The 72089-nt window shown below is 34.2% G+C and overlaps 4 protein-coding genes across 4 annotated transcripts; 2 read left to right on the forward strand and 2 right to left on the reverse strand.

Moving 5' to 3' along the window:
• Positions 1-12271: 12271 nt before the first annotated feature.
• Positions 12272-14214, reverse strand: LOC116124033 (QWRF motif-containing protein 7-like). Its single transcript, XM_031409748.1, has 5 exons — positions 13546-14214; positions 13127-13213; positions 12739-12828; positions 12489-12596; positions 12272-12280 (listed from the first exon to the last, which is right to left on the reverse strand). The coding sequence occupies exons 1-5, from the start codon at positions 14212-14214 to the stop codon at positions 12272-12274; spliced, it is 963 nt and encodes a 320-aa protein (XP_031265608.1).
• A 4740-nt stretch (positions 14215-18954) lies between these two features.
• LOC116124035 (zinc finger protein ZAT9-like) lies at positions 18955-19833 on the reverse strand. Its single transcript, XM_031409749.1, has one exon. It carries the CDS (start codon positions 19831-19833, stop codon positions 18955-18957), a length of 879 nt encoding a protein of 292 aa, XP_031265609.1.
• A 3842-nt stretch (positions 19834-23675) lies between these two features.
• On the forward strand, positions 23676-45170 carry LOC116124021 (structural maintenance of chromosomes protein 6B-like). The gene is made up of 29 exons (XM_031409738.1): positions 23676-23832; positions 23981-24086; positions 24163-24296; positions 24463-24518; positions 25432-25518; positions 25593-25913; positions 26534-26653; positions 28029-28163; positions 29761-29837; positions 29936-30011; positions 30779-30853; positions 30981-31085; positions 31444-31613; positions 32016-32118; positions 32921-33033; positions 34168-34372; positions 34675-34806; positions 34919-35033; positions 35121-35206; positions 35327-35422; positions 35575-35711; positions 35790-35892; positions 36622-36701; positions 36833-36911; positions 41280-41337; positions 42512-42609; positions 42765-42859; positions 44199-44297; positions 44644-45170. The coding sequence occupies exons 1-28, from the start codon at positions 23676-23678 to the stop codon at positions 44254-44256; spliced, it is 3177 nt and encodes a 1058-aa protein (XP_031265598.1). The 3' UTR covers positions 44257-44297; positions 44644-45170.
• Positions 45171-46763: 1593 nt separating this feature from the next.
• On the forward strand, positions 46764-49503 carry LOC116124071 (F-box protein At5g51380-like). Its single transcript, XM_031409778.1, has 2 exons — positions 46764-48057; positions 48789-49503. Exons 1-2 carry the CDS (start codon positions 46862-46864, stop codon positions 49063-49065), a joined length of 1473 nt encoding a protein of 490 aa, XP_031265638.1. The 5' UTR covers positions 46764-46861; the 3' UTR covers positions 49066-49503.
• The last annotated feature ends 22586 nt before the right edge of the window (positions 49504-72089 follow it).

The raw sequence follows: 72089 nt of genomic DNA on the forward strand, positions 1-72089 counted from the left end.
TGAAAGTCAGATGGTTCTGATTTGAAGTTGGTGTTAACGTGTTATCCAAATTCTTGCTTTAATTTTTTTCCAACCCCAATCTTTACTCTTACATGTGCAAGAAAAGTAGAAATACAGGCTCTGTTTGGTTCACTATTCTATACTTTTTAGAATAGTATTTTGGAAAAAGTAAAGTTGGGTTATCTTTACGAGAAAGATAATTATTAATGTTTTGTGAGTTGAGTAAAGTAGAATTGGATTTTGAGAATATTGAAACAAATACATTTTTAGGTTTTTAGGATAGGATAGTGGAATAGGATAGGGTAATAATAGTGAACCAAAGGGGCCCACAATCTTTCTTCTTTATTTATCATGATCGGGAAAGAGTTTTGATCTATTTGGTTATTTTTATAGTGCTGCCAAGTCAGCAGGAGTATCACAGTGCTCTTATTTATTTCTGAATAGATTATACCAACACTTTTACAAGTCTTTTGAGTAGTTGTTGCTACTTTTCTATTCATGCAATCTTCATATGTTTCCTGTGAAAAAAATAGAATAGAGTACTAGAAGAGATACTAGGCCTATAGTGATATGGAAAATAAATATCAGTTTCCTTGGTAAACATTTGAGTTTCCAATAACACTGCGGACTTAATAACTTAGCAGAACTTTTTGCCTATTTGCAGATGTTTGCATTGATATGTATTTTATCTGCATTTTAAAAAAAAAAAAAAAACTTCTTTACTGAGTTGTCAAATTTGCAATGTGATGTTATGGGGAAGTGCTTATAACTGCAGGGGTCGAGTTTCTGTTGTAAACATTATTAAACTTGTAATTGTGCAGCACTTTTTGGCCTATTTAGCTGATGTTTGCATTAATGTAATCTTTGTATGCATTTCCTCCTTATTTATTTCTTTGCTAAGTGGTCAAATTTTCATTTGCTGGGAAGTGCTTATAACTGCAGAATGTGTTTCCTTATTTAGGAGGTGTTTTGCTTAATGTGTTGATTTTTGTATTTCAGTCTTATCTGTATGACTGTATTTCCCTTTGCTTGAACTAATTGGCAAGTTCTCAACTTTCAAATATAATGTTACTGGGAAGAACTTATAACTATGCAGAACTGGTTTGTCTATTTGGAAGATGTTTGCCTCAATGTGTGTATATATGTATATATTATCTATTATTTCCTTTTTTTTTTTTAATATTATTTATTAGTTTCTTAAGCACTGATACTCATATATAAATGTGTTCTTTAACAGTCTTCTCTCAGCTGGTCAGATTTCTCTAGTTTTATCAGTTTAAGTTTCTTGTGACATCTTTATTAAAGGAAAAAAATGCTCTTCTTAGGCAACAAAAGAGAAGCTTGAGCTTGAACAAGAGCATGGCCGTAGAAATATTTCCATTCAGAAAATGGTGAAACGTGTTAAGTTGATTGAACAACAGATCCAGGATATTCATGAGCAACATGTTAAAAACACACAGGTTTTCCTCTAACTTGATATTGTGTTCTTTACCTTTTCTGGGTTTTACTGACCAATGTTGTGATATTTTCTTCCCCTATATTATAATGCTTATAGTCTCTTGCTTTTCTTAGATTTGGGTTTCTTTGTCAAATTTTTTTCAAGAGGGCAGCTTCACGTAAGAGTAGGTATAGCACCGAAATAATAAGGGTTACTATTCCTCACTCCTCATAAGTTGCATTTGTTTAGTAACACCCAAAGTATAAATAGCGTCTCTACCTCTCCTCATATTCAATAATTCTCTTAAACCTACCCTACAGGTTTTAAAACACGGTCTGGCTTGGCCTGACGGTTCAACCAGGACCTAGGACCTTCACTGGGGCGGGTTATCTTATTTTCATATTCGTCGAAAACCTTAGAAATTAGAACAACGATCGATGCACAAAAGGCGTGTGATTGAGACTTTTGAAGATGAAGGGTCGGTGAGTGGAAATGTGGCGATAGAGATGATTTTTGAAGAGTGAAACGATTGGAAATCGCAAAAAAATCGGGTTGTTGCCGACGATTGGCGAGGCGAAAGAGGGTGGGATAGGATGAGATGGGTTTGGTCAGAAGGTTGAGGGGAGAGTTTTGTGGTGATGGGGTGTGTGTTGATATCGAAAGCAAGCTCTATTTGGCCTGGATTTTCAACGCCAGCAATGTAATTAGGGGTGTTTTTTAAATATTTCAAACATGTAGGGACTTATGGAAATTTTTAGGGGTATTTTATGGATTTTAAATTTTTTACATGTTGACGTCACTGTTTGACTCGTCGGTCAAAACGGTTCAATCGAAAACCCGAGACCCAACCACTTTGCCAGGTTTCACCCTGGGCCTAGTTTTAAAACCTTGCTTCCCTATCAACCATTGATGAAAAAATATGTTAAGGAAAAAGTACTGCAAGCCCTAAGTATATAAATATTTTAAGTATCCCTAGAGTGTAATTGTATTTATTTTTATTTTTTATTTTAGTGCAATTAAGGTTAAATAAGGTATGTAATTGCTTTTGGAGTTGAGAACAACTTGATTTTATTGCGAGGGTTGGAAGAAATTTCAAATATCCAAGGAGTCGAATACTTTTTCTTGCCACCTCTTGAAATAGCTCTGGCAAAAAGTTCAATTTTGGAGATGTCAGGAAGTGATTTGGCAGTGAGAATTGCAGCGTCCCTCTTGGAAAATTTTGATCTTAAGATTGTGTGGATTAATAATAAAAATTGGTACACACAACAACAGCAAACCAATGAAAGAACAGTACGAAACAGCAAAAGCAGCAATAAACAGTAGAAATAGTAAGAGAAATCGTAGGAAAGCAGCAGCAAATAGTAAAAGAACAGCAGTGAAACAGTTGAAAAATAGCAGGAAAATAGCAATAAGAATAGCAGGGAGACAACAACAAAAAGCAGTGAAACAACAACGAACATAGCAGCAAGAAGTATCGTCAAGGCGTGCAAAAGCACTACTCCTTAAGATCAGAATTCCGCCCTATTGAAAGAATCTTCGTGGTGCAAAAAGGCTCAACAGCGGATTGACCAAGATACAATGACGAATCTCCTTTTAGAGTGCACACTTTAAGAGATTAGAACAATATAAGGAAAAGTAACAGTGGTGAAGGAGAGTAGAAAGTTAAAAAACACAGAGAAACAAGGATTTTTCAAGTGAAAAATTGTGTTCTTTAAATGAGAAAACCACCCTTTTTATACTGAAAATCTGTCCGTTTTCCTTAACTCATTCTTGCAATAGAAGTCAATCAATTGATTTAAAACCATAACTGCCCAAGAATGATTTTTGAATTGCAATACTTGGAACAATTCAATTGTTTTTAATACATAACAGTCCAAAAGGCAATATTAATTGCTTTTAACACATAATAGTCCAAAAGCAATTCAAATTTCAATTGCTTTTAACACATAAAAGTCCAAAAGCAATTAAAATTTGGTATTTTGAAATACCATAACAATAACTTTTATCACAATAGGACCTTCATGTGGGCGGGTATCCATTTTTACTATTCCTCAAAAATCCTAGAAATTAAGACAATGTCGATGCACAATTAAGGATGTGATTTGAGATTTGAAGATCAAGGGTCGGTGAGTGGGATGTGGATGATAGAGATATTCGAAGGTGAAACATTGGAAATGCCAAAAAATCCGAGTTGTTGTCGGTGATTGGCAAGGCGAACGAGGGTGGGATGGAGTGGGCAGAAGGTTGAGGGGAGAGTTTTTGTGGTGATGGGTGTGTGTTGATATCGAAAGCAGGCTCTATTGGCCTGGATTTTCGACGCCAACAATGTAATTAGGGTGTTTTTTTAATATTTCAAACATATAGGGATTATGGAATTTTTGGGGTATTTTTGTTAGATTTAAACTTTTTTACATGTTGACGTCATTGGTTTGACGCCGGTCAAAACGGTTCAACCGAAAAACCCGAGACCCAACCACTTTGCCAGGTTTCACCTCGGGCCTAGTTTTAAAAACCTTGCCCTATCCACCATTTGTTGAAAAAACATGTTAAGGAAAAGAAAAGTCTTGTGAGCTCCCCAAGATATAAATATTTTAAATATCCCCTTAGAGTGTAATTGTATATTTATTTTTCATTTTAGTGCAAGTAGATTAAATAAGGTATGCAATTGGTTTTGGAGTTGAGAACAACTTGATTTTATTGCCGGGATTGAAGAAATTTCAAATATATAAGGGGACTTTATAATTAGATATATGTAGGGGGCTTAAACAATTTCTTTTAAGAAAAATACAATACACCTACTGATTCTGCTGCCAAACTATGGAGAGAGGAGAGGTTTGGGAGAATTTTTAAATCTAAGGGGAGGTAAGGGCATATTATTTTAAACTTAGGGGTGTCACAAAGAACGCAAAAATGGGAGGTGACGGATAGAGTAACCCAAATAATAATATGATATTAATTTGAGGCCGGCCCTAACTCTGACTCAAATTTGGCATCTAGCATGGTTCATAAGAGATCGAGGGAGAGCACCGAGGATTAGCCACACTCATCACAACATAAGAGGCCAAATTTTCATCTTCCTACCGATCTATCATCTTCGAACCATTTTTCGAGTAAAACAAAATAGGAAATAGGCATAAACATAAGAGGCTACAAGATTGCAAAAATTTCTACTAATTTGCGTAAGATGATGTAGTTAAATCTTGAACCACAATCTCAAATTAATCCTACCTAATGAACACACGTAAATAACATATTAATTCACGGTTCACAGCATTGTAAAATTCTTTGGTGCATAGAATTGATAATAATATCACTGAAACCCAACATCTTTTTTTTTTTTTTTTTGGGTAAACAAGATTCCAGACCAGTTGCGGCGCACGTCAAATATCTAGATCTATTAAACACTCTACAAACCCAAAGGATCAGAATACAATGTTATTGTGTAGATGTATTTAAACCCAAGAACTCAAAGAATGGAGTAAACTTTACACCAGGCCAATCCCTTGGAGTTCTAGCATCAATTTCTCTTTATGAACAACTCTAATTAGCTAGGTATAATTTTTTTTAAACGTCTTAATTAATTTACGGATAGTTTTGCTTCATTGGTCGGACTTCACTTACAGTTTTAGAGAAACCAAAGAAGAAGCAATCTAAATTGGAAAAGTTATAAATAATTTAAAGGAATATATATTATATATATAGGCTTATGATTCTTCACCAACTATACAAACCATTATTAGGGTGATGACAGATAAGAGCTAATCTTGTTATCCAACAGAAACTGTTTTTAATGTATTTATTCTCTTATAATTTCATAAAAAGGAGAGAAAAACAAGGATAATCAGTTAAGAGCTGTACATATGCCAAAAGAGGGTGCCTTCAATGTAAATTATTTCCTGAAACTCCTATATGCAGACAAAGAAAACTCATCATCTATTGAGATTATGGCAATATAAAATGTAATTAAATGGGCATATATAATCTGGTATTCTCCATTTATAGGTGAACTATTTAATTTTTTACAGAACTGAAGAGCCCCTTTACCAACTAATTAAAGAGACCTAAACCTTTTGTACATACAATGGTATTACCAATTTACCAGATTCATTAAGCTCATGCAGCCATTGTTCAAAATAATAATAATAATAAAATACTAAACTGTGTATCAAATTTGCTACAAGAACCAAGTATACATACAAAATTATAAGCCCTATTAATTTGTTTGAATCAACATTAACTTCATCAGCTAAACTTGACTTACTTCACTATCATCTTCTGGCGCTGGTAAATAAGAATAAAAGCTTTTCACCAGATTTGTTAAGTAAGTGAAGTGAACTTCTTGTGTCCCGAGCGCTTGACCAGACTCAAAACTTTTAACAAACTGTACACTTAAAAACTCTTGTTTAAAGAGTACATCATCTTCAAGTGATCCCTTTATAAGATGAGTTTTGATCTTCTTGTGACTTGTTATGTCTATAGTGCTTGATAAGATCGAAAACTTCTTGCATGTATTACACTTATATTATTGCTATTAGTATTAACGCCTGATGAACACGAGGAGTCACACAAAACGATTATCCTCATCAGTACTATCACTTTCATCTACCTATGTATATGATGATGTTCACTTTTACTTGTCTTCTTTGGTTAGGCCTTATCCCTTGAAAGCATTAAAAGACAAATTGCAACTTCTTCTACAGTAAAATTTTCAGTAACTGACTACCGATTCTGGTCTTAGATGGGTGTGGCCCAACCACTTCCACCACCGCTTTTCGCCGCCTTTTAGATCTTCTCTTTGTTGGGTTTCTGGATGACTCAGCCTCGGCCTCAGCCTCGCTTTCCTCCACGCATAACACATCAGTGATCACGGTTAACAGATCGTAGGTTTGATGTGATCTTGAATGAGTGATACTCAAGGAAGAAGAGGAGATGGCGACTTGAGAGTAAAGACAGGAGAAGGGTGAATTTATTAGGTTTTGGAGGAATAGGAAGTTTGGTTAAATGAGATCTCATGTACTCCCATGGCTTTGCCATTAGCAAAACGTCTGTTAAGATCTTGCAGTTCTAGTTTGTCCATGGATTGAGATCAAACGTACGTAAAACACACAGACTATACCTCTTCCATACTGTGTTTCTTTGGGTATATATATAAATGAAATGAAGAGACCGAGTGGAGATGGGATCTTAAAGGGAGTAGGTGACAAGCATCCTTCACTAGAGGAGAAAAACAGAAGGTTCGCAGTAACTGTGATCCTTACCAAATAAAACTTACAACAGAAATAATAATAGAGAGCGATGAGACAAATGGTGAGCATGTGTGTAGTGCACATGTCACAAACTGATTCTGGGTCGTTTGATTTTTTCAAGAACAAGTCAATGGTGATTATCTCCCTAAAGAGATTGAATTATTGATTATTAGAGGAGATTCTATAGTATCACGGTGAGCCATACATAAAGTAATATATTTATTTCATAAAGGATAAAAAATATATATATAATTTAATAAATTTTTACAGAGATTACTTATTTTACACCAAATTTTAGGGTTTTTTATTGGACTAACCACTTTCTTTTGCAATTTAAGGTCACTACTGAGTTGTATTTTATTTCACTTTGCCTTATCTTAATTGCTTAATGACACAAACATCTTCATTAACAAACTCCCCAATAAATAAAAAATCGATACTTTAACCCTAAGGGTGCCTTATTTGTTTAATGACAAAACATCCTTCATTTATTAAGTATTTTTGGTCCCTATTTGTTAAAATTGTACTTTACCCCTAAGGGTGTGTTTGTTTTGGAGAATGTTACATAATGAAAAATATAGATTACTTTGAAGATGTTGGGAATTTAGGGAAATTTGTTTGGTTAATTGAATAAATTAGTAGAATATGTTAATAGATTACAAATTGCCTCATTTAATATTAAATAATATTTTTTTATTATTATGTTTAATCATTTCTTTTAATCCCATACATTTAAGATTTACTAAAACACTTAGCCACATAAAGTTTAATTTCTAACAAAATCACCACACCACAAGCATGTCTTCGGTCACGTCGACGACGATGGCTGGTGGTGGTTGCTAGCAGGTGGTGGTGGTCTTGGTGACCTGCAATTTGTTTAAATACAAGAACATTGTTGTCCAAAAACTTAATTAAATTAGGGAAATGTAATGCAGGTTCATGAATTAATCTAAAATAAGGGTATTATTGTAAAAAAAATTAATTAATAATGGGTAAAATTGTAACAAAATTAAAATTACCAAAAATTCTTAAAATACCTAAGAAAATAGAGGAGTAATTAATTATCACCTATATTATCAACAATAATTACTATGATTTTAAAAAATTATCAAATCTTATATTACTTACAACCAAATGGAAATTAGTAAATAAGATGACATTATTCAGTAATCTAAAAAAAATTAAAAAAAAAAAAAAAAAAAAAAAACCAAGCACCCCTAAAGGCCAACTTCCTAAATTCATGGTGTTGAACTTGCACTTGGACCTCGAAAAGATTCGACTCCACACTATTCATATGTTTTACAAAATATTAAAATACGATAATGTGTGTTAGACTAATATATTTTTATGAAGCTCAAATGAATATTTATGGTAAAACAAAAATGAATTGAAATATTATGATTTTTATTTTTTTTTAAGAATAAACTAAAGCTTGAGACCAGTGCAGGAGTCAAGAAATTTATTGGGGGCCAAAAAATAGTCAATGATGAGGGGCCAGAAAAGTTTACATTATTGGGGCCAAGGTGTTCAGTTTTGAAACTGAGGGGCAAAAAAAAATTAATTGAAAGGACTAAATTGATAGATTTTTATACAAGTTTTAAGAAGTTCCAGAGGCTGGAAGTGGCCATGGCGCCTAAATATAGCTCATAGGCTCGGGGGGAAACAATATAATATTGTAATAATATCTAAATCTCTAAATAAGGTAACGTAATATGTTTCATAATTAAAGAAACATATTATTTGATTCCATTTTGACTTCAACGTGTATCACAACTTTGAGCTTTAAATATTGACATTTCACAAAAACTTTAGTTCGAATATCATTTCGATTTTAAAACTTCACGTTTTATTTGACATTTGGATTCATGTCCATAAATTCCGTAATTTTGCAAACTCAAGTTGTAAATGGGATACGGTTAAAATTATAATTCAAAAGATACATGCATCAATTATTATAAACTAAACTTATTTTTTTATATGGAAGGTCCAATTTACATATGCAAACATAGATCATACTCATAAGGATAGTTATAATAAACAATATGTATAAATTAAACATTTAATAAAAAATAGTGTAGAACGTACCCAAGCTATGTGATCGATAACTTATTATGTAATAATTGTAGAAATATAATATAATAATTAGGACTAAAACGTAATAGAAGTAGATAAGGGTTACTGTTGAAAAAACTAATCGAAGGGTTTTCATTGTAATTTCCTTCACATTCACTTGATTCTCATATTGTTTAGAAAATTTACAACAATTATAAACTTCATATGATATCAATACATGAAAAGAAGTGAAATGGTGAATTAAAAATTGATAATTATTAAAAAAGGTGAATGATGTGAAAGTTAAAAAAAAAAAAAAAAAAAACAAAGGTAATAAAATCTTATTAGCCACATTTTAAAATAAATTTAAATGAAGTTTGAGTTAAATTACATACTGAGATCAAATGTTGAGTTGTGAGAGAAAAAAAAAGATTTTGATGAATATTAGTTCATTTGAAGTTTGTAAAAAAAGATCATAATTCTTATCCATCAAAAACATATGGAAGAAGATAATTTTAAAGTGGTAAGGCTAGTGGATGCTTTAATTGACTTGATGGAGGGAAATTTAAAATTCTAGTATAACATCTTTTGGGAAATATCGTTTGGTAATTTTTTTTTTTTTTTTGATAATATTAAATTTTGAATAGAAATAGGATAAGATTTAATCAAATATGATAAAATAGAGAATGTGTTTGGAATTTTTTGAAATATTTAAAATTTTTTAACTACAATATTTGTTAATTTAGCTAATTACCCCACCCCCCCAAATAATAAAAGTTTATAAATAACAAAATACCACCATCACCCAACTGATTAAGACACTAGCCACCACGTCGGACGGTGGCCGAAAGTGATTAGAATAACACAGAGATCTTGTCGATCATACGTTGTTCTGGAGGTGGTTGTGGGGGGCGACGTTGCTGGGTGGGTGGGGATGTTTTTGTTAATTTTTAACTTATTAGAAAAATATTTGAAATATTTTGAGTTTAAATAAAATATAATTGATTTTGAATAATTTAAAAAGAAATACTTTATTTTTTGGATTGGATAATAGAATAGAATAAGTTGAAAAGGTAAACAAAGAGGATGATGTTTGTAAGGATACTATTGTCAAAATTAGGCAAAAATTTTTATGTTGAGGCTTGAAAAGACATTTATTGGGGGCCATTTAGATCAACCTTCCTAGTCCTAACCCACTTATGAAACTTGATAGCCCATGTCGGGCCCTTAATAAAGTCAGGCAAGCCTCCCCACGTACGACCTTCACTGACACGCACACTGACACATACACACTACTTCTCCCTCCCGCCATAAACACTCCCAATTCCAGGCAATCGTACTCTCGCACTCTCTGTATTTTCCTTCTAAATTCTAGGGCTTCCGAGGAAAGAAAAAAAAAAAAAAAAAGAAGTAAAAAATTCTGGAGATACCAAGCCATGAGTGATTCGAGGGTTTACCCCGAATCATCTTACAGCCCAGCAATCCGGAGCGGGTATAATAACCCGGACGATTAGGAATTTCATGTGCACAGTAGCCTCCAAATTGAGCTCGGCGAGGGGTTAATTTCATCACCGGTCAAAACGGAGTACTGTCTTCTCCTATGTATATTATATTGTTTATCGAGTAGTGATTGGTTGCTTTTTGGTTGGTGGTATAGAATTTTAGAGAAATTTGTTTTAGTTAATGGACACACGACATGTCGTTTGCTTGTTGTGTTTACAGGTGGTAAAAGGGTATATTAACTGCTCTATGTATTGCGTTCGGATGCCGAGCAAAAGGGATCAAAAGGGCTTTATTTGAAGGATTTATCAAAACTGGTTGAGGTTTGAAGAGTTGATAGTAAAACCGATGGCTATATGTGGTGGAAAATGTTAAATGTGTTTGTTTTAATCAGTATGTTTGGTTAAGTTGAATTAAAAATCAAGGAGGCGATGCATTTAAGCCAGAAATATGTCCTTCCATCACTATAGAGCGCAGGATACTGAATCTAGCGGCACCACTGTTTTAAAGGATCACCAGGTTAAATCATATGCTTGTTTTATGTTAGTTTACCTTTGTTGCTTTAATCTTATTAAGTTTGTTTTCAGTAGCCGTGGTTGGTTCTTTCTAGTGCTGGAGGAAATGAGTGAGGTTGTTGGGTGTTTATTGATACGTTTTCTGTCTGAGATATTTGACAGGGAAACGAGTGGCCAGTCGCAGACAAGAGCTTTCTGAACTAGTAGATCATTTTAATGTGAGTATTGGATAAGCTTATTTGTTTTTTTTTTTTTTTTTTTTCTGCATTGTTGTCATTTGGCAAATTTGTTCGTATATGTGAGTTCTGTTAGATAATGAAGTCAACGAATATGATTCCTTGGTCAGTTGGCGTTTTTTTTTCTTGCTTCGGGCACATGGGAGTCTTTATGAGGACATGATATTTGATTGTATATTGTAATGGGAGTGCCTGCATGGGAAGTTAAGTTGGATGGCCCGTTGATATAGAATAAATTGGATTAATATTAGATAGACGTGATCAGCAGGCGGACTTTAAGGTGTATGTTTAGCTGAAGTTTTGTTTAGAAACAGTCTTGGAGTTTTAAGAAAATATTGATAATGACAGACCATTTTTACTTTTAGATGTCTTCCACTTTCTTCAACCTCTACTTTGTTGATACTTCTTGCTTCTCAATTTGTGGTATTTGGAAGGATCAACTTTCCATCATCTAGATTTTTCTGTTGGCTTGTGAAAGTTTGAAAAAAAGATTATAAAATTCTGTTGATCATGTGGACATGTCAGTTAATATTTACGCTTCCATCTGCAGGAAGGTTTCATTTACATTCTAAACTCCACTAAGAACCATAGTCAGCTGATGTATCAATGATGTACTAAGTGGATGACTTTAATTTTCATATTTTCAAATTGTTTACCTTTAGATTATAGGGAATCTTCCATGAGAGCATGCAACTACAATTATTTATTTCTAATAGAGCATCATACTTTGAATGACACATCTGATTCTCTCTCTCTTCTCATTGTCTGTGTGGAAATATAAATTCCCTATATTTGCTTTTGATTCAACTTACAACCAACATTTTCGTACTTCTGATTTTAAAGTGTTATATTTTATCGTGTACAGATTGATGTTGAGAATCCATGTGTAGTAATGAGCCAAGACAAAGCAGAGAGTTTCTACATTCTGGAATAGACAAAGATAAATCAAGGTAATATTCTGTATGAGTTGTGCATTCTGAAATGAGTTAGATGGGGTTATATGAGTTTCTGTTATCGTTCAGTTCTTCTTCAAGGCCACATCTCCGCAAGTTATGATCTTTTACAAAGTATTTATGAACACTTGAATAAAGCGATGGCTTGTTGTGATTGGAGGCTGCAATAAGGCCATACGCTTGAACTTCTTGAGTTGCAAGGAAAGATAAAAAGCATGGAGCAAGTGGAAACAAATATCGCATACAGGCACAACAAATGAAGAAAAAACTAGCGTGGGCCTGGGTAGTCTGTTGTAAGCCTTGTCAACTACAACCCAATATTTCTAAGCAATTACCACTCCTACAACGAAAAGACTCAAAAAACTAGCTCAACTTATAGTTGTGGGTGTTTTCTAATTCTCAAGTGTGTTTACTATAAATTTAGCTGAGGATTGATCCAAATTGTTAGTGTTTTAATGTTATTTAGGGGTTTCAAAATGTCGAAACATATGTGCAAAAATATTAAAAATAAGGGGAAAAAAAAGAAAGAAGTGTATTGAAATGCTCACCATTAAAGATGGAACCAAGGGGAAAATGGTATCTAATTCTTTCAAATACTCTTCTTCTCCTTCCGCTGTGGTTATAAGCTCCGTCAGCATATACAGCATTTTCTCAGCCTGACCAAAAAATGTTCAACACTATCAATTTTACATGGCTTCATCACCCTACTATTGGTCCATGCAATTTAAAACCAACCCAGCTGATCACTAACCGGAATTGTTTCAATCAATTTGCTAATATAGAAAGAAAAAATTGAACCTGTGGAAGGAATCTTTTTACAGTTTCTTCTATGCCATCCATGACTGCCAAGGCCTTGTTCATTGCGTCGTATACAGACTCCACGTCTGCCTGTAGACATATCAATTTGTTATCAATTACTACCAGCCTTAATTAAATTCTAATACTAGAAAAAATATAAGACATTGGAATGTGAGAATATGTGTTGATTAACCACCACTAAAGTGGTCTGATGGTAAAAGAATAGAATGAGATTTCATGAGCTCGTAAATTCGAATCCTCCTAAACACTAATATGGGTGGTAATTGAAGTTTTTATTCGGTCAATAGTTCCAAGACCCTTGGAAATTAACGTAGTAGGCATAAGTTTTAAGGGAAACAATTAAAAAAGAAAATATATAGAAATATACCTTCGCATCTTCAAAAGGGACCTTGACAGACAATGCTGATAGTTTTCTTGTAACCCGGCTCACTGCTTCACAATTTTTTCCATCCAACTGTGACCATTCATTTAGAAGTCGAATTTGTGGATTCAGAATTTGACATAATTTTATCTCGTATTTAAGTTTTTGTACTTGAATTCTCTTTTGTAAGATGGAATTTCTCATTTTTAACACTCTAACCCACCCGGAAAAAAGTCTACCCTGCAACATTCATAACCAAAATCATGCAATTAACGTCAATATAACATTATTGTACCGGAATCTTCACCATAAATTATTCATTTGATACGCAATTTGAGTTTTTGTAGAGATAAGAAGAGATACAATTCTAAAACTAGAACTATTAAAAATGATTAATTAAAAAGAAAAAGGTCATAAACTTTTACCTCTGAAACATTCTTTAGAGAAGCCATGGAAACCTCAGCTCTAGCATTGGCAAACCTGTAAAGTACCAACGTATTATGCAGAACTCGAAATCTATTATACTCTCCTTCTTGAACTGGTGACACCTTCTTCTGTCTAAAATACTTCAAAACCCCACTTACACCACCAACGGCACTGGACTTGGCCCTCCGTGTCTCGGCAGGCACCGGTGCCAGCGCCGGTCTCGGCGACTCCGGTGCTACCAAGTACGGCGAAGACCGTCCCGGCGACAACGCCCACGCCGACGGAGAACTCTTGACTGATTTAGTACTCTTAATCTTAGCTGCACTAGAACAAATAGCACTGTTATTATTACGTGGAATGCCTCGTTGCAGAAACCTAACGAAACCATCTTTGTTCATGTCGTTACTCTCTTTAGTCTTCTTTTGTTGCATGCTTGCTAGAATAGTTGAAGGGTGGACATACTCTTCGTTTTTCTGCTGCTGGGACGTTGAGGTTCTTGATCTTGTGGTTGATTTTGATCTGTTCAGGGAGTTTAGGCTACTATTATTACATGTGCGGCTTTGTTCAAGTGGAGAAATGGCCGGAGCTCCGCTGCGGCTGCGCTGTAGGCGTGGCGAAGGCGGTGTTGGAGTGGTAGGTCGGAGCCGGCATGTGTGAGTGGTTTCCATTTTGTTATGGTGAATTATATTATTTTTGGAGGTTGGAATTATATATGTATTGAGATTGTTTTTGAAGAATTAATACTGGGGGGGTGTTGGGTGCAGGATTTATAAAAAGTTTATTAGGGTTTAAAAAAGAACTTAGGAGTTGTTGAGAGCACGTTGAGGTTGAGCCGATCAAATTGATGGGTTGATTATTCCTTCATTTCTCATGTCAAGGCTTTCACGTACAGGGGAGGAATATGAATATAATAGTATATATGAGATTGTTGTTGGAGTTATTATTTTATTCACGATAGAATTATAATTTAATCACAAGTAGTCAGACAATAAGAAATACTTTATTAATATAGAGAAATTTGGTTGGAAAAAGGCGTATTTGTGTTTCAATATTGTATTAAAGAATTTTTTTTTTTCGTCCATAATGCACATGCATTGCACCATAAGAATTTTTTAGAGTTGAATTGTACTAATAGTAGTCTGATTAAATTAGGGAAGCATTTTTCAGGTCAACTATATACGGGTGCAGCTTCCACGTAAGAGTAGGTATAGCACCGAAATAATAAGGGTTACTATTCCTCACCTCCTCTAAAGTTTGCATTTGTTTAGTAACACCCACAAGTATAAAATAGCGTCTCTTACCTCTCCTCATATTTCAATAATTCTCTTAAACCTACCCTACATGGTTTTAAAACACGGTCTGGCTTGGCCTGACCGGTTCAACCAGGACCTAGGACCTTCACTGGGGCGGGTTATCTATTTTACTATTCGTCGAAAACCTTAGAAATTAGAACAACGATCGATGCACAATTAAAGGCTGTGATATTGAGACTTTTGAAGATGAAGGGTCGGTGAGTGGAAATGTGGCGATAGAGATGATTTTTGAAGAGTGAAACGATTGGAAATCGCAAAAATAAATCGGGTTGTTGCCGACGATTGGCGAGGCGAACGAGGGTAGGATGAGATGGGTTTGGTCAGAAGGTTGAGGGGAGAGTTTTGTGGTGATGGGGTGTGTTGTTGATATCGAAAGCAAGCTCTATTTGGCCTGGATTTTCAACGCCAGCAATGTAATTAGGGGTGTTTTTTAAATATTTCAAACATGTAGGGACTTATGGAAATTTTTAGGGGTATTTTTATTGGATTTTAAACTTTTTTACATGTTGACGTCACTGGTTTGACTCGTCGGTCAAAACGGTTCAATCGAAAAACCCGAGACCCAACCACTTTGCCAGGTTTCACCCTGGGCCTAGTTTTAAAACCTTGCTTCCCTATCAACCATTTGATGAAAAAATATGTTAAGGAAAAAGTACTGCAAGCCCCCTAAGTATATAAATATTTTAAGTATCCCCTTAGAGTGTAATTGTATTTATTTTTTTATTTTTTATTTTAGTGCAATTAAGGTTAAATAAGGTATGTAATTGCTTTTGGAGTTGAGAACAACTTGATTTTATTGCAGGGGTTGAAGAAATTTCAAATATCCAAGGAGTCGAATACTTTTTCTTGCCACCTCTTGAAATGAGCTCTGGCAAAAAGTTCAATTTTGGAGATGTCAGGAAGTGATTTGGCAGTGAGAATTGCAGCGTCCATCTTGGAAAATTTCTGATCTTAAGATTGTTGGAATTTAATAATAAAATTGGTAGCAAAACAACAACAGCAAACCAATGAAAGAACAGTAACGAAACAGCAAAAGAACAGCAATAAAACAGTAGAAAACTAGTAAGAGAAATCGTAGGAAAAGCAGCAGCAAAATAGTAAAAGAACAGCAGTGAAACAGTAGAAAAATAGCAGGAAAATAGCAATAAGAATAGCAGGGAGACAACAACAAAACAGCAGTGAAACAACAACGAACATAGCAGCAAGATAGTATCGTCAAGGCGTGCAAAAGCACACTCCTTAAGATCAGAATTCCGCCCCTATTGAAAGAATCTTCGTGGTGCAAAAAGGCTCAACAGCGGATTGACCTCCAAGATACAATGACGAATCTCCTTTTAGAGTGCACACTTTAATAGAGATTTAGAACAATATAAGGAAAAGTAACAGTGGTGAAGGAGAGCTAGAAAGTTAAAAAACACAGAGGAAACAAGGATTTTTCAAGTGAAAAATTGTGTTCTTTAAATGAGAAAACCACCATTTTTTATACTTGAAAATCTGTCCGTTTTCCCTTAACTCATTCTTGCTGTAATAGAAGTCAATCAATTGATTTTAAAACCATAACTGCCCAAGAATGATTTGAATTGCAATAACTTGGAACAATTCAATTGTTTTTAATACATAACAGTCCAAAAGGCAATATTTAATTGCTTTTAACACATAATAGTCCAAAAGCAATTCAAATTTCAATTGCTTTTAACACATAACAGTCCAAAAGCAATTAAAATTTGGTATTTTGAAATACCATAACAATAACTTTTATCACACTAGGACCTTCATTGGGGCGGGTTATCCATTTTTACTATTCATCAAAAATCCTAGAAATTAAGACAATGATCGATGCACAATTAAAGGCTGTGATGTTGAGACTTTTGAAGATCAAGGGTCGGTGAGTGGAGATGTGGAGATAGAGATATTTCCGAAGAGTGAAACAATTGGAAATTGCAAAAATAATCCGAGTTGTTGTCGGTGATTGGCAAGGCGAACGAGGGTGGGATGAGATGGGCAGAAGGTTGAGGGGAGAGTTTTTGTGGTGATGGGGTGTGTTGTTGATATCGAAAGCAGGCTCTATTTGGCCTGGATTTTCGACGCCAACAATGTAATTAGGGGTGTTTTTTAAATATTTCAAACATATAGGGACTTATGGGAATTTTTAGGGGTATTTTTGTTAGATTTTAAACTTTTTTACATGTTGACGTCATTGGTTTGACCCGCCGGTCAAAACGGTTCAACCGAAAAACCCGAGACCCAACCACTTTGCCAGGTTTCACCTCGGGCCTAGTTTTAAAACCTTGCTTCCCTATCCACCATTTGTTGAAAAAACATGTTAAGGAAAAAGTCTTGTGAGCTCCCCAAGTATATAAATATTTTAAATATCCCCTTAGAGTGTAATTGTATTTATTTATTTTTCATTTTAGTGCAAGTAGAATTAAATAAGGTATGCAATTGGTTTTGGAGTTGAGAACAACTTGATTTTATTGCAGGGATTGAAGAAATTTCAAATATATAAGGGGACTTTATAATCTAGATATATGTAAGGGGGCTTAAACAATTTTCTTTTAAGAAAAATACAATACACCTAACTGATTCTGCTGCCAAACTATGGAGAGAGGAGAGGTTTGGGAGAATTTTTTAAATCTAAGGGGAGGTAAGGCATATTATTTTAAACTTATGGGGTGTCACAAAGAACGCAAACAATGGGAGGTGACGGATAGAGTAACCCAAATAATAATATGATATTAATTTGAGGCCGGCCCTAACTCTGACTCAAATTTGGCATCTAGCATGGTTCATAAGAGATCGAGGAGAGCACCGAGGATTAAGCCACACTCATCCACAACATAAGAGGCCAAATTTTCATCTTCCTACCGATCTATCATCTTCGAACCATTTTTTCGAGTAAAACAAAATAGTAAATTAGGCATAAACATAAGAGGCTACAAGATTGCAAAAATTTCTACTAGATTTGCGCCTAAGATGATGTAGTTAAATCTTGAACCACAATCTCAATTAATTAATCCTACCTAATGAACACACGTAAATAAACATATTAATCTCATCGGTTCACAGCATTGTAAAATTCTTTTTTTGGTGCATAGAACTTGATAATTAATATCACTGAAACCCAACATCTTTTTTTTTTTTTTTTTGGGTAACCAAGATATCCAGACCAGTTTGCGCGCACGTCAACTAATATCTAAGATCTATTAAACACTCTACAAACCCAAAGGATCATGTAAGTCACAATGTTATTGTAGTAGATGTCCTTTAAACCCAAGAACTCAAAGAATGGAGTAAACATCTTTACCACCAGGCCAATCCCTTGGAGTTCTAGCATCAATTTCTCCTCTTACTGAACAACTCTAAATTAGCTAGGTATAATTTTTTTTAAACGTCTTAATTAATTTACGGATAGTTTTGCTCCATTGGTCAGACTTCACTTTACAGTTTTAGAGAAACCAAACGAAGAAGCAATCTAAATTGGAAAAGTTATAAATAATTTGAAAGGAATATATATTTATATATATATGGCTTATTGACTTCTTCACCAACTATACAAACCATATATAGGCAGTGATGACAGATAAGAGCTAATCTTGTATTTATCCAAACAGAAACTGTTTTTAATGTATTTATTCTCTTTATAATTTCATAAAAAGAGAGAGAAAAACAAGGATAATCAGTTAAGAGCTGTACATATGCCAAAAGAGGGTGCCTTCAATGTAACTTATTTCCCTGAAACTCCTATATGCAACAAAGAAAACTCATCATCTTTATTGAGATTAATGGCAATATTAAAATGTAATTAAATGGGCATATATAATTCCTGTTATCTCCATTTATAGGTGCAACTATTTAATTTTTTTACAGAACTGAAGAGCCCCTTTTTGACCAACTAATTAAAGAGACCTAAACCTTTTGTACATACAATGGATATTACCAATTTACCAGATTCATTAAGCTCATGCAGCCATTGATTCAAAATAATAATAATAATAAAATACTAAACTGTGTATCAAATTTGCTACAAGAACCAAGTATACATACAAAATTATAAGCCCTATAATTTGTTTGAATCAACACTTAATTCTTCATCAGCTAAACTTGACTTACTTCACTATCATCTTCTGGCGCTGGTAAATTAAGATCTAAAAGCTTTTCACCAGATTTTGTTAAGTAAGTGAAGTGAACTTTCTTGTGTCCTCCGAGCGCTTGACCAGACTCAAACACTTTATCACAAACTGTACACTTAAAAACTCTTGGATTTAAAAGAGTAACATCATCTTCAAGTGATCCCTTTATAAGATGAGTTTTGATCTTCTTGTGACTTGCTTTATGTCCTCCTAGTGCTTGATAAGATCGAAACCCTTTCTTGCATGTATTACACTTATACTTATTGCTATTAGTACTTAACGCCTGATGAACACGAGGAGTCACACAAAACGATTCATCCTCATCAGTACTATCACTTTCATCTTCACCTATGTATTTATGATGATTCACTTTTACTTTGTCTTCTTCTGGTTCAGGCCATTTATCCCTTGAAAGCATTAAAAGACAAATTGCAACTTCTTCTACAGTAAAATTTTCAGTAACTGAACTTACCGATTCTGGCTTAGATGGGTGTGGCCCAACCACTTCCAGCACCGCTTTTCGCCGCCTTTTAGATCTTCTCTTTGTTGGGTTTCTGGATGACTCAGCCTCGGCCTCAGCCTCGCTTTCTCCATCATCACGCATAACAACATCGGAGTGATCACGGTTAACAGATCGATAGGTTTGCATGTGATCTTTGAATGAGTGAATACTCAAGGAAGAAGATGGAGATGGAGACTTGAGAGTAAAAACAGGAGAAGGGTGAATATTATTAGGTTTTGGAGGAATAGGAAGTTTGGTTAAATGAGATCTCATGTGACCTCCCATGGCTTTGCCATTAGCAAAACGTCTGTTACAGATCTTGCAGATTCTATGTTTGTCCATGGATTGAGATCAAACGTACGTAAACAAACAGACTATACCTCTTCCATACTGTGTTTCTTTGGGTATATATATAAATGAAATGAAGAGACCGAGTGGAGAATGGGATCTTAAAGGGAGTAGGTGACAAGCATTCCTTCACTAGAGGCAGAAAAACAGAAGGTTCGCAGTAACTGTGATCCTTACCAAATAAAACTTACAACAGAAATAATAATAGAGAGCGATGAGACAAATGGTGAGCATGTGTGTAGTGCACATGTCACAAACTTGATTCTGGGTCGTTTGATTTTTTTTCAAGAACAAGTCAATGGTGATTATCTCCCTAAAGAGATTGAATTAATTTGATTATTAGAGGAGATTCTATAGTATCACGGTGAGCCATACTATAAAGTTAATATATTTATTTCATAAAAGGATAAAAAAATATATATATAATTTAATAAATTTATTTACAGAGATTTACTTATTTAACCAAATTTTAGGGTTTTATATTGGAACTTAACCACTTTCTTTTTTGCAATTTAATGTCACTACTTGAGTTGTATTTTATTTTCACTTTGCCTTTATCTTAATTGCTTAATGACACAAACATCCTTCATTAACAAACTCCCCCAATAAATAAAAAATCGATACTTTAACCCCTAAGGGTGCCCTTATTTGTTTAATGACAAAAACATCCTTCATTTATTAAGTATTTTTGGTCCCCTTATTTGTTAAAATTGAACTTTAACCCCTAAGGGTGTGTTTGTTTTGGAGAATGTTACATTAATGAAAATATAGATTACTTTGAAGATTGTTGGGAATGTTTAGGGAAATTTGTTTGGTTAAATTGGAATAAATTAGTAGATATGTTATATAGATTACTAAATTGCCCTCATTTTTAATATTAATATAATATTATTTTTATTATTATTGTTTGAATCATTTCTTTTAATCCCATACATTTAAGATTTTACTAAAACACCTTAGCCACATAAAAGTTTAATTTCTAACAAAATCACCCCCACCCACCCCAAGCATGTCGTTCCGGTCACGTCGATCGACGATGGCTGGTGGTGGTTGCTAGCAGGTGGTGGTGGTCTTGGGTGACCTGCAATTTGTTTTAAATACAAGAACATTGTTGTCCAAAAAACTTAATTAATTATGGGTAAAACTGTAATGACAGGTTCATGTAAATTAATCTCAAAATAAGGGTATTATTGTAAAAAAAATTAATTAATAATGGGTAAAATTGTAACAAAATTAAAATTACCAAAAATTCTTAAAATACCTAAGAAAATAGAGGTAATTAGATTATCACCTATATTATCAACAATAATTACTATTGATTTTAAAAAATTATCAAATCTTATATTACTTGACAACCAAATATGGTAATCTAGTAATATAAGATGACATTATCTCAGTAATCTTAAAAATAAAATTAAAAAAAAAAAAAAAAAAAAAAAAACCAAGCACCCCCTAAAGGCCAACTTCCTAAATTCATTGGTTGAACATTGCACTTGGACCTCGAAAAGATTCCTGACTCCATCACTATTCATATGTTTTACAAAATATTAAAATACGATAAGTGTGTTAGACTAATATATTTTTATGATAGCTCAAATGAATATTTATGGTAAAACAAAATTGAATTGAAATATTATGATTTTTTTATTTTTATTTTTAAATGAATAAACTAAAGCTTGAGACCAGTGCGGAGTCAAGAAATTTATATTGGGGGCCAAAAATAGTCAATGATTGATGGGGCCAGAAAAAGTTACATTTATTGGGGCCAAGGTGTTCAGTTTTGAAACTGAGGGGGCAAAAAGAAAAACTTAATTGAAAGGACTAAATTGATAGATTTTTATACAAGTTTTTAAGAAGTTCCAGAGGCTGGAAGTGGCCATGGCGCCTAAATATAGCTCTATCCGAGGCTCGGGGTGAACCAATATAATATTGTAATAATATCTAAAATCTCTTAGAATAAGGTAACGTAATATTGTTTCATAATTAAAGAAACATATTATTTGCATTCCATTTTGTACTTCAACGATTGGTATCTAAAACTTTGAGCTTTAAATATTTGACATTTAAAACTTTAGTTCGAATATCATTTCGATTTTAAAACTTCACGTTTTATTTGACATTTAGGATTTCATGTCCATAAATTTCCGTAATTTTGCAAACTTCAAGTTGTAAATGGGATACGGTTAAAATTATAATTTCAAAAGATACATGCATCAATTATTATAAACTAAACTTATTTTTTTATATGGAAGGTCCAATTTAATATTGCAAACCATAGATCATACTCATAAGGATAGTTATAATAAACAATATGTATAAATTAAACATTTAATAAAAATAGTGTAGAAACGTACCCAAGCTACTCGTGCTGATAACTTATTATGTAATAATTGTAGAAATATAATATAATAATAGGGACTAAAACGTAATAGATAGTAGATAAGGGATTACTGTTGAAAAACTAATCGAAGGGTTTCATTGTAATTTCCTTCACATTCACTTGATTCTCATATTGTTATAGCAAAATTTACAACAATATATAACTTTTTCATATGCATAATACTAATACATGACACAAGAAGTGAAATGGTGTAATTACAAAAATTAAATTAATTAACAAAGGTGAATGATGTGAAAGTTAAAAAAAAAAAAAAAAAAAAAGGTTAATAACATCTTATTAGCCTCCATTTAAAATAAATTTCAAAATGAAGTTTGAGTTATAATTACATAATGAGATCAAATGTTTGAGTTGTGGAGAAAAAAAAAGATTTTGATGAATATTATTTCATTTTGAAGTTTTAAAAAAGATCATAATTCTTTATCCATCAAAAAATATTGGAAGAAGATAAATTTTAAAGTGGGTAGAGGCTATGGTTTGGATGCTTTTAATTGACTTGAAATGGAAGAGGAAAATTTTAAAAATTCTAGTATAACATTCTTTTTGGGGAAATATCCGTTTGGTACACTTTTTTTTTTTTTTTTTTTGAATAATATTAAATTTTGAATAGAATAGGATAAGATTTAATCAAATATGATAAAATGATGAGAATGTGTTTGGTATATTTTTTGAAAATATTTAAAATTTTTTAACTACATATATTTGTTAATTTAGCTAATTACCCCCCCCCAAATAATAAAAGTTTATAAATTAACAAAATACCCCCACTCACCCAACTGATTAACGACAACTAGCCACCACTGTCGGACGGTGGCCGAAAGTGATTAGAATAACACAGCCAGATCTTGTCGATCATACGTTGTTCTGGAGGTGGTTGTGGGGGGCGACTGTTGCTTGGGTGGGTGGGGATGTTTTTGTTAATTTTTAAACTTTTATTGAGAAAAATATTTGTTAAATATTTTGAGTTAAATAAAATATAATTGAATTTTGAATAATATTAAAAGAAATACTATTTTATTTTTTGGATTGGATAATAGAATAGAATAAAGTTAGAAAAGGTAAACAAAGAGGATGAATGTTTTGTAAGGATACTATTGTCAAAATTAGGCAAAAATTTTTATTGTTGAGGCTTGAAAAGACATTTATTGGGGGCCATTTAGCATCAACCTATTCCTAAGTCCTAACCCACTTTATGAAACTTGATAGCCCATGGTCCGTGGCCCTTAATAAAGTCAGGCAAGCCTCCCACGTACGACCTTCACTGACACGCACACTTGACACATACACACTACTTCTCCCTTCCCGCCATAAACACTCCCAATTCCAGGCTAATCGTACTCTCGCACTCTCTGTATTTTCCTTCTAAATTTCTAGGGCTTCCGAGGAAAGAAAAAAAAAAAAAAAAAAAAGAAGTAAAAAATTCTGGAGATACCAAGCCATGAGTGATTCGAGGGTTTACCCCGAATCATCTTACAGCTTCCAGCAATCCGGAGCGGGTATAATAACCCGGATCCGATTAGAGAATTTCATGTGCCACAGTAGCCTCCAAATCGAGCTTGGCGAGTGGGTCAATTTCATCACCGGTCAAAACGGAAGTACTGTCTCTCTCTCCCCAATGTATATTTATATTGTTTATCGAGTAGTGATTTTGGTGCTTTTTGGTTTTGTTTATAGAATTTTTAAGAGAAATTTGTTTTAGTTAATGGACAACACGACATGTCGTTTGCTTTGTTGTGTTTACAGGTGGTAAAAGTGCTATATTAACTGCTCTATGTATTGCGTTCGGATGCCGAGCAAAAGGGACTCAAAGGGCTTCTACTTTGAAGGATTTTATCAAAACTGGTTGCAGGTTTGAAGAGTTTAGTCGAAATAACCGATGGCTATATGTTGTGGAAAATGTTTAAATGTGTTTTGTTTTAATCCAGCTATGCTTTGGTTCAAGTTGAATTAAAAAATCAAGGAGGCGATGCATTTAAGCCAGAAATTTATGGTCCTTCCATCACTATAGAGCGCAGGATTACTGAATCTAGCGGCACCACTGTTTTAAAGGATCACCAAGGTTTAAATCATATGCTTGTTTTTATGTTTATGTTTTACCTTTGTTGCTTTATCTTAATTTAAAGTTTGTTTTCAGTAGCCTGGTTTGGTTCTCTTCTAGTGCTGGATGAATGATGTGAGGTTGTGGTGTTTCATTGATACTGTTTTCTGTCTGAGATATTTGACAGGGAAACGAGTGGCCAGTCGCAGACAAGAGCTTTCTGAACTAGTAGATCATTTTAATGTGAGTATTCTGGATAATGCTTATTTGTTTTTTTTTTTTTTTTTCTGCATTGTTGTCATTTGGCAAATTTGTTCGTATATGTGAGTTCTGTTAGATAATGAAGTCAACGAATATTGATTCCTTGGTCAGTTGGCGTTTTTTTTTTCTTGCTTCTTGGGCACATGGGAGTCTTGAGGACATGATATTTTGATTGTATATTGTAATTGGGAGTGCCTGCATGGGAAGTTAAGTTGGATGGCCCGTTGATATAGAATAACATTGGATTAATATTAGATAGACGTGATCAGCAGCTAGGACTTTAAGGTTGTATGTTTAGCTGAAGTTTTTCGTTTAGAAAGTCAAGTCTTGGAGTTTTAAGAAAATATTGTATAGTGACAGACCATTTTTACTTTTAGATGTCTTCCACTTTCTTCAACCTCTACTTTGTTGATACTTCCTTGCTTCTCAATTTGTGGCTATTTGGAAGGATCAACTTTTCCATCATCTAGATTTTTCTGTTGGCTTGTGAAAGTTTGAAAAAAAATTATAAAATATCTGTTGATCATGCTGGACATGTTCAGTTAATATTTATGCTTCCATCTGCAGGAAGGTTTCATTTACATTCTAAACTCAACTAAGACCCATAGTCAGCGGCTATTAAATGATGATACTAAGTGGATGACTTTAATTTTCATATTTTCAAATTGTTTACCTTTAGAATTATAGGGTAATCTTCCATGAGAGCATGCAACTACAATTATTTGTTTCTAATAGGAGCATCAAACTTTGAAATGACACATCTTGATTCTCTCTCTACTTCTCATTGTTTCTGTGGTGGAAATATAATATTCCCTGTATTTGCTTTTGCTATTTCAACTTACAACCAACATTTTCAGACTTCTGATTTTAAAGTGTTATATTTTATCTTGTACAGATTGATGTTGAGAATCCATGTGTAGTAATGAGCCAAGACAAAAGCAGAGAGTTTCTGCATTCTGGGAATGACAAAGATAAATTCAAGGTAATATCTGTATGAGTTGTGCATTCTGAAATGAGTTAGATGGGCGTTATATTGATGTTTCTGTTATCGTTCAGTTCTTCTTCAAGGCCACACTTCTCCAGCAAGTTAATGATCTTTTACAAAGTATTTATGAACACTTGAATAAAGCCGATGCTCTTGTTGTTGAATTGGAGGCTGCAATAAGGCCCATACAGCTTGAACTTCTTGAGTTGCAAGGAAAGATAAAAAGCATGGAGCAAGTGGAACAAATATCGCTACAGGCACAACAACTGAAGAAAAAACTAGCGTGGGCCTGGGTATATGATGTCGACAGACAACTCCAGGAACAAACTGCAAAGATTGGAAAGCTGAAAGATCGTATCCCTGCTTGCCAAGCTAAAATTGATGCTAAACTTGTGAGTTATGAACACTTGCTGAGACACATTATGTGATGTTATGATCATTTTTGTTTTTATTAAACCTTTCCCATGTTAAAAGCGAATACACAGTGGCAGTGCTCTAAGGCAAAGGCATAGCTATGGATCCTTCCCTTATGGGTCTCACTAAGTCTATGAAGTGTGGTTATGAATACACTTGTTGTCTTTTTTATGGCTCCTATAACTCTCTAATGCCCTTGCTTTATGGTTTCTGAAGCATATATTATCTAGATAAATTTGTTTCCTTCTTGTTTATTTTGTTTAATTTAGTTAATTGAATGTGATTAGCGTTTGCATACTTTGGTGCCTCCCGACTTATTGGCTGATGTATTTAATATTAGAAAATGATGTTAGGTTGTCCAACAATACAAAATGGTGAATTCAGTCATGAAAGTCTTATGGATGTATTGATTCGTGTAAAACATATATCAGATTTTAGGTGATATGGGGAAATTTTCATGCATTATCTTTTCTTTATTGGTATAATCGCTAATCCTTAAGACTTGGCTGCCATATATTTTATTGATTGCTAGATCATAAATTTGTCTACTAGTTATAGTTAAAGCATTTTTTTTTTTTTTTTTTTTTGGTTTTCATAGAGGAAATTGGAGTTACTAAGGGATTGTTTTGCAAAGAAGAAAACTCAAATTGCAGTCATGGTGGAAAAAACATCAGAAGTTAGGAGAAGGAAGGATGAGTTGCAGCAATCTATTTCCTTGGTATGTTGAAGTTGGATATATTTTTTTGGGATATTTGTTCTTTTTAAAATTGAAAGTCAGATGGTTCTGATTTGAAGTTGGTGTTAACGTGTTATCCAAATTCTTGCTTTAATTTTTTTCCAACCCCAATCTTTACTCTTACATGTGCAAGAAAAGTAGAAATACAGGCTCTGTTTGGTTCACTATTCTATACTTTTTAGAATAGTATTTTGGAAAAAGTAAAGTTGGGTTATCTTTACGAGAAAGATAATTATTAATGTTTTGTGAGTTGAGTAAAGTAGAATTGGATTTTGAGAATATTGAAACAAATACATTTTTAGGTTTTTAGGATAGGATAGTGGAATAGGATAGGGTAATAATAGTGAACCAAAGGGGCCCACAATCTTTCTTCTTTATTTATCATGATCGGGAAAGAGTTTTGATCTATTTGGTTATTTTTATAGTGCTGCCAAGTCAGCAGGAGTATCACAGTGCTCTTATTTATTTCTGAATAGATTATACCAACACTTTTACAAGTCTTTTGAGTAGTTGTTGCTACTTTTCTATTCATGCAATCTTCATATGTTTCCTGTGAAAAAAATAGAATAGAGTACTAGAAGAGATACTAGGCCTATAGTGATATGGAAAATAAATATCAGTTTCCTTGGTAAACATTTGAGTTTCCAATAACACTGCGGACTTAATAACTTAGCAGAACTTTTTGCCTATTTGCAGATGTTTGCATTGATATGTATTTTATCTGCATTTTAAAAAAAAAAAAAAAACTTCTTTACTGAGTTGTCAAATTTGCAATGTGATGTTATGGGGAAGTGCTTATAACTGCAGGGGTCGAGTTTCTGTTGTAAACATTATTAAACTTGTAATTGTGCAGCACTTTTTGGCCTATTTAGCTGATGTTTGCATTAATGTAATCTTTGTATGCATTTCCTCCTTATTTATTTCTTTGCTAAGTGGTCAAATTTTCATTTGCTGGGAAGTGCTTATAACTGCAGAATGTGTTTCCTTATTTAGGAGGTGTTTTGCTTAATGTGTTGATTTTTGTATTTCAGTCTTATCTGTATGACTGTATTTCCCTTTGCTTGAACTAATTGGCAAGTTCTCAACTTTCAAATATAATGTTACTGGGAAGAACTTATAACTATGCAGAACTGGTTTGTCTATTTGGAAGATGTTTGCCTCAATGTGTGTATATATGTATATATTATCTATTATTTCCTTTTTTTTTTTTAATATTATTTATTAGTTTCTTAAGCACTGATACTCATATATAAATGTGTTCTTTAACAGTCTTCTCTCAGCTGGTCAGATTTCTCTAGTTTTATCAGTTTAAGTTTCTTGTGACATCTTTATTAAAGGAAAAAAATGCTCTTCTTAGGCAACAAAAGAGAAGCTTGAGCTTGAACAAGAGCATGGCCGTAGAAATATTTCCATTCAGAAAATGGTGAAACGTGTTAAGTTGATTGAACAACAGATCCAGGATATTCATGAGCAACATGTTAAAAATACACAGGTTTTCCTCTGACTTGATATTGTGTTCTTTACCTTTTCTGGGTTTTACTGACCAATGTTGTGATATTTTCTTCCCCTATATTATAATGCTTATAGTCTCTTGCTTTTCTTAGATTTGGGTTTCTTTGTCAAATTTTTTTCAATTATTATGTATTTGCTTTTGTTTCTTATGTGACATGCCATGAGCAGGATGCTTCATTCATTTCTGTTTCTGACTTTCATAGTTGAATGCATTGCATGATAACCTTAAAAAGGGATTTCAATGTGAAATAAATACGTGAAAGAAAGTGTTTTTATTTTATTATTATTTTATTATTAAATTAAACCACCATAAAGAGATATAGCTGGTGTATATCCTGATACTGCAAATTTTTAAAAAATACAGAATGCCAATGTTGGTTCCTGAGTGGTGGGAATCATAGCAAATGGTTGGGTTGGTTTCTCTGGGTCACTAGTTATGTTCAGAAAAGTAGACCTGGACATTGTTTTGGTATGTGAATTATATATATATAGATTAATTTTTCCTGTTTCAAACTTGTTTGCAGAAGTTTGTCTTTTATTATTTTTGAAATTCAAGTTTTTTCTACTTTCAAAACTTGTTTATACCAACACTTGTTTGTAAAACAACATTGCAAGCTGTTAAATCAGGTTGGTAACTTGAGTTTGGCAAGACATAGCAATTTAATGGAGGATCTGTATTTCTCTGTTCATTTTCTTTAAATAATTCCAGAGGATAGAATTTATATGTTTCTTCTAAGGCGAAGAGATCATATAGTTAAATTTATTAGCTAGATTTGCATCTTTCTTTCATGTTTCATACATAATGACCATATCTTTATGATGTATTATTTTCTTTCAGCTTTGTATATATGGTTTATCTTGAGTTGGCCAGAGTTTTTGACACATTTAGAATAGGTTTGCTGTGTCAACCGAGTGCTGCGCAAAACAATTTATGCTCTATCTATTTATACAAGTTTAGAACGCACACAGCTTTATCATAACTGATTCCACTTTCTCTTTTTGCTCAATAAACTTTGGAGGGTTCTCTTTGTGTTCTTGTGTTATTTGGTAGAACTTTAAACAACTCCCTCACCTTCGACCCAACCCCACACCACACCCCCGCTCCCCCCCCCCCCCCCCCCCCCCGCCAACAAAAAAAAAAAAAAAAAGACATGAGGCGGATGCCAATACTCTCATGGAACTTGATTACAAAAGAAAGAACTTACTGAGCAAACAAGTTTTTGGCATAGTATATTATTAGATCAGTGTTCTGAGGTCCTATGGCTACAGTCACATATTGTGAAAAACAAGTATTAGGCATAGTATTTTATTAGATAAGTGTTCTATGGTCCTTCGTCATCTGTTACACATTCTGGAAATAACCTCTTCTGTCAAACTAAAATCACAAGTTAGTTATCTGTTTAGGTTAGGCTTTTTTCTGCTTGTTGTTATTACTCTTTTAGGTGCACTCTTTAATTCGTTAACTTATTTAACCCGTTTATTCTGCCTGTTTAGAGTGGCTCTGAATATGATAGATTGGTTAACTTCACTAGACACCATTGAATTGTAAGAATCTTCAATTTTCGTAATCTTATTAGGCTGAAGAATCTGAAATAGAGGAAAAGCTAAAGGAACTCAAGCATGAGGTTGATTCTGCTAATTCAACTCTTTCAAGGTTGTGTATTTATTCTTTCCATATGTTTGTATACTTACATGCTATCTTTTTGTTGAGTTTAATTTTGCTGCATCTCAGTAAGTCCTATTGAATTCCAGTTTGAAGGAAGAAGAGAGTGCCTTAGCAGAGGAACTGTCAAAGGGAATGAATGAGATTAGAAAGATAGCTGATGAGGTTCGAAGATGTTTCTTCTTGTTCTTTTGTGTTGATAATCTTTCTGTATCTGCTGCTCCTTACGATTATCCTTTTGATGTTGATATTTTGTGGTCAGAAAAGTAGCATCTCTATATAAATTTTCTGTAATCATCTCCTTTTTAATTGGATTTACTTAAATGTTGTGTGTCCTATTTACCCTTAGAACCTGTGTTTTGTGAGGATGCCTAGATGCTAGCTAGAATGTAACAACCGTGAATGAGTCCATATATATCAGCGCCATGCTGTAAAATTACATGTAAAAGTTTTCGACAACAAAAATGTTATTAAGGTGCTGAAGATATGTACTAGAGTAATCTTTTGTTGGCAGTTTTTTTATTTTTTATTTTTTTGGATTTGCAATCTTTTCTGGGCCTGACTTGTGGTGGGTTCTGATCTCTAAAAATTGCAATGTGTCTATACATGTTTTTGCTTATACAAGCTTTTGAAATAGTAAACGTTCATGTGAGATGTCAAAAATTCTTAATTTTATTTTCTAATTAATTAACAGATATGTCTTTGTATGATGTGTTTTGTATTTTTCTTTTATTTTTTTCCTTCCAGCTGTTATGTTAGTTTTACTTGTGATTGTAGTTTTTTTTTTTAATTTTTATTTATTTTTCAGTGGTGTAACATGTTAGCTCAGCTGCTACCCAGGCAGTTAGGTTTTGCCTTTCAAATAAAAGAGTTAAAGATTTGTCTTTCTTATATGAATTTATATTGAAGTTATTTAAATTTTGGTTCTCTAGATAGAAGATTATGAAAAGAAGTACCGTGAGATAACATCTTATGTCCGTGAGCTCCAGCGCAATCAAACCAACAAGGTGGGTACCACTGCTAGTGGTCTTGTTGCATCAAAAGATGACAGAACTTGAATGTAGACAGATGCTTGTTTTTAACATTAGCTGTACATTTACATTCCTTTTGATTGCTATTACATTTTCTTTGTAGGTTACAGCTTTTGGAGGAGATAGAGTAATTAGTCTTTTACGTGCAATTGAGAGACAACACCATAGATTCAAAAGGCCGCCCATTGGTCCAATTGGTGCCCATGTGGTAAGTGGTAGAGAGTTGTGTTTTTATGATTGGATGTTTACATTTTATGATATGTTGAAATATATTTCTATGTTTATGTTTTCTCTTTGTATACTAATAACTTGTGAATCGTTGTTTATTGTGATTTTCTTTTATTTGTTATTTTAATAAGAAATTGCAAACATTGTATTATAAAATTAAACTATAAGGAAAAACTTCTGTGGATTAGGTGTTATCTAAGAATAAAGAAACCTAGGAAGGGGAACAACTCTATATAAATGGCAGCAAATAATTCTCCTTGGACGAAAAGCCCAAAAACTCTATTATGTTTGTATAATTACTTCGTAAGATATCTTAATTTAATGATCTTGTATTGCAGACCTTAGTCAATGGAGATAGATGGGCTCCTGCAGTTGAACAAGCCATTGGGAAATTGCTCAATGCTTTTATTGTTACTGATCATAAAGATGCTCTTCTTCTTAGAAATTGCGCTAGAGATTCAAACTATAACCACCTTCAGATTATCATTTATGACTTTGCAAGGCCCAGGTAGAAAACCAATTTATTTTCTGGAATAGTTTGACCAGTGCCTGCAGGTCTTACTAGTGATTATTAGTTTACCTCTTCAGAATGTTCTTTTCTTTTTTGTAGGATGAGATTGCCTCAGCACATGCTTCCCCAGACAAAACATCCNGATAGATGGGCTCCTGCAGTTGAACAAGCCATTGGGAAATTGCTCAATGCTTTTATTGTTACTGATCATAAAGATGCTCTTCTTCTTAGAAATTGCGCTAGAGATTCAAACTATAACCACCTTCAGATTATCATTTATGACTTTGCAAGGCCCAGGTAGAAAACCAATTTATTGTCTGGAATAGTTTGACCAGTGCCTACAGGTCTTACGATTGATTATTAGTTTACCTCTTCAGAATGTTCTTTTCTTTTTTGTAGGATGAGATTGCCTCAGCACATGCTTCCCCAGACAAAACATCCAACTACTCTCTCTCTTTTAAATTCCGACAATCCTACTGTAATAAATGTCTTGGTGGATATGGTAATGTAACACGTTTCTTGTACCCCTTTTACTGTTATCATTCATTTATTTATTTTTTGTTGGGGTGGGGGGGGAAGATTGTGACAGCGAGGTGGTTTTAGTGATTCCTAATTGTACTATACTTAATTAAAGCATAAAATCATCAATAAATTTTGTATGAAAATGGACTCACATATTATTCATCCTAAAGTACTAATTAATAGCATAATTTTGTTTTGGATTCAGTATTATATTTTAATTATGCCCACATCTTTATTCTTATAAAACTTACTATCATAATTCATATTGATTTCTCAAGAAGAATTTTATGTTTGGTTGTTTGAATTTGTTAAAAAATTTACTATTATTTATTAGGATTATGTAATATAATTTTAATCTGATTTTATTTTTCTATAACCGATTTGGGACCTTGGGTTAAAATCTTAGTAACTAAATGATATGTTGAAATAATGAAAATTTCATGTTTTAGTTTTTTCAACTTTTTTTGTGCTTTTCTTTTCAAATGCTTTAGATCATATAAATATTTTGTGCTTCACTTTGTTCATGTATTATTAACACTAAATGATGTCAGATTAATATATATATATATATATATTTTTTTTTTGTAACAATTAAATTTAATGTTGGCTCTCAATTCACAATCTTGGCTCAACGACATGTTTATATATATATATATTTTTTTTTTTTTTTGTAACAATTAAATTTAATGTTGGCTCTCAATTCACAATCTTGGCTCAACGACATGTTTTAGGAATTTTCATTCAATTCCACATCTTTTGATATTATTGCTTACCTTGTTTAGGGGAATGTTGAGAGGCAGGTTCTTGTTACAGATTATGATGAAGGCAAAGCTGTTGCTTTTGAACAAAGAATATCAAATCTTAAGGAAGTTTATACTTTAGATGGACACAAAATGTAAGTCAGGAGTTGAACTTTACGTATTATTGTGCTCTTCATCTTTTCCATTTTCTCTTATTTATCAAATTTTGAAGGTTTTAAGAAACCTCTTTGACCTGAAAGTTTAAACTATTAGAATAAGAGTCCAACATTAATATTTAAGCATAATAGACTCTTTCACATTTAAGTAACAGCCCAAAGACCAAAACAGTAATAGATTGGTCAAACCAATCTTATATTTACTGAAATTAAATGCAAAACATTACATTTGAGGATTTGAACTCCAGAACTTTCACTCCTCTACCATGTTAAGAAAATCACTCGACTTAAAATTGGCCTAACATTAATATTTAAGTCTAACAAAAGGAACATGTAGGATTCACTAAATGCAATTTAGCAGCATATTTTTTTTTTTTGTGAAATTGATAGTTGGAGCAGTTTATGAGAGTTTAAAGAGTTTTTCCTCTGCTTAAAAATTATAGTAAGCTCTGTCAACTGTATGTAGTCTCCTAATATTACCAACAACATTAAAGTTTCACTCACCTAAGCAACTAGAACCTTGTAATACTTTAGCCAGCAATGTCTTTTACACCCCGCTGCCCTTTAGTTTATTTCCCCCTTTATACTTATAAACTTTGTGAATGGGAGGTCTAACAATGGGATTGGGTGACAAGGAAGGTAGTAATTCGGAAAGGTATCTGGGGTTTATATTACAATTCCTGGGGTAAACCATGCAGAAGGTGGGAATAAAACAGTTACAAAGAAGTTTAGGCAATGGAGTTAAATGACCCTATTGGTAAAATTCTAATGCAAATGAATTAGTTGATGCTAAACAAATTGGGGTTTATATTTTGTTATTCTTTCTAATGAGGGAGATCATAAACATGGAGTTAAAACAGATATTCTGATTGCTTTGACCATTACTGTGATTCCTCTATATAACATTGTTTATGAGTCCTTGATGAAAGTTTGGACCTTGATTGTTTCTATTTGAACTGTGATTATTCATATCTTGTTCATTCAAGTATTTTTGGTTGCTTTTGGATATTGTTCGTATAAGCACTTGTGATAGACTGGTGAATCTAACTCATTTTCCTGTGAAATTTAATTTTCAATTTCATAATAAGATTTACCTCTCATTTCCTTCCGTAGGTTTTCTCGTGGTTCTGTTCAGACGATTCTGCCATCGAACAAGAAGCTGAGAACTGGTCGCCTTTGTAGTTCTTATGATGAAAAAATTAAGGATCTTGAAAGAGAAGCATCAAATGTACAAGAAGAAGCTCAACAGTGCCGTAGGCGGAAGAGGGATTCAGAAGAAACTTTTCAGGATCTTCAGCATCATTTACAAAGTGTAAAGGTAAATCCAAAGTGGCAAGTAGATTTGGTTGAGTATCATGCCTGTTGTAGATTTTCTTTTTAATTAAATATGCCTGTCTCTTGTACATGTTCAGCTGCATGTGTGACCACAGACATCTGTCATTCCATGCATGTGTTAAATTTTTTTTCTCATGTTGGCCATATATATGAATAGCTGCACTTTAGAGAGTCAGAAATTACTTGATCTTAACAACCGGAGTTTAAATCACCATTTTTCTGTTATTTCTATATATTCAAATTTGACTAGCGTTTTTATTGTGTACTGCTTCTTTTACTGTGTAGAGGAAGTGCACTAGTGCAGAGCGGAGTTTGATGTCAAAGAAACTAGCTTTGCAAGATGTGAAGAACTCACTTGCTGCTGAAGCGAGTCAGCCATCTGCTTCAACAGTTGATGAGCTTTGTCAAGAAATTTCAGTTTGTTACACAGCACTCACTCAATATATAATTCAATCTTCCCTTGTTATATAATATATATACCGTGTTTTATATCCCACTGAAGTCTAGTTTATATTTTGAATTTTTTTAGAGTATTCAAGAGGAAATAAAAGAAAAGGAAATATCAATAGAAAATATCAGAATGAGTGTGAACGAATCCGAAGCAAAAGTTAAAAATCTGAAGTTATCATTTGAGAGTTTATGTGGTAAGTAATAATGTTTTTGGGATTGATGTTTATTTCTGTTATGCACGTATTTATACATGTTTTTTCTTGCCCATTATAAAACTAAAGAGTCAGCAAAGGAAGAGATCGAGGCCTTTGAGAAAGCTGAGAGGGAGCTCATGGAGATTGAAAAAGATCTACATTCTTCTGAAGCGGTCTCCTCACCTTTTTCTCAAATTATTTATTTATATATTTCTTTTTTAAGTGCTTTTCTACTGTTTTATTTGTTTTTTCATCTTGCTTTTAATATTCATAAATCAAAAGTTTTATTTCAGGAGAAGGCTCACTATGAAAGTGTAATGAACAAGAAGGTTTATCCTGATATCGAAAAGGCAGAGAAAGAGTATGAGGAGCTTAATGTGTTGCATAAGGTGCATGCTGTGTGGATTTGAGATAAACATCAAATTTTATGTTAGCGTTTCAAAGTCAAACTTGGTTTCTTAAAATTCTATTTTTCTGCTAAAGTAAAAGCCATTGTTTTTGCATCAATTAATAGCTCATGTTTTACTCATTGAAATTTCAGGACAGTTGCCGAAAGGCTTCTATTATTTGTCCTGAGAGTGAAATTGAAGCTTTAGGAGGTAGGGATGGGAGCACTCCTGAACAGCTTAGCGCCCAATTGAACAAATTAAATCAGAGACTGCAGCATGAGAGCCAGCGGTATGAGCGTAATTAGTTTTCACTGTGTCATTTTAACTTCATCCGTCAGTTCTAAATAAGTAATTATGTTCTGGGCAGATATTCTGAATCTATCGAGGACCTCAGAATGTTGTATGAGGAAAAAGAACGAAAGATTTCAAGAAAACAGCAAACTTACAAAGCTTTCCGAGAAAAACTGGATGTAAGTGGTACATTTATTTGATCTTTATTTTGAATTGGCATTCTCTTCATATAAACTTTCAATGGGTTAGTGTATGTATGTATTTGTTATTCTTATGTCAAATTGATAATCAGATCACTGTCAATGCCTACTAAGTAGCTTTGTTCCTTTAGCTGTACGGTGCCTGCACATTGCTCTCTTGGGGTCCCCAGCATCTTTTTTAGTTCCAATTGCATCGTTTACCCCTATCATTTGCAATTTCTTATTCCTCTCTATCAATTAAAGGTTGTTTAGAGTTCTTTTATATAACAACGTTTCAAGTGTTTTGTTTTCTTCTCATTCATTGATATCTCTTTTTGAAATTTTTATTACAAGTCATTTGAAAGGGCGTAGAAAAGTCTTGGAGATATCCATATGATTAAATTGTTAAGATAAAATAGAAAAAGGAAAGGAGATGAAAGTTATGTGTGCTTCTACTGCAAATTGCTATGGCACTTGGGGATAAGGAAATTGATCCTTCCTTTGAATTAGCTGGATTGTTTAGTTCTCTCTCTTCTTTGATGAATTGGGTTGTGATTCCTTTTTTCTAAATTTCCTCTATTTAAGGTCAATAATAAGGGCTCATGTGCAACATTACAATTTACTATGTTCTCTATCTGATTTTGTTTTAACCATGTATTACACTCCTTGCTTATGTCGATAATTAGTTGCTTAAATTTGTTTCACTCTTTCCTCCTTTTTAAATTGCAGGCTTGCCGAAAGGCCCTAGACTTGCGATTTAGCAAGTTTCAAAGGAATGCAACTCTTCTGAAGCGTCAATTAACTTGGAAGTATGAATTGCTAAAAACCAGATCACATTCATTAGACAGTTTGATTTTTTTTTTTTCTTTTTTTCTTTCTCATTGAAGGGTATATTTATGTAATGTGAATGCTTTTCTAATTAATCTGTCGTTGCAATTAGATTTAATGGCCATTTGGGAAAGAAGGGAATTAGTGGGCATATCAAGATTAGTTATGAGGAAAAGACACTCTCCATAGAGGTAAGTTATATGTCCTATATTAGAAATACTTTTGTGCTTATACTTGTTTTGTGTGATAGTTTAATTGCTCAACGACATGTTTTAGGAATTTTCATTCAATTCCACATCTTTTGATATTATTGCTTACCTTGTTTAGGGGAATGTTGAGAGGCAGGTTCTTGTTACAGATTATGATGAAGGCAAAGCTGTTGCTTTTGAACAAAGAATATCAAATCTTAAGGAAGTTTACACTTTAGATGGACACAAAATGTAAGTCAGGAGTTGAACTTTACGTATTATTGTGCTCTTCATCTTTTCCATTTTCTCTTATTTATCAAATTTTGAAGGATTTAAGAAACCTCTTTGACCTGAAAGTTTAAACTATTAGAATAAGAGTCCAACATTAATATTTAAGCATAATAGACTCTTTCACATTTAAGTAACAGCCCAAAGACCAAAACAGTAATAGATTGGTCAAACCAATCTTATATTTACTGAAATTAAATGCAAAACATTACATTTGAGGATTTGAACTCCAGAACTTTCACTCCTCTACCATGTTAAGAAAATCACTCGACTTAAAATTGGCCTAACATTAATATTTAAGTCTAACAAAAGGAACATGTAGGATTCACTAAATGCAATTTAGCAGCATATTTTTTTTTTTTGTGAAATTGATAGTTGGAGCAGTTTATGAGAGTTTAAAGAGTTTTTCCTCTGCTTAAAAATTATAGTAAGCTCTGTCAACTGTATGTAGTCTCCTAATATTACCAACAACATTAAAGTTTCACTCACCTAAGCAACTAGAACCTTGTAATACTTTAGCCAGCAATGTCTTTTACACCCCGCTGCCCTTTAGTTTATTTCCCCCTTTATACTTATAAACTTTGTGAATGGGAGGTCTAACAATGGGATTGGGTGACAAGGAAGGTAGTAATTCGGAAAGGTATCTGGGGTTTATATTACAATTCCTGGGGTAAACCATGCAGAAGGTGGGAATAAAACAGTTACAAAGAAGTTTAGGCAATGGAGTTAAATGACCCTATTGGTAAAATTCTAATGCAAATGAATTAGTTGATGCTAAACAAATTGGGGTTTATATTTTGTTATTCTTTCTAATGAGGGAGATCATAAACATGGAGTTAAAACAGATATTCTGATTGCTTTGACCATTACTGTGATTCCTCTATATAACATTGTTTATGAGTCCTTGATGAAAGTTTGGACCTTGATTGTTTCTATTTGAACTGTGATTATTCATATCTTGTTCATTCAAGTATTTTTGGTTGCTTTTGGATATTGTTCGTATAAGCACTTGTGATAGACTGGTGAATCTAACTCATTTTCCTGTGAAATTTAATTTTCAATTTCATAATAAGATTTACCTCTCATTTCCTTCCGTAGGTTTTCTCGTGGTTCTGTTCAGACGATTCTGCCATCGAACAAGAAGCTGAGAACTGGTCGCCTTTGTAGTTCTTATGATGAAAAAATTAAGGATCTTGAAAGAGAAGCATCAAATGTACAAGAAGAAGCTCAACAGTGCCGTAGGCGGAAGAGGGATTCAGAAGAAACTTTTCAGGATCTTCAGCATCATTTACAAAGTGTAAAGGTAAATCCAAAGTGGCAAGTAGATTTGGTTGAGTATCATGCCTGTTGTAGATTTTCTTTTTAATTAAATATGCCTGTCTCTTGTACATGTTCAGCTGCATGTGTGACCACAGACATCTGTCATTCCATGCATGTGTTAAATTTTTTTTCTCATGTTGGCCATATATATGAATAGCTGCACTTTAGAGAGTCAGAAATTACTTGATCTTAACAACCGGAGTTTAAATCACCATTTTTCTGTTATTTCTATATATTCAAATTTGACTAGCGTTTTTATTGTGTACTGCTTCTTTTACTGTGTAGAGGAAGTGCACTAGTGCAGAGCGGAGTTTGATGTCAAAGAAACTAGCTTTGCAAGATGTGAAGAACTCACTTGCTGCTGAAGCGAGTCAGCCATCTGCTTCAACAGTTGATGAGCTTTGTCAAGAAATTTCAGTTTGTTACACAGCACTCACTCAATATATAATTCAATCTTCCCTTGTTATATAATATATATACCGTGTTTTATATCCCACTGAAGTCTAGTTTATATTTTGAATTTTTTTAGAGTATTCAAGAGGAAATAAAAGAAAAGGAAATATCAATAGAAAATATCAGAATGAGTGTGAACGAATCCGAAGCAAAAGTTAAAAATCTGAAGTTATCATTTGAGAGTTTATGTGGTAAGTAATAATGTTTTTGGGATTGATGTTTATTTCTGTTATGCACGTATTTATACATGTTTTTTCTTGCCCATTATAAAACTAAAGAGTCAGCAAAGGAAGAGATCGAGGCCTTTGAGAAAGCTGAGAGGGAGCTCATGGAGATTGAAAAAGATCTACATTCTTCTGAAGCGGTCTCCTCACCTTTTCTCAAATTATTTATTTATATATTTCTTTTTTAAGTGCTTTTCTACTGTTTTATTTGTTTTTCATCTTGCTTTTAATATTCATAAATCAAAAGTTTTATTTCAGGAGAAGGCTCACTATGAAAGTGTAATGAACAAGAAGGTTTATCCTGATATCGAAAAGGCAGAGAAAGAGTATGAGGAGCTTAATGTGTTACATAAGGTGCATGTTGTGTGGATTTGAGATAAACATCAAATTTTATATTATCGTTTCAAAGTCCAACTTGGTTTCTTAAAATTCTATTTTTCTGCTAAAGTAAAAGCCATTGTTTTTGCATCAATTAATAGCTCATGTTTTACTCATTGAAATTTCAGGACAGTTGCCGAAAGGCTTCTATTATTTGTCCTGAGAGTGAAATTGAAGCTTTAGGAGGTAGGGATGGGAGCACTCCTGAACAGCTTAGCGCCCAATTGAACAAATTGAATCAGAGACTGCAGCACGAGAGCCAGCGGTATGAGCGTAATTAGTTTTCACTGTGTCATTTTAACTTCATCCGTCAGTTCTAAATAAGTAATTATGTTCTGGGCAGATATTCTGAATCTATCGAGGACCTCAGAATGTTGTATGAGGAAAAAGAACGAAAGATTTCAAGAAAACAGCAAACTTACAAAGCTTTCCGAGAAAAACTGGATGTAAGTGGTACATTTATTTGATCTTTATTTTGAATTGGCATTCTCTTCATATAAACTTTCAATGGGTTAGTGTATGTATGTATTTGTTATTCTTATGTCAAATTGATAATCAGATAACTGTCAATGCCTACTAAGTAGCTTTGTTCCTTTAGCTGTACGGTGCCTGCACATTGCTCTCTTGGGGTCCCCAGCATCTTTTTTAGTTCCAATTGCATCGTTTACCCCTATCATTTGCAACTTCTTATTCCTCTTTATCAATTAAAGGTCGTTTAGAGTTCATTTATATAACAACGTTTCAAGTGTTTTGTTTTCTTCTCATTCATTGATATCTCTTTTTGAAATTTTTATTACAAGTCATTTGAAAGGGCGTAGAAAAGTCTTGGAGATATCCATATGATTAAATTGTTAAGATAAAATAGAAAAAGGAAAGGAGATGAAAGTTATGTGTGCTTCTACTGCAAATTGCTATGGCACTTGGGGATAAGGAAATTGATCCTTCCTTTGAATTAGCTGGATTGTTTAGTTCTCTCTCTTCTTTGATGAATTGGGTTGTGATTCCTTTTTTCTAAATTTCCTCTATTTAAGGTCAATAATAAGGGCTCATGTGCAACATTACAATTTACTATGTTCTCTATCTGATTTTGTTTTAACCATGTATTACACTCCTTGCTTATGTCGATAATTAGTTGCTTAAATTTGTTTCACTCTTTCCTCCTTTTTAAATTGCAGGCTTGCCGAAAGGCCCTAGACTTGCGATTTAGCAAGTTTCAAAGGAATGCAACTCTTCTGAAGCGTCAATTAACTTGGAAGTATGAATTGCTAAAAACCAGATCACATTCATTAGACAGTTTGATTTTTTTTTTTCTTTTTTTCTTTCTCATTGAAGGGTATATTTATGTAATGTGAATGCTTTTCTAATTAATCTGTCGTTGCAATTAGATTTAATGGCCATTTGGGAAAGAAGGGAATTAGTGGGCATATCAAGATTAGTTATGAGGAAAAGACACTCTCCATAGAGGTAAGTTATATGTCCTATATTAGAAATACTTTTGTGCTTATACTTGTTTTGTGTGATAGTTTAATGAGACTAATTATGTATATTAATATTATACATCTGCGTGTGTATATATAATATACTAATTTCTATATTTATGCTTTGCTCATAGTTAGCAAGACTGTAAAGCTGTTTATCGTGTTACTTCATGCTTCCTTGCTGTGTGTATTTTTCTTCGATTTTTGATGCTTTGTATTATATTTATCAGGTAAAGATGCCCCAGGATGCATCAAGTAGAACCGTGCGTGATACTAGGGGTCTTTCAGGTTTTCTTCCAAATACACATGCTTATTAAACAGATTGTTACCTGTGTGCGTGATGCTAGGGGGCTTTCATTGTGTGTGTGTATGAAATACCATTTCATAATTTTTTAGGTTGTTTAATTCATAAACTAAGGGTGCGTTTGTTTTAGTATTTTGGATAGTATTTTTGAAAAAGTAAGAGTTGGGTGGTTATTACGACGTAGGATTTAAAAATTAACAAAATCACTCTCCTAGGTTTGTTAATTTACTAAACACCCCTGTAATAAAACATTGAAAATTAACAAAAACACCCCCACCCACCCATTAAATACCGGCAGCCGGCCACCACCTCTGGAGGGTGGTCTGAGTCGCCGTATTAGTTGGATCTGGCCGGTCGTGTGCCGATATGGTTTTTTCCAGCCAGATTCACCGTGGATGTGGTCGGAAAAAGCCAAATCTACGGCTAGATCCGGTCATTGAAGGCCAGATCTGGCAGCGTTTGGTCCTCAACGATGGCCATATCTTGGCCGTCGTTGACGACTAGTTACGGCCAAAGATCTAGCCGTTGTAGATCTGACTTTTCCGATCAGATCCACTGTGGATTTGGCCGAAAAAGGCTAGATCATCGCACTACCGGCCAGATCTAGCCAGTAGTGCGCCATTATACTAGATTTCGGCCACCTTTAGGCCGTGGTGGTCAGAATTTGGTAAATGTGGGTGGGTGGGGGTGTTTTTGTCAATTTCTAAACTTTTTTTTGGGGTGTTTAGTTAAATTAACAAACTTAGGGGGTTTAAAATAAATTGAATAAAATATAATAATATTTTCATAATAGGGAAACAAATGTGTATTTTGGAAATAATATGAATAGGATAGGACAAAAACAGGGAAACAAACGCACCCTAAGATATACTTAAGAGTCAAAAGCTACTTCAGAGGTCTATAATGTCATATTAGTTGTGCTCCATCTCTGATTTTTTTTTAAATATCTTTGTGGATTTCTAATCCTTTGACGTCCCTATCAATCTCTTCTTTAACAAAGGTTAACAGTTTCTTATCCCTAAAAAGGTTTCCCTCATTAGTAGTGAAGTATATAAATTGATAAGGCTACTTGTATTTTTGGTTTTTTTTTTCTTTTTCACCTACTAACTTAAGCTTTTATATTTGAGTTTTTATTACTTTTAATTGCTTGCTATTTAGGTGGGGAACGCTCATTTTCAACATTGTGCTTCGCATTGGCTCTTCATGACATGACTGAAGCTCCATTTCGAGCAATGGATGAGTTTGATGTGTTTATGGTAAGGTTTAATATAAACTGCAGCTATCTGTCTGTTTAATTTGAAAGGTATGTAGTTTTTATGCTTGATAAGGTCAGGTAGCTAGGAACTAGGTTTTTCGGTGTCATGTTAGAATATAAAAGCATGAATATTAATGCATAGCATTTGGTCTCCAGGATGCTGTTAGTCGGAAAATCAGCCTTGATACATTGGTTGATTTTGCATTGGCCCAAGGATCGCAATGGATATTTATAACACCTCATGATATCAGGTAATGGTTATAATGTGGAAAAAGTTTAATTTGACTTTGCGGTGCATATATTGATGATACAATGCCCATCTGTCTTTCATCAAATTGACAATATTTAGCTGACTCTGCATTTGGTGTGGGGACTCATGCGAAATCACAGCATAGATTAGAAAGTTACGGGGTAGGATAGGGCCTGTAATGAGGCAACAGTAGATTAAGAATAAAGGTTACATTACAAATTAGCCAAATTGAACCACAACTGGTTGCTGTACATGTACTTTCAACCTGCCCGAAGGATAGCAAACCCAGTTCCTTTTTTTGTATTCAATTTCAGTGTTAACTTATGATGGTTAAAGTTAGGGTATTTGTTTGATAGCATGGAATTACAGTCTGATTTTTGTTGATGTTGCTGCATGAATGAGGAAATGAGAAGGTGATGGGTCATGAGTAACTATCTCAAAACTGTCCTATTTTACAAATTCAAGAACATAAAATAACTTGTTTACTACCTTATTTCCAAAGCTGGATTTGACTAATGCAAAGCTCATTTGCGGAAAACTAGTATTATAATCAAGAAAAGCACATTTTATTTCTTTGTTGCTTCTATATTGAAAGAATTCTATCCAACTTCATTTTGGAATATATCTAATTGAAGGAATGATATCTAACTTCATTTTGGAATACATCTAGTTGCCTTGCATTTAGAAATTGATCCCATTTGATTTAACTCATGGATTTATCTACAGACTATCTAATTCTTTTGTCATGTCCTCCATTTTATTTCTTTGTTGCTTCTATAGGTTTGACATCTAAAAGCATTTTTGTTTAATGTTCTGCTTTATTTGCTATTTTCATGATTAGTCATGTTATTCAGGTTGGGTTCTGGCTAAGCTTTTGCAAAAGTTAGTGCACCCCTGATTCTCCTTATTATCTTGATGACAACTTGTTAGGCAGTCAATTTAATACTGAGCAAAGCCTTTTGTCAACCCTTAAAAGAATATACAATTACTAGATATAATATGTAATGGTCTAGAATTGGTCTAATCTCACCTTTATTGGTCAATATGTGGGAATCTCTCACTCCTATGTACTTGCAATTTGCATCCATGACTCACTACCATTATGTTTGATTTTGCAATAATCATTGGTAAGACATTGTTAACCATGTATTAAATATTTTGAACGTACTTTGGGCTGCTGAATCCATTTTGATTCAGTTAAAACTAAGTTTCTCGTGTCGAGTTTTATAAGCTACATTGCTAGGTATCATTCATGAAATGGGTTTCTATTTTTTAATGAATGGAATAAAAAGAAGGTTGCAGATTAACTTTGATTACATCTTTGACGCTTTTCGATACAGCCTAGTAAAGCAAGGGCAGAAGATAAAGAAGCAGCAGATGGCAGCTCCTCGTCCTTAAATCATCTGTTAATATTATAGGGGCATTTTCATTAAATAGGGGTAAGGTGTTACTTATGGAATATGAGTGTTATGTATTAATTCTTCAAGGTTGAATTTTCTTTTGGTCCTCTATGCAGTTTAACATTTGAATGGTGATTATTGTAAATCCTGTTTATCTATTCAATGGAGTTTGGTTTATTAGTCATCGACCTTGTCAGCAAAGTTTCTTATAATTCTAAGTTGTGCAAGTGTAGGGCATCAGTTTAACGATGCTCCGAAAGTGTTAGCACATCCATGTTTTATAGCAACATAGTTTTAACTTTATTATTACAACAGAAAATAAGATGAAAACAAGGATTGACAATTTCTAATTATTTCTCAATGTCGTTTTCTTTTCTCATTTCAGAATGGAAGCAAACATAATTGTGGGAAGCTCACTGGAGTTGAATATATTAGATGTTTGGGTGAGACAAACTGTGAGTACTTCTCTTCTCTGATATGTATCACATCACATCACATCACATCACATGTCCTTGTTTCTCTTTTCTGGGAGTTGAAATTTGAGTCAAAGCACCATAAGTATACCCAACCAAACCAAGTAGCTAATACATGTGAGCACTGAAATGTATAATAAATTTGGCAGAGCATGGAGCTAAGCTATTTATTAGCTATGAAACAGGTGAGCAAAAACAGCTATTTGTTTGAATTTCCCAAAGAAGGCCAGCTAAGAATAGTGGGTTCCCTTCCCTGGCTTGTATCATTATATTATTATGTACTAGTTGTGTTGGTGACCTAATTCCAACTAGCAGCTTTTTTTGATATCCCAACGAGACTTCAATTAGACTATCTTATTAGATCGATTCTTGTCTGTATATCGCCCACCAAATCCAACACTCAAACGTGGACAGCAAAGTCTTCTCTTCTTTCTTTTTTCTTTTCTTATTTTAACATCCATGTCTTCATTTATGGTTTACCAAATTTAATCGTCATTTAACTCTTTGATAGAACTAAAAATTGGCTTAATTTTGGGGTTATTCTTGAAATATTTATATGCTCTTTTACAATTGTTTTTAATAATTAAACTGAATAATCTTTAAAATTATTATAAAATCTCTAATATAATTTCCAAGGTGTTCCTAAATTCCATAAAAAAGTAAAGTTTGGCATGGATAGAATAGAATTCATGGATCCAAGTGTTAATAGATAGGGCAGATAAATAGCTTTATTGGGGGAATTTTTCTATGCTTTCCTTCCGCCCCCATCCCCCACTTACAAAAGAACAATTTTGAATTCTGAACGGCTATCTCTAACGGCTATTTCAGTGGGCCCTGATATTATCTAAACTAAGATCAACAGTTGTGTTATTAAAGACAAAGTTTGTTAATATTTACATTTTAATATTTTTCACAAACTTTTTAACGAATTTAAAAAGAGTTGATTATTTAAATATAATAAAAATAAATCTCCAGTATATATACTTATTAATATATAAAAGATGGGGAGATGTCCTAATTCCTAAGCAATTTTATTGGCATTAGAAAGAGTAGAATAAACTACCATTGGATGGTCTAATAGTAAAAGGGTAAAATAAGGTTTTATGAGTTAAATCCCTCAAAGCACTAATAGGTTAACCACTAGAGTTTTTATTTGGTTAATAGTTTCAGAGCTTTGGGGGATAAATTGAAATGTACGTAAGTTGATTCAAATATTTTCGATGATTAAAAAAAAAAAAAAAAACGAAAGAATAGAATATTTTTTAATATTATAATTTTTTGACATTAATAGGGATGGTTATTAAAATTTTTATTTAATTGACTATTTTAAGATTTTAGGAGATTAGTGTAAGTTCATCCAAACACTTTAATATGTAACACAAGAAAAAAAGAAAAGAAAGGGTAAAATATTTTTTTGAGATGATAATAAATGTGGTAGAGCAGCTCTGATTGCAAGGTGGCTCGCCAGAGAAAATTTATAATTTCCATGTAAGAAGAAAGGACAATCATCATTAATCACACCTTATCCAAATTCCATACTTGTTCAAAGAAATTAAATGAACCTAATGTTCAACAAATTTTCAGATTAAAATCATTCTTTTTTAGAATAATTTAAAAAAAAATAAAAAAAAATGGTTTTATGTATTTCAACAATTAAGGAAAACACTTGTAGAAAATTAGTGATAAATAACATATCTAAAAAAATTGTATTCTTGAAATATTTAAAAAATGAAAACATGTTTTATAAATATTCTTCATTTTTGTAGTTTTCAAAATTTATAACTTCAATCATCCAATAAATGATGAAGTGCCCTCTAAGATACTATTTTAATTTTAATTTTTTTTTTCCAAAATTCCCAAATAAAATTGTTCAAAAATGAAAATCTTCAACAAATAATAATACCAGCCCCACCCCACATTTGAAAGCCTTGGATAAAGACAAAAACCATCAAAACAAATTATTTCGTCTTCATTTCAACATTCAAACTGCTTACCCCACCACCAACATCCTTACAAGTCCGTTAACCACAAAACACAAACACTTCAACGTCAACCTTCACTTCCTACTTGGACTTCCACAAATGAACTTCATCTTCTTTCTTTCACAGCTCATCAACCTCTGTTGAAACGATGTTGTCTCTTGAAGAAGAGAAGCTTAAGGAAAACTCTAGCCCCAACACCTCTCTGAAGAAGAGGGCTCCCACCTGGTCAAATCTCTGGCTCAAAAACACCAAACCCTTGAAGCCTGTTGTCTTTACTATGCAGCTTCAGCAATCTTTATCTACACCCAACTCTAAACTTTCCAACAAGGACAAAACCCTAATCTCTAATTTCTCTAAAGTTGACCGTACCCTTTTGTTATCTGACGATATTCTCCTCAGAATCCTCTCAAAACTTCCCCTTTCGCAGCGTAACGCTAATTCCCTTGTTTGCAAACGCTGGTTGAATCTTCAGGGTCGCCTTGTACGCTCACTCAGGGTGTTGAATTGGGACTTTCTTGAATCCGGTAGGTTGATTTTAAGATTCCCAAATTTAACCAATGTTGATTTGATAAATGCGTCTCTTGTTTCGCCTAGAAATTCGGGTATTTTGTTGAGTCATAAGTTGCTCTCTGTCCATGTTGATTCTTGGGTTACAAGGTTTTATGAGCATAACATGTTGCTACCTGTTGAAATGATTGATAAAGGGCTAGCAAATCTTGCTAGTGGGTGCCCGAATCTGCGTAGGCTTGTGGTGATTGGAGCTAGTGAATTAGGATTGTTGAGTGTAGCTGAGGAGTGTTTGACTTTGCAAGAATTGGAGCTGCATAAGTGTAGTGATAACTTGTTGCGTGGAATTGCCGCATGTGAGAATTTGCAAATCTTAAAATTGGTTGGAAATTTGGATGGATTTTACAGTTCATTGGTTTCGGATATTGGGTTGACAATTTTGGCTCAAGGGTGTAAGAGATTGGTTAAGCTTGAGCTTAATAGTTGCGAGGGTAGTTTTGATGGGATAAAAGCAATTGGGCAGTGCTGTCAAATGCTTGAGGAATTGACGTTTGTTGATCATAGGATGGATGGTGGGTGGCTGGCCGCTCTTTCATATTGTGAGAATTTGAAGACTTTGAGGTTTGTGTCATGTAGAAGGATAGATCCTAGTCCAGGGCCGGATGAGTATTTGGGTTACTGTGCGGCTCTTGAACGGTTGCATTTGCAAAAGTGTCAGTTGAGGGATAAGAAGAGCGTCAGAGCACTGTTCAGGGTGTGTGAAGCTGTTAGGGAAGTTATGTTTCAGGATTGTTGGGGATTGGATAATGATATCTTCAGCTTTGCAAGTGTTTTCAGGTAATGGGTTCTCTTTATCTATTTGTTTACTTTTGTCACCATGCTTCCAAGCTGGTGGATTTCCAAATATAGTGTTCGGTACCTTTACCACTATGCAATGTCTTGTTTTAGTTAATGTTATCAAGGAAAATGGAAGTTGAAAGGATCCTAAAATCATCAGTGTATAACAGCATAATCCTATGTCGTGACATGCAGAGTAACTGAATACATATCCTGCACATGAACGCTTTTAAGAATATCTAAGTCTGTCTTCTTGGGTTGACATTATTAAAATAACAATCAATTTTGAGAAGTAGATCCTTGTACGTACGGGAGATTTGATGTTGTCACTGAACAATTTGCTGTTTATATATGGAAAAAGGAAGTAATTGTGAATGAATCATTAGTTCATACTGTTTAATTGCAGTTTGTACATACTGCTATAATGAAGCAGTTGAGCTTGAAATTGATAACCTGCACCTGAGTTTAATAACTATGTAATTTATTTGCTTGTATATATATTACAACATTTGGAATAAACAATACCATGTAATTATGGTAGAATACTACCACTGGACTATTTCAAGCAAATTTGAATGTGCGATTTTAGTGTTAGAAGGTTATATCTAATGGTTGTTTGACAATCATTGTTTAGTTTTCAATACTTTAGGGACCATGATAGTAAAGATCTAGATAAGCTACATATCAGAGTTGTTTGATTGGAATGTTTATTGATGTTGCTTTCATTGCAGGAGAGTAAGGTTTTTATCTTTAGAAGGATGCTCACTGCTAACAACAGAAGGTCTAGAATATGTGATTCTTTCCTGGACGGGGCTTGAAAATCTGAGTGTGATGTCATGTAAGAACATAAAGGATGGTGAAGTCTCTCCTGCACTTTCAACCTTGTTCTCTACCCTTAAAGAGCTGAAATGGAGGCCAGACACAAAATCTCTTCTTGCTTCAAGTCTTATGGAAACTGGCATGGGAAGAAAAGGTGGTAAATTTTTCAAGAAGACAATAATGGCTTAAATAGTCACCTAAAAAGATTATATTTTGCACTGTTTTCCCCACCACAGCCACCATGAAGCAACCTTGCTCTTCGAAATGATATCGATCCATTGTAATCACTCTCTTGTTTATTTAGGCAGTTAACATTCATGTTGACAAAGGCAAATTTTTCCTCGGCCTTCCCCTTGTCGGTATGGATGCCACCCAAAGCTGAAGTATCATGAATTCTCATGTCCTGTTCAGCCTTTTTCAGTGCACATTAGATTGTGGATATCATGCTCACTTCAATGTCATGTGCAGGCTTCTCTAGAGGATGTTTAGGTGCTATTGATGTTTCTATAATGCTTAACATATTACTTATTTCTAAGACTCTGATTAGAATGTAGTATCTGTTTAGAGTTATTATCTGACTGTAAAATATAATTGTACTTTACTATCTCATATACAACAGTTACATTATTACCTCTTTACCCTCTTTTTCATTATTCAGGTTTTTGCTTTTATCTTTCCGACGCTGGTGAGTTATGATATTATGAAACCATGGGTGAGAGTTTGAAATGAGTAAGGAGATAAGTAAGGTAAAGTAATACAGAAGCAGCTTAAAAATTAAAATAAATGTCATCAGGAATTATTATTTGCCAAACAACTAAGTTATTTAGATAGAAAGAGATTGAAATTGTATAAAATATTTAACTAAATGAAAACTTAATATCATACAAGCAATAAAAATTAAAACTTTTCTCCATTTTATTTTTTAAATTGCACTCAAACATCAACAGAATCAAGCTCTAAGCTCTTCAACTTGAGCACATAAAAAGAATGGAGTTTTGGGTTTGAGAGTTATAAAGCAATTTTGTGATACAATTTGGAGTAAGATCATATACATGTCATGTTCATGGCTTCGATATAACCTTATAATTATTAATTGTAATCAATTCTTTTTCAGGATTACAAATCTAACATTAATGTTGTATTTTACAAATTGCATATATTTTGTTGAGTTAATGACTTTTTCCCACCCAAATAATGGCTTAAAAACATTTTCTTACCCACAAACTTTTAAAATACCACTTTACTATCTAAATTTATATTCCAATGGCGAACAAAGAGTAAACTTGACCCAAACTGTTGGGGCTTTGGAAGAGGGAAGACCGATGAGTCTTTTGGTGGTATAAGGTTGGATTTTGGTGATTGGATTTGATCTGAATTTGACTTGGGAGGAACGATTGCGCAAACCTTAATTATTTGATTGCCGACGATTGGCGGGGTCTGCGAAAGTAGGGTTTGAGGAGTTTTGATGAGTGATGATCGAGGAAGAAAATGGAGGTGGTGGGGTCGCAACGATGCTGGAATAAAAAACAGAATATAAATCTGGGTAGTAAAATGGTATTTTAAAAAGTTTGTTGGTGGGAAAGTGTCATAAAGCCATTATTTGGGTGGGAAAAAGTTGTTTACTCTATTTTGTTAAATATTTATGATGGATATTGTGTTACTGCAGAAATTAAAGTTTTATACTTTGATTAATTTTTAAGTACAACTTGAAAATAGTTAAAACTATTAAATAAAACAAGACAACGAATGGAATTTCAAGAAACTGATGTGTTTGGCTATGATAGAAACTAACAATTAAAAAGACATCCGATTAAATGCCCTTAAAAAAAAAATATATATACAATAAAGAAGTTTCTGAGTTGAGTGAGGATCTTCAACTTCAAAACATATCATCAACAACAGAGTATTGCGAATAATTTTGTTGATTTTCAGACAGATATTGGCTGATGGCCAAAGCATGTGATACATACCAACATGTGTGTTTTTTTGCATAAGAATAAGTCAGTCTCTTAGTTGCATTAGAATAAACGTTAGGATCCCACATTGGAAGGAAAAGGGGTGGATATGTGGGTTACAAGAGCTTGGGCACCCTCCCTTGGCAAGCAGGTTTTCCAAGGAGAGTTCTACCCAAGCCAATGAAAGACTCATGGCCTAGCCCAATTGTACAGTTATTAGAGTGGGTTCTTATCAATTGGTATCAGAGCATGATTCTACGCCTACGTGACAACACACGTATGATAGGCTGACCTTGGCCTTGGGCCACTACCCTGAGGAAGAGTATGTAGGCCCGAGGGAAAGGGGATATGTGTAGTCACCCAAGGGGTAAAGAGGCTAATGGGGGTAAAGAGGCCGACGTGAACGTTGGTTGTGGAAGCGTGGTGGAATGTTACATCCCGCATTGGAAGGAAAAGGGGTGAGCATGGGTTATAAGGGCTTGGGCACCCTCCCTTGGTAAATCGGTTTTTCAAGGAGAGTTTTACTCAAGCCCGTGAAAGACTCATGGCCCAACGCAATTGTTGAGTTATCGGAGTGAGTTTCTATCAAGAGTAATGCTACACTTACATCACTCTTTTACACAATTTTCATTATATTATGATGTAGCATATGTTACAACCATAAAAATTTTTAATTATTTTTAATTTTTAATATTATAATAGAATTTGTGTGGTTGTAGTATATGTCACATCATAATGTTTACAAAATGGTGTAAAAAAATGGTGTAAGTGTAGCATTACTCTTTTATCAATCTGACATGAATTAAACAGAGAGCTGGAAGAGAAGGAGAGAGAAAGTAGAGATGTAAGGAGTAATACTATACTTATAAAGAAATTTTACAAAAATTACTATACAATGTGACGTGACCAAAAATGAATAGAATTTTTTCACACCTCACTTTGTATGAAAATTTTTATAAGATTTCATTGTAAGTATAGTAATATTGTCGAGAGAGACAAATGCTAGTGGGATAATTTTATGCTTTATTTAATTCCAACGGCGCCTTTTATAGTGCTTTACACTAACCAATTGGCCAAGTAATTAGGTGATAAACATGCAACTACTAGTCCTATTCTTATGCAACAATAAGGGCCTATTCTAATGCAATTAATCAACTATGTGGAGCTATTCTAATGCAACTAACAGACTGACTTATTCTTATGCAAAAAATCACACTAGCTTATATGCACCAGTACCAATACGTGCCAACACCTTGTAGGGGCCGAAAAATCAAGGATCAATACTGATTTTGGGCATTCTTCAAATTCTGGTGCAATTCCTTTAAGATTTGCTCACGAGTCCTTGAGTGTTCATCGACCGCTTGCGCTTTTATAGTGCCTGGTACATATGACAACAGGGTTGGTGGAAGAACCTCATATACTGCTTCGAATGGAGAGAATTTGGAAGATGAATGGACTGTCGTTTTATAACTGTACTCTTCCCAAGCTAACCAATCTGCCCACTGCTTTGGTTGATAGTGAGTGAAACACTTGAGATATTGCTCCAATGATTGACCCTCAGACTGGGGGTGATAACTTGAGCTCATGCATATCTCTGTGTCTTGCAATTTGAGTTTGAGGATTCGTGGCCAAGAGTTTGAGTGAGCACGACCCTCCAAGTTTATGAAAAACTAGAAACCAAATACTTTTCAACTGTGTTTTTGGGTCCTTTATTTAAAAATACAAAGAAGTATATTTAGATCATAACCAAATAGAGTATAAGGCCATCAACTCAAATTAATGGAATTCCTTGTCGACTCTTTGTTAAATACTAGTTTGGACGATATACACCATATCACTTGAGAAATAAACTTTGTGTGACTGATAATTAATCAAAAGACAGATTGAGATAGCTCAAGTCTGTAACATCACAGCATCTATTACAGGTTTCATCTTTAAATACTACCATTGGACATCAAGTTCTGTGAAAACACGAACTGAACTTCAGTGACTACTTTTATTGGATATCAATTGGAGCATTGCTTGGGTGCTGGATAATTTTCAACATTGGTTTCACCTGGGCACTGACTTCTCTGGAATGTAAGTTAATTAATTTCCTGCCCTCCCGATATTTGAAAAATGGAAAAAAAAATTGATTGTGAAGTATTGCATTCAATTACTCTTGTTCTAATTAACTTATGTTTGGTGAAAATTCAATATTGCAGCTCCAGGGAGATCCCAGACTATCATTTCTCATAAGCAGCTGGTAGATAAATTGGGTAATGCAACTGAGGAAAAAGAATTGCCTTCAGTTGACGTTATGGAAAGTGCAGCGTATAGCAAAACCACAGGTGAGAAACTAGATAATATGTTATGTAAATGTACAGAGAGATTTTATTCGATTCACAAAGTAGATGGATTAGCTTCTAGTGTTTCTGGGAAATGCAGTATCAAATCTGACTAACTTTTTATTACAGGAATGGCTTTACCTTTTAAGCCCTTAACATTAACGTTTGAGAACGTGCAATACTTTGCTGATACTCCCAAGGTAATTACATTATTCATCACTACCTAGTCCCCAGATGTTCGGTTATACTTGGAATGAATAATAATGAAACTGCGAGATCAAGGTTTTCCAGAGAAAAATGCTACAGCTTCTTCAAGATTTTACTGGTGCATTTAGGCCTGGAATTCTTACGGCTTTGATGGGTGTTAGTGGAGCTGGGAAAACTAAACCGACGGATGTTTTTCTGGAAGAAAGACTGGTGGTATTACAGAACGAGAGATCAGAGGTGGCGGGTACCCTAACGTCCAAGAAACATATGGTAGAATATCAAACTACTGTGAGCAAATTGACATACATTCTCCCCAGATAACTATTGAAGAATCAGTGATATACTCCGCATGGTTACGACTGCCAGCTCAGATTGATAGACAAACAAAATCTGTTAAGTTTCTTAAAACTTTAGCTATTCTTATCGGATGTTGCAAAAACAAGACATACAAAATAAAATCAAGACTATCATACATAAAAAGGAGTACAGGTCTGAAGATAATCATTTTTCAATGTTTTGGTCAACTTGTTTATCTAGCAGGAATTTGTAGCAGAAGTTCTTCAAATGATTGAACTGGATGAAATCAAAGATGCTTTAGTTGGGATGCCTGGTATTAGCGGTATCTCAAGCCAGCAGCGAAAACGGTTAACTATAGCAGTAGAACTTGTCTCTAATCCTTCCATAATATTCCGTGACGGAGCCAGGATTTTGTTCAGGGGACCTCCATGGCTCCGTTGTTGTTTGCCAAACAACTGGTGAAAACTTTTAAAAGCCACCGAACCTTAAGCAAAACCTCGAGTAAATGCGTTGAAAATGACATCCAATTCATAAAAAAACATAATTTCTGCTGGATTTTTTTTTTAATCTTTTAAAATAATTGGATATCATAGCTATAAAGTAAAAAAAGATAGTATAATACATATAAAGAAAGACTGATGAAATTTTAATTAATAAAATTTCAAAGGTTGACTTATCTCGTTTTTAGATGTAACAATTAGATTTAATAAAAATATTATTTTAGTAATTAATTAATGATTTTATTGTGTTAATTTTCTTTTATTTAAAATCATTTTAGTGAAATTTAAAAACTTATATAATTTGCTAATCAATTTCCCAACATTTAAATTATTGGCATAGAACAACTAGATTTAATTTAATTATTATTGGAACACACTTAGTCAACTAATTACATTATAAAATAATAAAAATACCATTATTAATATATTAATGATTTGTGTAAATCAAGTTGTCTTTTAATTATATAAAAAATTAATTTTATAAATGTATTTGTTATATCTAAAGTCAAATTGATAATAATGTTTTCAACCAATTACAAAATCAAACAAACTCATAAGATTCATGTCTTTTTTCATCGGAATAAAAAACCTAAAAAAAAAAAATTGATTAAATCTTAAAATAAATAATATACATACTTAAAACTAACAAAATAGAAAATAGTGTGACACCTTGGATACTAAAAGGTTGAACAATTTGGGTCTTAAAAAATTAACACCAATTGAACACAAGACAAAGAGATGCAGTCACTAAATAAAATTAAGAATACAAAAAGGTGTGGAGATTAATTAGCCCGTGTGTGTGTATATATATATATATATATATATATAATGAAACTGTTAGGCCAACATAATCACAATATTTATGATTGGTGACCTGACATTAGCATATTATAATAATTACTTTGATCATGAAAAATCCATTAATGGGTCCATTTTTAATCATTTCAGAAAAAGCATTGTAATATTCCTTATATGTTTTTTTTTCAAAGATTGATCATGAAAAATCTATTAATGGGTCAATTTTTAATAATTTCAGAATTTCGCCGGCGCATGTTTTTCCCGGTTAGTACTTTAAAATATTGTTTGTGTTTCATTGTATAGAAGCATATGATGACTGGAAAGAATCTACATTTACCACAATCGAAGCATGAAGTAAATAACATAAGGTACCATGCTTTTTCTGTTTTATTTAATTTAATTGGTACATCCTGCAGCTAATTTTGATGAAAAATGGAGGACAGATAATATATTCTGGAGAGCTGGGTCAGCATTCAAGAAAGCTTATTGAATACCTTTGAGGTAAGCTTATGAGTAAGAGAAATATACAGAGTTTTCATTTCATTCTCATTTTCTGCTTAGTAAGTTTGCTCATTTAAATTTTTAAATCAAGATCTCCAGAAGGCAAGCTGCAGAAGAAAATTTTGCTCTGTTTGTTAACTTCACCCATAAGCAATAAGAAACTAGAACAATATGACTACATAGCAGGGGATTTCTGGGGTGCCAAAAATCAAAGAAAATTATAATCCAGCGACGTAGATGTTAGAGGTCACTAGTCTTTCCATGGAAGCTCCACTTGGTTTGGATTTTGCCCATCTCTATAACGAGTCTCATTTATGCCGGTAAGCTTTTCTACAATAAATGTATTAAAAGCACCGATAAGATGTTTGTTGATGCTTAATTTTGACACCAACGATTCACACGTGTAAAGTGCTAAACGAACTAAAAATCACACGTGATATGAGAATATGAAATGAAATAATGAATGAGAAGCGATATTTAAAGTGGTTCGGACGCTCAAAAGCGAATCTTACGTCCACTGTTATTGTATTAATAAATGGGTAAAAAACAGGTTGCGTGCAACGAGCTGAGTTATATTCTAGAGAGAATATAAAGAGAGAAAGAGAGAGAGTAAGCTATTTTAGACGAAAATTAGCCAATCTTGTAGACGAGAGGGAAGTCCTCTATTGATAGTGGGAGATTTCAAGGTAATGATTACAAGTCTGCAAGTGGATAGGTGTCGTGCAAATCCTTCTTTGTGTCCCATTGGTAATCTGTACGAGAAATATCCTCAATTTACGTAGGGTTTGGACAGATGGGCGATCCCTAACCACTCGCAAGCCTAACACTCAACTGCTACGCTGACATGAGTCATGCCTCTTACGTTATTGCGCGACATAGCCGCGCTTGGACGACACAAAATCTTCTTGAGCCCTGATTGGTTCTTGTTGACGAGAGTTCACGTCAGCCCAAACTTTTGAGGCATAACAATGTTAGTCAATAATATGTGTTATCTTTTTCTTATATATAGGAAAAACTTGGAATTAGTCAGAGAATTTACAGTAATTCATTACATTAATGCATCATTGTTGTAATGAATTAGCATGCCTTTGGAAACAACACCTTACATACTGGAGAAGTCCCAATTATAACTTGGTGCGGTTGGCATTTGTTACTGTATCATCTTTGTTACTTGGAGCAGTTCTACGGCAGAAAGGACAGTAGATGTAAGCCAATTTACAGTAATTCATTACATTAATGCATCATCTGGAAGTACATAAATGTCTTAACATAACTTTTTTAGTAAATTTAAAAAAAAAAAAAAAAATTATCTAAATAACATCAACAAAATCATCAATCCCCACTTTTCATGTTCAAGGAATGCATTAGCCAGGCCCGTAGAACATTTAAGTGCTCCCTATACAATAAAAACAAGTACCCTTACTAGCAACAGTGCATAATCTTCTCATTTGTCCTCACTGTACTTCTAGCACAACATTCAAAACTTTCTGACTTTAAAAGCACTGATTATTTATGAATTATCTAATATCATGATTCCATTGCCCTGAAGTTATATATAGTGAGCAGGATCTTTTCAACATACTGGCATCTGTGATCACTTTGTTGCAAATGATCGGAATGCAACTGTTCATCTGTAATTCCGTTCATAGCAACCGAGCGTACTGTTGTCTACGGGGAAAGGTTTGCTGGAATGTACTCCTCATGGATGTATTCATTTGCGCAGGTAAAAAATTTCAAAGATCACATGTTTACTTATGAACAGCTGATATGTAAATTTTAATCATACATACTTTAATATGACCATGTCCCTCTGCATGTTTCAGGTGATAATTGAAATCCCATATACATCCCTTCAAGCAGTTTTGTTATCAACAATCACTTATGTATTGATAAACTTCTCCAGATCAGGATACAAAGGATTTTTGTACTTCTACACTGTGTTCTGTACTCAGCTCTTTTTCAATTACTTCGGCATGCTGCTTGTTTCATTGACCCCAACTTACCAAGTGGCTTCCATATTTGCAAGTTTCTACTACACCATATTGAATCTATTCTCAGGGTACCTCATGCCTGGACCAGTAAGCAACTTTTATCTTTTCTTCTTCACTGTTGTGCTCAATTACTGTTTCGAAAAGCTTATTTACTATTTTACGAGTCGCAATATGGCAATTTAGAGCACATGGTTCATGTTGAATACCACATTAATTAATTTCATAGTTCTTCGTCGACTTCTTGGGATATGTTACATAAACAAATGATTCAAACTTGTAGGAAGCAGATAATTAGAACTTGCATCTACTATAACATATTAACTTGCACACACTTTGCCCTAAGAGAAAGTTGTACATTTTTCTTGTTGCAGGAAATACCTAAATGGTGGAAATGGATATATTGGATTTGCCCAACAGCTTGGACCCTAAAAGGTGTATTTACTTCTCAATATGGAGATATAGAAGATGAAATTACAGTATATGGAGAGCCGAAAGCAATCAATTGGTTCTTAGAAAGTTATTATGGTTATAAGTATGATGAGTTATACCTTGTAGCTATTGTTCTACTTGTATTTCCACTAATATTTTCATCTGCTTTTGCATATGCAATAGCAAAACTCAACTTTCAGAAGAGGTAAAACTCATACTTCTATCTGCGGCCATATGTTATCTTCTATAAACTCACTGCTTGTATATGAAATTCTTAAGAATTTCCCCTGTACTGCATTCCCTTGAACTCTGTCGCGGGCCAACGCTCATACCTCCTTGGACCTTGTTGCCCTTACTATTTATATTACCAGCCAACATATTTAAATAAGAGTAATACTACACCCACAACTTCTTCTTACAAATTTTCTCTCATAACCCTGACGTGGTAGCTTCCGATTTAGCTCACAAATGGGTCTCGCCTGTTCACTATGAGTCTTTTCTACCAATTTACGAGTTAACTAATCGCGAACTGCTATATCAAATTTGTGAGGAAAGGTTGCACACATAGCATTTTTGTTTAAATAAAACTCGTCTAAATCTATTGCTCATACATGATACAACTTCTATTCTTTTCTAAAATCAATATATCAGTAGTAGTATATTTGATACAAAATATAATATTAAATTAATAAATAAAATGAAAATGCATAACTAAACTCTACACAAACAAGAGAATAGAAAGAGATTATATTATAAAAACTAATAAGAAATGTACATAATCACAACTTCATAATTCACTCTAGAGAAAATAAACCAAACCCTAAGCTCTTCTTCTAAAACAAAGTTGTCGATTTTTCAGACATAGAGACGTCTCTTGCTCTACAGCAACAGAGCTGTTGATTCTCAGCCTCACAATACAAATACTAGTTCAAAAAATCTCCATTGTTTCCAAGTTGTTTCATCATCATGTCCATTTCCTCGTCAGTTAGAAGCTTGTTTATCATCTCAATGTCATCATCCAATGCAAAAACAAGCTGATGCAGTTCTTCACATTCTGCTTCTTCAATATAGTTGTCAAGCCCTGTTTAGTGGATATGCATGGACATAGGCAGATCCAGTAGCGATTGTTCAGCTTCTTGGCCCTGTGTTTCCAAAGTCGGAGCAAGAACTAATCGCTGTTGTGCTTCAGACTCTGTCTCTTCACCCTTCTCCTTTGGACATGGCAGAACCACTTCGGATTCTTCCTCGACGAATATAAACTACACTCGTGCATGATCCATCCACCGTGCTGATCGGAGTCTTTGTTTTCATACTGAAATCTCTCCTTAGTCCCAATCCTAATATTGTCATTTACTATTTTTGTACCGCCATCTTCTCCTTGCCATGCCCCTATTCCAACACTACGATCGATTCTTGAACCTTTTGAAGTCTTTTTCTTCAATTGGGTGAAGAAATTTAAATCTTGATCATCACGCTCCTCTCGAAGCCGTTGTTTAAAGAAATTCCAAATCTGCCAAGGTTTTTCAGAACCGTATAGATCAGATTGTGGAATGAAATAATCAATACCAGGAATGGGTTGGTTTGCTATCTTCTTGTAAAGATAGCAACCCACCAATTCCTGGCTCTAACAGAGTCTCTTTCACCACACATTACTTGGTGCTCTTACCATTAAGGTTTGGAAAGTAAAAATTAATAAATAAAACAAATTGATGATTTTTAAAATTAATATTTATGGGATAAAGTTTTATTTGATGAAGATGGTTAACTGGATACAAGGGAAGCGTGATGAATTACCAATTTAATTTATAGGTTAATTGGCAAGCTGTAAATTTTACTATCAGAATCCTGCATATGTATAGCTACCAGGATACACACCTTTAAAACTAATCCAATATATATATATATAGAAAATCTCTTTATAATCATAAACTAATTTATTAATATAATAAAGATATAGTTACAAAAAATATTTTTTGATTTTTTATTTTATAATTCACGTTTTAATAGTGTGTATTAGAATTTCAATTTATTATTTTGGTAGTCATTATTGTAATTAGACAAGAAAATAAATGAAGTAATCCTGAGAATGATGGTACAAAAATACGAAAAGTTTCATGTCAAGAAACTCTAAACATGCTTAAGAAACTAGAAATATTTGCCTTCAACAAGAAGGTGTCTATGCTAATAACTTATCAAATACTTGTAAGTTAAAAGATGTGGTAACAATTTAAAGTATAAATAGTTGTTCTATACGATTTTAGATAAATATTTTATTTTATCTTAAACTTATATATATATACTGTTTTTTTTATAATATACAGATAATTATTATTATGTGAAGATAACTTTCTTAAGATATGAATTATAAAAATTATAATTTATTACAATATAAAATTTATTCTTATTTATAATTATTTCAAATTAAAATTATAATTTTTTATAATTATATAAAGGCTATTCCTATATAGAATATAACGGTCAAGTTTTACATTATATATATATAAAGTTTTGAAAAATGTTGTCAGATTTTGTTTTTTTGGCTGTCCACTTCTTATTTATGTTAATAATAAATTAAGATTCAATTTCCCTTCATATTTCATGCATTCACACCATGCATTTCTTAAAATATTAAAATATTAACAAGTCCCAATCATATAAGTCTATTTAATAACTAAACGTATCTCATCAGTCAATTACAAATCAGTTTCTATATCTAAGTGTGTTCCAAGTTATTATAATTCTTTTATATATATATAGTTCAGCTGATGATCTCTGGTTCAAGAGAGCTGACTGAACTGGCTGGCTTTAATACTTTAAATCAAGAAAATAAAAGTATCAGGGATACGAGGAAGCATTTGTTCCTCTTTTCATACAAGATCCATGCATGGGGATGAGGAGAATAATGTTGAGGATGATGAAGTTGAGTTGCAGTGGGCTGCAGTAGAAAGATTACCCACATTCAAAAGGGTCAGAACTTCATTATTCCAGCAGGAAGAGGGAAAGAGAATGAGTATGATTGATGTTACCAAGCTTGGAGCTCAGGAACGACATGTTTTTATTGACAAACTGTTAACCCAAATCGAAGATGACAATCGCTGCCTCTTACACAAACTTAAACAAAGGATAGACAAGTAAGTATACATTATAAACAACCTCATCGATCTTCAGTTTATTATTAGATACGTTTTGAAATATGAATTCTCTGGATATTTAAGAAAAAATATATTAGAGTTTTCTCAACATGCAAACTTGTATTGAAATATCAAAGATTAATGCTTTCAAATTTCAATTTACAAGAAAAATAAATCTTTAAAAACAATAAAAATAACTTAAAAAGGGTATTCTGATAACCCATGTCGTTTTATTATACGCTGTTTGTTTATGAATATTTTTTTTTAATACTTGTAAATTAATATATTTTGAACCCCCAAAATTCTATTATTTTAGTTTAATTTGTTCAATAAAAAAATTAGAATTTTTTTAGTAAATTTTGGTGTCATAAATTAATGGGTCGATTGCTCTTTGATAATCCGTGACTCCTTTTTACTAATAGAAGAGTGAGAGAATAAGTATGAATGAATTAGAAAATTTAACTACTTCTAAGTGATCAAGCGATTTGATAGAGATTTTTGCGTATATTACTCAAGAAGTTCCGAATTCGAGTCCTCAGATGTTAATATAATTAATGAGAGAAACAGCGGAAAAGAGGAGAGGAAATATGCCACACGGCTTCTCATTAAAGTAGCAGATATAAATACACAAGATTGTAACAGGTTGGAAACTTATCACTAAAGATAAGTGTACAGCTGTAACTTAAAATACAAATTCAAAAATTAAATAAATAGAAGCAGTTACAAGCGGTTACAACAATTTATAAGAAGGTATCGAAAGACTCTCTAATATGCCCCCTCAAGATTGGGGTCGTGTGACGAGACTAATCTTGGATTTAAGTGAAAGAAACCGAGACCTTGGAAGAGGTTTTGTAAGGGCATCAGCAAGCTGATCATCACTTGAAACATGAGAAACATGTAAGGTGCCATTTTGAACTTGCTCACGAATAAAATGATAATCAATGGCAACATGCTTCATCCGGGAGTAAAAAACTGGATTTGAGCACAAGTTGGTTGCCCCAATATTGTCACAATAAATCACAGGTGATTGAAGAAGAACAACACCAAGTTCTGTCAATAGAGAACTTATCCAGTTAAGCTCTACAGCTGTGGCAGCTACTAACCTATACTCAGCCTCCATAGAGGATCGAGCAACTGTTCTTTGCTTCTTGGAACTCCATGAGATAGGATTACGACCAATATAAACAACATAGGCACTAGTAGATGTGAAATCATCCTTGTTGCCAGCCCAGTCAGAATCGGAAAAGGCATGTAGAGAGAGCGGGTCTGCATCAGCAAAGGCATGTAAAGAGAGTGGTGAATCATGGTAAAGTTGAATGCCATCACTAGAGGAACCACACAGATAACGCAGGAGACGTTTCACAAGAATCCAATGTTCTGAGGTTGGCTGATGCATGTATTAAGAAAGCTTGTTAACAGCAAAGGCAATGTCTGGCCGTGTGATCAGTAAGTATTGTAAGCTGCCAACAATTGTTCTATACTCTGTGGGATCCTTGAGAGGAGAACCTGAGTGCAATGTAATTGGAGGACTGGTAGGTATTGGATTATGTACTGGTTTAGCATCCATCATTTTTGTACGAGTAAGAAGATCAACAATGTAACGTCTTTGAGAGAGCAGTATACCATGATTACTTGGAATAACTTCCACACCAAGAAAATATGATAAGTGTCCCAGATCTTTTAGAGAAAATTGGTGAGAAAGTAGTTGCATAAACTTGTGAACCATAGCATTATCATTACTGGTAAGAATAATGTCATCCACATAAACTAGAAGATAGAGAAGGTTACTACCGGTGTTTAGAACAAAAAGAGATGTATCGGCATGAGAATTGTGAAACCCTGAAGCAACAAGAAATTTGCGAAGCTCATGGTACCATGTTTGTGGAGCTTGTTTAAGCCCATAAATTGCTTTCTGAAGCTTGCAAACATGAGTTGGATTATCTAAATCAACAGAACCTAGAGGTTGGGACATATAAACATCGTCAGAGAGATGACCTTGCAAAAAGGCATTGTTTACATCCAGTTGTCGTAGAGACCAACCACGACTTACAGCAAGGCTCGGAACTAAACGGACTGTATTAGGCTTCACCACAGGACTAAAAGTGTCATGGTAGTCAATTCCTGGTCGTTGATGAAAGCCTTTCGCAACCAAGCGTGCTTTGTGCCTGTCAATAGAACCATCAGAGTGACGTTTAGTTCGAAAAATCCACTTACATCCAACTATATTGTGACTAGAATCTGATGGGACAAGCTCCCATGTCCCATTTCGAACAAGAGTATCATATTCTTCAGACATGGCCTGACGCCATTTTGGATCTTTGAGGGCTTGGGTCACAGTGGTTGGTTCTACATCACAAGGGTGAGAGAGTTGTGTGGAGATATTAAGTTTCTTGATTGGTTTTCGAATGTTGTTTTTGAATCTAGTTGTCATTGAATGTATGGGTGGTGGCTGTGAAGTTGTGTTATGGACAGGGATATATGTGTTTGGTTGGGTGTCGGATGAAAGCATAGAGGTGGTTGGTTGGATAGGAGACTCATGTGGTATGTGTGGGGTTGTGCTGGTAGTGGGGAACGAAGCATCACATGAGGGTTGTCCTTGAGGTTGAACTGCATATGGTGTGTTGAATGTCCCCGTGGAAGCTTGGTTGGTTGGAACTATGATGATGGGAGGAATCCATGTGGAGACAGTGTCAGGTTATGGACGGACAGATTGCATGGATACAGTAAGAGAGGGGAAGACGGACTCAACAAATTTAACATGACGAGAGACATACATTCTAGATGTGGGAGGATGATAACACAAATAAGCACTTTGAGTAAGAGAATAGCCTAGAAAAATACAAGGCTTGGAACGAGACTCAAGTTTGTGAGATGAATAAGGACGTAACCAAGGGTAGCACAAACAATTGAAAATCCTAAGTTTAGAGTAGTTTGGGGGAGAGCCAAAAATGGTTTCATAGGGAGATGATAGATTTAGTGTAGGAGTGGGCATACGATTTATTAGGTAAACAGCAGTGGCAAAGGCATGAGTCCAAAACGTTGAAGGAAGTGATGCATGAGAGAGGAGAGTGAGACCTGTTTCGACAATGTGACGATGACGTCTTTCAGAGTACCCATTGTGTTCAGGAGTGTGTGGTGGAGTAGTAAGGTGAGTGATCCCATTGGTAGCAAGAAAAGGTCGAAGAGCCAAGTATTCACCACCATTATCGAAGTAAAGTGTATGAATTTTATTTTGAAAGTGTGTTTCCATAATGGCTTTAAATTTGATAAACACGTCTTTAACTTCAGATTTTTGTTTAAGGGGATAAAACCAAATGTATTTAGTGAAGTGATCAACAAATATGACATAATATTTAAAACCATCATGGGAGATAACAGGGGAAGTCCACACATCAGAGAAAATAATTTCAAGTGGTTGAGAGGAGACAACAGTAGATGTAGAGAAAGGTAATTTATGGCTTTTATTGCAGTGACAAGCATTACACAAAAAATCAGAGATTAGAGAGGAAGACAGATCTAACTGATAATGCGAAACAATATGTTTTAAAATAGGAAATGCAAGATGACCTAATCTATGATGCCACTCAAATGAAAAAGTTTTGACACTAGAAAAGGCTACTAATGAAGATGTTGGGGAAGAGGAAACCGATCATTCATACACCCCATCCTTCGTGTGACCCTTAAAAAGGATTGCCCTCGTGCGAAGTTCCTTCACATAAAAAGAGGATGGTAAGAATTCAACAGAGACGTTGTTTGATGTACAAAATTGAGAAATGGAAATTAGATTCTTTTTCATGCTAGGGACACACAAAACATTGTCTAATTTAAATGATGTGTTATGAGTGGTAAAAGATGTAGAACCAGTGTGAGTTATAGGAAGACTCGATCCATCACCAATCATAATGTCATCTGAACCATTGTAAGGTGTGTGGAGAGATAGATTACTCAGGTCGGTAGTGACATGATGAGAGGCACCACTATCCAATAGCCATTGCGGAGTGGTGGGAGTAGTGTTGGCTGCAAAATGAGCTCGAGGTTGCCATGGTGTCATAATGCTGTTCACTAGTGCACTTGGAGTTGTATTGGGTTGATTTGGCACCAAGCGAAAAGAGGGACATCTCTTGGCAGTGTGCCCCTATAGTCCACATATCTGGCAATACCCAAGATAAGGTCGAGAAGGAGGACGTTGGCTGCGAGACGAGTTTTGTCCAGCATTAGGAAACTCGGGGGAGCGATTGTTGGTATTGGGTGAAGGACGCCAACCTGTACTACTGTTACCAGAGTGTGTTGATGGACGCCAATTATTGTTGGTGTTACCATAGTTGAAAGAGGGACGCCAACTTGTAGTGTTACGATTTGCAGGATTTGCTGAGGCTGGGAAATGAGAGGGTTCAAATTTTGTACCTTGAAGAGACGCTTCAAAATTTAGAAGCTTTTCGTGGAGCTCATCAAACGTGATCATGGTATCGCGGGCTTGAACTGCACGTATAAGCTCTTTATAGTCATCCCTAAGACCATCAAGAATTTTGTCTGTGAGGTCATCTTCATCCATTGGCGCCCCAAGAATAGCAAGTTCATCAGCCCGACACTTCTCCAATTGAAGAAACTCTGTAACAGTTTGAGACCCCTTAGTTAGATTTTTAATTTGATTCTTTACCTGCTTGATGCGCCCTCGAGATGGCTTGGCATATGTGTTTGCTAGGATCAACCAAGCTTCTGCTGATGTTTTGGCTTTAGCAATGAACGGGATAAGTGTGGGAGAAAAAGATCCAACTAAAGCATTAAGGATCAGTTGGTCTTGTCTAATCCAGGTATTGTGAGCAGGATTTGGTACAGTGGTGTCGTTTTGAGTGATAGTGGAGGGTGGACAAGGTTTGGATCCATCTATATATCCTAAGAGGTCATAGCCGATAAAGAGAGTGTGGAATTGAAGTTTCCAGAAAATGTAATTGGTTGTGTTGAGTTTGAGTGGGGCTTGGGCAACGATATTGATGGAGATGAGAGATGTGTTTGGTTCATTTGTGTTTTGAATAACAGGTGGAGAGTTGGAATTATTGGTTGTTGTCATGGTACTGGTGGCTGTAGAAGAGAGCAGCAACAATTAAATGCTCTGATACCATATAATTAATGAGAGAAACAGAGGAAAAGATGAGAGGAAATATGCCACACGGCTTCTCATTAAAGTAGCAGATATAAATACACAAGATTGTAACAGATTGGAAACTTATCACTAAAGATAAGTGTACAGCTGTAACTTAAAATACAAATTCAAAAATTAAATAAACAGAAGCAGTTACAACAATTTATGAGAAGGAATCGGAAGACTCTCTAATAGTTAATAGAGGTAATCATTGAAACTTTTATCCAGCTACTAATTTTGGGATCCCGAAGAATTAGTTGAGGTGCGTTTAAACTGACACAAACACCTTAATATTAAAAAAAAAAAAAAAAAAAGAGCCAGAAAGACGGCTTTTTTGGCGTTTGCTTTCATTTTCATTTTCATATATATATATAGTACTATGATTTGATTTATTAAATTGTTGTGACCAAAACTGATATCTATTGCAGAATGGGTTTGGAATTGGGTACAGTGGAAGTCAGATACCATAATTTATCTGTAGAAGCAGTCCCGAGGATATACCAAAGACTAAAGAGCAGTTAAAAAAAGTTAATCCTCGACCGAAATTCGTCACTTTTTCTCATGGGGGACATTGCCTCAGTCCCTAGCAATACAAGCACGCTACAGAAGATCTACGACAATGCATATGTCAAGAAGCAATTTCAGTGCCGCGCCCGGATTGACGTTTCTAAATTTAATGGAGAAACATAACTTCTCACCAAAATAATGGAAAGTGTTACCGGAGCAAAGCAGGAATGGTGGTTGCCTCAAACATCAACACGACGAAAGCTTCACAATTTCCTAATGTGGAAGAGATATCTAGTGGTTTTGGATAATCTTACGACACCTGATATTTGGAAAAATCTTCTCTGGTTTGTTTTTTTGAATTCATTAAATGGCAGTCGGGTGATTCTCACTTTTTCTGAAGCTGATTACGAAAAGCCAGAGAGTACTATTCCAAATGCAAGGTCCTGTGGGAATTTCTCTACAATGCAGCAACAATCAACAGTCCAAAGCCAAGATTTCAGTGATGATATAGATATCTCTGGACCAGAATTTTCAGATGAAGAATATATTACTGGTTTCCATTCTGAAGTAACGGATCTAAGAACATTACTTCCTACTGGTGACAAGCACAGCCAAGATTTTACTGATGATACTGAGATCACTAGACCAGAAGTTTCAGTTAAAGACAAAATTGTTGGTTGCTCTTCTAAAGTTTCGGATTTAAGAATATTGGTTCCTACTGGTGACAAGCAAAGCCAATATTTCACTGATGGTACTGAGACCACTGTACCAGAAATTTCAGATGAAGAAGATTTTGGTTTCTATTCTGAACGTTTGCATTTAAGAACATTAGTTCTTACTGGTGACAAGCCTCTGATATAAGTGCTCGGTGTGGCAGGCTTTGGCAAGACAACTCTAGTAAAAAATGTTTACAACCATTTGGAGATAAAGAAAAAGTTCTACGTCCGTGCTTGGGTTTCTGTTTCTAAACTGTTTAAAGAGAAAAATGTCTTAGTTAAGATATTGGAGCAGGTTACGCAGATTGGGGATGAAGATAAATTGGCACTTGCCCAAACGTATCTGATCGTCTTGGATGATGTTCATACATCTGATATTTGGGATAAACTAAAAGTCGTCTTTCCAACCGCATCAAATGGTAGCAGGGTGATTTTAATTTTCCACGACCCAAATGTAATTGTCCGTGACCCAAATATAGCCTCCCCCATCGGTCCATCTGTTCATCTTCTCCCACAAAGGCCATTAACTGACAAAGAGAGTTGGAGCTTTTTCTTAAAAAAGGTCAGTAGAGACGCAAGAAGGAAAGTATTTTCTCAGGAAGAGCTCCAGAAGAAAATCTTGCGAAAATGTGGTGGTCTACCTCTTTCAATATGTGTGCTGGCTGGTTTGTTGTCAACAAGAAAATATAGCACTGCTTCATGGTTAAGGGTGATTGAGAATCCAGAGGGAAAGAAAAAGGAAGAAGAAAGCACGGTGGTTAATGATGATATCCAACAAACAAAAGAAGAGGCAGCTGGAATTAGTGAGCATACTCTTGGTGTTAGTGATAATCGAAAGCATACAAATGTACAATCCTATCACCAAGAAAATTGTCATTAGTGTGATGTTGTATTTGATGAAGATAGAACCTGGTCGGCAAAACTGCAATTCTGGCCAATTCTTTCAGAATAAAAGTTTGATATACTTGTAGTATCATTAAGAATATGATTTGTAGGCAGGGTGCAGATCACGTCGCAGTAACCAGCAACATTTTGATTATGATTGCAAGTACAAAAAGACTGATAGTAGTATTTAAATTATTCTGACAGTTGTACAAAATAATTGTGTCCAACAATTAGTATGGCTATTAGTATAAGGTGGGGTTCTTATATATATCTTCAACAGTGTTTATTATTTGCAAAATAAAGCTAAAATGCTCAGAAGCATTAGAGATTTTCTTGGTGTTACATTTGACATTAGACCTGATCCATCGACAGGGAAAGTTAGATGTGTGGGATGCATATATAAGAACCTAGCTAGAAAGGTTTCATGATTATTTCACATAGCAGAAGATGTCATTGATTCTATAGAGCAGATGGTATGCTTCTTGCTGTGGAAAGCTATTTCCAGTGGCCCTAGATGCTTCAATTGGTGAGATTACCATGCTTCTTATGCCCCGTTGACTTGAAATTTTGATGTGATCATGTCGGCAAAGTAATTAAAGGAGGAATAAATGGGCTGGGTTAGGCGGGTCAACCCTAACCCGGCCCGCAGTAGAGAGGGCTCAACCTGGACCACCTTATAGGCGGGCTGGGTTCAAGGTTGAACCCAACCCGCATGCAACCCCTGGGCGAGCCAGGTTGCTATATGGAAACCCGCCAACCCGGCGGGTTGCTATTTTGTTTGCATTAGCCAACCCGGCGGGTTGGCTTGCCCAAAAAAAATAAAAAATTAATTATTTTTTTTTCAAGTTTCCCCTATTTTTTTAATTCTTTTAATTAAACTATTATGATTGAACTCTTACAAATAAAAAATACTAAAGTCTTATTCTCAAATTTCCATGTCTTGTATAAAATATAATTCATTCTTCTGCTAAAATTTCATCAATTGAATGAATAAATCTAATTTTTCTTATACTACAATTTTATTGTATTAAAATTGAATTAATATTTGAAATGTTAACAAAAAAAAAATTAATTGAATTGAATTATTGATATTTGAAAATTTAACTAAAAACAATTAAATTTATTCATTTATAAATTGTTAATTATTTATTTGAAAAGTTAAATAAATAAAACAAAATAAAATAAAAAATAAAAAAATAGGGCTAACCTGGCCCGACCTGCAACCTACCCGCTTAGGGTTGGCGGGCCGAGCTAGGCCAGCCATTTTCCCAAAATGGCGGGCCTAACCCGGCCTGCCTTTGTTGGCGGGCAGGTTAGGACCAACCCGCCTAATTAAGTAACCTGCTGCGGGCCAGGCCGGGCCGGGTTGGGTCGGGTTACTTTTCCACCTCTAAGAGTAATGAAGATAATTTTTAGAATGATGGAGCTCCTAATATTATTGGTGTTCTAGTCCTACATTACGATTGAATTTTGTTTCGATAAAATTGTACTATATAATCATGCTATGAGAAAATTAACTTAACCAAATTCTTTTGTGGGCTGTCTCTTTCACGTGCTTGAATGGAACTTACGAAATATAAATAAGTGAAAAGATTATATTGATGTAATTTACAACTCTGTTTCTTCCACTTGAGATATCTGAAAAGAGTGGTGCTATACATTTTATATTTTCATCTGAAAATTGATTTTTATGGGACTGGTCCGCATTTGATACCTGTTAGGGCCAAAAATTGTCTTGGGCTTGACGAGGCCTAATAACAAAATAAACATATCACGGCCTAAGGCCTCAACCCAATCCCGATTGAGCCTACGCTTAAAATCACCTTACGACCTACCCACTCTATGAGTTGGGCTATCCTATAAGTTAAGCTAAACTGAGTTTTAGCCCATTAGCCTGCAACAGTCTATAAATAGGAAATCAAAATCCCATTCTATTTCCTTTTCTAGTAAGATTTCAAATCTTATTCAAACTATTAAACTTGATTTGATAAGGTCAAGAAATCATATCTCTTTCATGATAGGGATTATCTCCCAAAATAGGACTTAGTGTCCTACTAAGATTCCAAATCTTATTTAAACTATTAAACTTAATCTGATAAGGTCAAGAAATCATATCTCTTTCATGATAGGGATTATCTCCTAAAATAGGATTTAGTGTCCTACTAAGATTCAAAATCTTATTTATTAAACTTAATCTGATAAGGTCAAGAAATCATATCTTTTTCATGATAGGGATTATCTCCCAAAAAAGAGGACTCAATGTCCTACTAGGATTCCAACCCCTTGGGTTCACTATAAAAACAGAGGTTTGCCCTCTCATTAAAGGGCAATCTCCCATAGTCAATCTAGACTACTCAAAACCATCTATTTGCTCATAAAGTTCTTGCTCCCAAGAACCTAACGCCTCCGCTGTAGTCCTAGCTTCCGACAAGACTCCTGGTAATTCTTCATCTCCTTAATTCTTATCAAATAATCTCTTTTAGCCTAGCTGACTTGAGCGTCGAAGTGCCTACGGCAAACACCACCTCGATGTTTTCCGGAAGCTTCACGCTTATCCTTTCATGTGTGCAGGTCTAACGGGTTGTCAATGGCCTCAACCTCATGGGATGAGACCCTATTTTCATGACGGTAGATTTTTTGCATCTACAATACCTAACCAATTAGCAAAGAGGCAACTGCAGTTCCAATACAGGCTCCCATTGGCCCTAGTTCAGCCTCTCTTCATCTCCAAACCTCTTCGGATATTTTAGAATCACTATTTGATGAACAATGGTAATCCCAAAGATCCCCAAAAACAACTTGCTCTTCTCAACTTCCTCAAAGACATTTCTATTTTCCTTGCTTCCTTGTGTTGAATAGATTAAAGATTTGGCAAAACACAAATATATTGAATACCAAAGTGTCATTCACGTTCATATGTATATGAAATATTGATTTACCATATATATGTAAGATTAGAGGACTATTTGGTAAAAAGCTTGAGCAAGAAGATTCCTCAACATCACATTTGTGATAAGTTTTTGGGTTCGATCCATAGGTGGTTTCCCCATCAGCTCATTGCAAATTGCCACGTTGGAGTCAAAAGGAGTCAAAGCATTGTTGAAGAATTATGCGATGTCATTTTGGTTTTTAGCTTAAGTGCCCTATCATGGCACTTGATCCTCATTTCACTGTAACAACCCTCCCCTTCACAGCTCACTTCTCTCACATATTGTTTCAGCCCTAGGTCTCGATAATGGAAGAAGATTCTAGTGCATTATTCATCAAACGACTATCAAATCTTGTTGTATAGCTGGTGATTGATCAACGGAGTCTATCTGTGTATAAATTTAGAGCAATATGTGTAAGAAGGCAGAAGAGTGTGAGGTTTATCGGGTGTGTTCTTTCATGTAGTTGCTTGTCTTTAAATTCTCTGTAATCTTGTTCTTATGATGAATGAAATACCCTAATATGTGCCTTGAAGAGTGGATGTAGGCTGCCTTAGCCGAACCACTATAAATCCCTCTATGTCAATTTTTTATTCAGCTCTTTCCTATTTTAATTCATCTCTGAATTGATTGCTTATTAATTTGTATAAGTTAATTGTTGAGTTTGCTCATTCATTGCTTTGATTGAAATCAGTTTTGTTAATAACCTTATTTGTTACTACACCTATCTTAAAATGGGATAGGATTGATACAAATGCTCTTAGGTTTGTTTGGTATTGACAGCTAAGGTTATTTTGTTTTTTAGCTCTTGCTAAACTTTGATTGATGGAAATGCTTGGTTTACGAAGAAAAATAATGGTTGAAGCTCAAAAATATGTCTAGCTCGCATATATTCAGACCCC

This window comes from Pistacia vera, unplaced genomic scaffold (assembly GCF_008641045.1).
Source record: "Pistacia vera cultivar Batoury unplaced genomic scaffold, PisVer_v2 Contig147, whole genome shotgun sequence".
Lineage (NCBI taxonomy): Eukaryota > Viridiplantae > Streptophyta > Magnoliopsida > Sapindales > Anacardiaceae > Pistacia > Pistacia vera.

Bases quoted from the DNA above. Each gene is read 5' to 3' on its own strand.
- LOC116124035 (XM_031409749.1), bottom strand. From the start codon at position 19,833: ATGGACAAACATAGAATCTGCAAGATCTGTAACAGACGTTTTGCTAAT.
- LOC116124071 (XM_031409778.1), top strand. From the start codon at position 46,862: ATGTTGTCTCTTGAAGAAGAGAAGCTTAAGGAAAACTCTAGCCCCAAC. The intron at 48,058-48,788 runs GTAATGGGTTCT...CTTTCATTGCAG, and splicing joins AGCTTTGCAAGTGTTTTCAG to GAGAGTAAGGTTTTTATCTT.
- LOC116124021 (XM_031409738.1), top strand. From the start codon at position 23,676: ATGAGTGATTCGAGGGTTTACCCCGAATCATCTTACAGCTTCCAGCAA. The intron at 24,087-24,162 runs GTTTGAAGAGTT...GTTTTAATCCAG, and splicing joins TTTATCAAAACTGGTTGCAG to CTATGCTTTGGTTCAAGTTG. The intron at 36,702-36,832 runs GTATGAATTGCT...CGTTGCAATTAG, and splicing joins AAGCGTCAATTAACTTGGAA to ATTTAATGGCCATTTGGGAA.
- LOC116124033 (XM_031409748.1), bottom strand. From the start codon at position 14,214: ATGGAAACCACTCACACATGCCGGCTCCGACCTACCACTCCAACACCG. The intron at 12,829-13,126 runs GTATATTTCTAT...ATATGTCTACAG, and splicing joins TCCCTTTTGAAGATGCGAAG to GCAGACGTGGAGTCTGTATA. The intron at 12,597-12,738 runs GTTCAATTTTTT...TTTTTTGGTCAG, and splicing joins TAAAAAGATTCCTTCCACAG to GCTGAGAAAATGCTGTATAT.